At 42.2% G+C, this 72,089-nt stretch overlaps 1 protein-coding gene across 1 annotated transcript; it reads right to left on the bottom strand.

The window, feature by feature from the left end:
• Positions 1 to 5,894: 5,894 nt before the first annotated feature.
• On the bottom strand, positions 5,895 to 39,432 carry tafa1 (TAFA chemokine like family member 1). The gene is made up of 6 exons (XM_014136486.2): positions 38,971 to 39,432; positions 37,044 to 37,194; positions 9,808 to 9,948; positions 7,109 to 7,233; positions 6,769 to 6,827; positions 5,895 to 6,634 (listed from the first exon to the last, which is right to left on the bottom strand). The coding sequence occupies exons 2-5, from the start codon at positions 37,189 to 37,191 to the stop codon at positions 6,792 to 6,794; spliced, it is 450 nt and encodes a 149-aa protein (XP_013991961.1). The 5' UTR covers positions 37,192 to 37,194; positions 38,971 to 39,432; the 3' UTR covers positions 5,895 to 6,634; positions 6,769 to 6,791.
• Between the last annotated feature and the right edge of the window lie 32,657 nt (positions 39,433 to 72,089).

A 72,089-nucleotide genomic window follows, 5' to 3' on the forward strand; every position in this document is an offset into this window, starting at 1 on the left:
CACCCTGTAGCACTCACAGCTATAATCATGAAGTGCTTTGAAAGGCTGGTTATGACACACATCAACTCCATCATCCCAGACAACGTAGACCCACTCCAAATTGCATACCGCCCCAACAGATCCATAGATGACGCAATCTCAATTGCACTCCACACTAGTCCCCTCCTGTACTCCCTGTTCACCCATGACTGCGTGGCCACACATGACTCCACCACCATCCTCAAGTTTGCTGACGACACGACGGTGGTAGGCCTGATCACAGGCAACGATGAGACAACCTACATGGAGGAGATCAGTGACCTGGCAGTGTAGTGCCGGGACCACAACCTCTCCCTCAACGTCAGCAAGACCAAGGAGCTGATTGTGGACTACAGGAAACAGGGGGTGAGCACACCCCCATCCATATTGACAGGACTTCAGTGGAGCAGTTCGAGAGATTCAAGTTCCTCTGGGTCCAAATCATTAGGAGTTAAAATAGTCCACACACACACGCACAGTCATGAAGAATGCACAACAGCACCTCTTCCCCCTCAGGAGGTTATAAAGTTTGGCATGGTCCCTCAAATCCTCAAAAAGTCCTACAGCTGCGCCACTGAGAGCATCTTGACTGGCTGCATCACTGCTTGGTATGGCAACAGCACCGCTCTCGATCGCATGGCGCTACAGAGGGTAGTGAGGACAGCCCTGTACATCAATGGGGCCGAGCTCCCTGCCATCCAGAACCTCTATATCAGGCGGTGTGAAAGGAAGGCCCAGAAAATTGTTAAAGAGTCCAGCCACGCAAGCCATAGACTGTTCTTTCTGCTTCTGTATGGCAAGCGGTACCAGTGCATCAAGTCTGGCACCAACAGGCGCCTGAAATAGCTTCTATCCCCAAGCCATAAGACTGCTAAATAGCTAATAGAATGGCTACATGGACTATCTGAGTTGACCCTCGAATTTACTTTATTGTGCATTGTCTCTATGCACACTCACAGGACTTTACACACTCACACACACTGACACTCTAAAACACAAATTACATGCACAAACATTTATACTGACTCTACACACACGCACACACACTCACATACAATCTTAATTGACGCTGCTGCTACTCTGTTTATCATACATCCTCATGCTTAGTCACCTTACCCCTATACATATCTACCTCTCAGTGGCTGTTGGTGTCGTTTAAGATGAGGGAAGAGGATTCTTTTATTTTTATGAGCATGGCCTTATTTCTATTACAGCATATTGGATGACTGTCATTCATATTCCATTCACCCAGCTCAATGTAATATATATAGGGTTAGGCTACTACATGATACTCTAATTTCCACTGTATCCATCACAAGGTTGCTACAACCTATCCTACAAATGAAAGTTTACAACGTAGGTGCACAGGTTGAGAGAATTTTGAGTAATGAAGGTGACAGACAGATACACATTCAATACCGCCTTGCACTTACTTGCCTGCATCTAACTGATCTAGGGTGTAATCATTAGTCCAACATTTGCAAATTATAGTTTCTATTGGGCAAATTCAGGTATGTTTATGCCCATTTCGTTCCGTTTAAGAAACATTTTTCAACCAAATCGGTGGAAGGAATCCACCCATATCACACGCAAACACAGTTCACTTTCATAGCAGCCACATAAACAGCATGATCACTTTGCTCGTTGTATATGTAATTACTTCTCACAAATATTCTCCTCCTCTCACCTTTTCCCTTTGCTTGTGGACATGAGTGAAAAAGGCGAAAAAAATCTTTCCAAGCCAAACCTTCATATCATGACCGCTAACTACTACACACAGCCTACATCGTTGTCAAGTCATAGTTAACGAGAACTACAGTACTAGAACTAAAGCATTAGTAAATCCGCTACAATTATGCAGTACAGTGTACAGACAGAATGTAGTTTAGCAGTTACACCGGTGGGCCTCGGTGGCAATAAATTAATAAAACCAAAAGCTTACCTTGATTTGGAAGATTTCCAGTGTTGGATAGCAATAGCCAGCTAGCTAACATAGCATCCATCTCTGTTTGAGCCAGGTGTTTGAGTAGGTTAAACTAGCTAGCTGAATTTTCTTGCTAAGCGAAAGTGAAAGTAAAAAAAAAATACAACCAAATATGGCTATCTTTGCTCTCTCTCTCTTGCTTCGCCTTCATTTTAGAAGAAATTAATTTGTTAAAAACCGTTCAACTATTGTCTTTCTCTCTGTTTGAGTCAACTACTCAACACATTTTATGCACTACAGTACTAGCTAGCTCTACTATAGCTTATGCTAGATTCATTCTCCGATTCTTCGATTGGGTGAACAATATGTCAGTTCATGCTGCAAGAGCTCTCATAGGTTGGAGGATGTCCTCCTGAAGTTGTCATAATTACTGTGTAAGTCTATGGAAGGGGGTGAGAACCATAAGCCTGCTAAGTTTTGTATTGAAGTCCATGTACCCAGAGGAGGACAGAAGCTAGCTCTCCTCCGGCTACACCATGGTGCTACCCTACAGAGTGCTTCCAGCTAGCATAGTGGATCTGGGCCGATTCCAGCTGAGAGTCGGGGCACTCGGCTGAGAGTCAGACTCGGCCGACGTCATGTGGCCCGAGTTTGGTAGTATTACTTATGGCTACGATGCGGGGATTGAGCTCGGGCCGATTCCGGTGTGAGTTACCTGGCCCAAATGTATATATTACTTGGGGCTCGGGCCGATTCCGGTGAGAGTTATGTGGCCCAAATGTATCACTTGGGGCTCGGGCCGATTGGGGCAACTCTCTGACAGATGATAACACGGGCTGCTTTATAAAATTAACATTTCATTATTTATTTTTCCATATTTTCCTCATTGTTTCTGTGATCAAAAAATACAATTAACATTTAAATGAAATTCTTTAAGAGTCCTGTGTAGTATTTTAGTATTTTGCTACTTTGTGCAAGGCGATTGATAAGCATTAAAAACATTGTGGCTGGAACTTCCCGAGTGGTGCAGAGGTCTAAGACACTGCATCGCAGTGCAAACTGCGTTTCTACAGATGCTGGTTAGAGACCCGTTCCGACCGCAACCGGGAGACCAATGACGCGACACCCAGCGTCGTCCGAGTTAGGGGAGGGTTTGGCTGGCCGGGATGTCCTTGTCCCATTGCGCTGTAGCGACTCCTGTGGCGGGCTAGGTGCATACACGCTGACACGGTCACCAGGTGTATGGCGTTTCCTCCGGGACAAAATGTTTTTTTGTGGATGGGTATAATTTGTATATGTAATAGTAATATTTAAAAGTACAAAATCGGGAAATGTTGTATACATTCATTTAAATTTGCATCGGGCCGCTTCTGGGGTGATTCTGGTAAGATGCCGACAAAGTCGGCTGAATTCTGGTAGACGGAAACGGCCCGATGTACTTGGGCCGATTCTGGGCAGTCATTCATTTTGATTCTGGGCCGAGTCCGTAACCCGATTCCGGGCCGATTCAATCAGTTCCGGCCCCCCGGAAGAGGGCTGCTTCTGGGCCGATTCCTCATTGCTAGCTGGGCTGTTGAGGCTACTGGAGACCTTCATTGCAAACAGTGTGTTTTAATCAATTATTTGGTGACGTGAAAATATTTAGTATTGTTGTATCTAAAAAGGATAACTTTTTAAATGTTTCACTATTTACATTTTTGGGAAATTCACTGAGGAGGATGGTCCTCCCCTTCCTACTCTGAGGAGCATCCACTTCTGCCTCTATCACTCCAGTATCCCTGCACATTGTAAATTTGGTATTGGAACTGACCCTGTATATTCTTACTTTCTCGTTTTCTTATTTTTATTTATTGTGTTTTTGTTCTACCTTATGCTATTTTTTGTACTACATCCCTGCATTGTTGGGTTTAGAGCTTGTAAGAAAGGCATTTCACTGTACTTGTGCATGTGACATTAAAACTTGATTCCCTCCATGAGGCAAAATGCTGCATACGGTGGTTTCACCTTCAACTTCTGTTCACCTCTCTCATTTATCTTTTTCCCAGAATCCCAGTAGCCCAGTCTCACCAGCTGGTGTCCTCTGTGCTTAATCATTTCATCTGCAGCATGATTGTAAAGGGAGCCTTTAAAGGAAGCACATAGTCCATTAAACAGTGGTTAACTCATTATTTTGCTCTCTTAGGCTGTGTCCTTACACAGTTATACAGCAAGTAACAGCATGCTTTTCATGATCACTAAACATCAAGTGATCATGCATTTTCAGACACATGAGGGTAGCCTTTTCATTTGGCAAATAGCTAGCTAGCTAAGCAAACAACATGTGTCATTTGGCTTGCTCCATCAGAGATTAGGCTTTTGGAAAGAGCTTGACAATGGCAAGTCCTCATCCTGGTAAAGTTGTCAGTCAGACTACTGTCATCGCCACTATAGATGGCAAGCAAATCAAACAATATTTGGATATAGCCATGTAGTTTATCCCCTGAAAGTTAGCTAGTTAACTAGCCATATTGACGTAATCTGTTATTAGCTAGCCCAAAGGCTGGCAGATGGCGATATTGAGTCGTTTCCATCTTACCGTCCAAACGCATTATAAGCCACTAGCATGGTGGTGAAAAATGGTTTTTCATAAAGAAACTACATATATCTTCCCATTTTTTTCAGACTTCTCGCCATTAAATCTAGTTAAGGAGGAAATTGATGCCTTTGCAACCTGAATGGAGAATGTTTTGTGTACGAACGGTTCCACGAGGGATACGAATGCATTGCCGGCTACATACAATGTGTTTGGACAGTAAGATGAAACCATCAATACCATATCAATATCAACATCTGCTGGCCTTTGGGCTAGTTATTAGTTAGCTAGCCAATTGACGTGGTCAACCAATCAATGTAGCCCATCATGCCAGTCAGCAGCAATCGTTATTAAACACTCCTAAAAACAATGTTGAAAAGGTGATCATGTTAGCTAACTTCGCTAGGTATGCCTATGATGGTTGAAGAAAAGAAGGGACTCCTTGTCCCTCAGTAGACAAAAAACGCTCTGCAGCTTATTGTGATACTGATAACAACCCATTGTTCAGTTTGGAATCCTCTTTAAGAAACGGTATCCACAAAGCGTCCATATAATCTTATTCATTATGATCTAAAAGGCTAAACTGATCTTAGATCAGCACTCCTACTTTGAGATGCTTTGTGGATACGGGCCCATATAAGACTTTCTAGAATACAGTTAGGATACAGTGCCTTTACTTGCATATTGCATTGTGCTGTCTCTAGCCTTCCTGTCGTTGGTGTGATGTGATTTCAGTGTGTGTTTGTACGATGTGTTTGATCCACACATATGGAGATTTCAGAAAACATGTGCCAGAGAGCAACACTCAGAAAAATCACTTCAGGGTGTCTGGTGGATTTAAATCAACTTTGCCCACTGGCTGCTTGGTTCCCTGACGCATTGTAATGGCATAGTCTTTGTATAATCTGCTTTATGCTCCATTGAGCATTCTTTGTTAAGTGGAAGACTTCAGAGAAAATATGTTTTTCATTGACTGTCCTTATTAGTCCTAAACAAGCTCATTTCTTATTTACAAGGAGAGCAGGATACCAAAAAAACGATTTGTTAGGTTAGAATTATGTTAGGGAAGAGTGCTGGAGTTGTGTGCTGTTTTAGTGGAACAACTGGTCTAGTACCCATTACAAAGATACATGTAGAAATTAAACATTGATATTCTGTTCATGTGTTTTCCTCTACTTACTTAACCCAGTTAGCAAGCTAGTTGATTGTGATCGTTGTGCTTTCTGACATCTGTGCGCTATAGAGGCCATTATTATCCAGATTTCATCACTTAGTAGGATAGGCTGATTCGTTGATACTTCAATTTAGAGGTATATGGCATTGTGCAGCCAGTACAAAATATATATTTAATTACATAACACAACATACTTTAATTCAATATTTACGCACAGAGCAATGGTAGACTTTTAATATGTTGTTGAAGAAGACACACATAAGGCATCTAAAGGAGTAAAAAACAAACAAGCGTACTGTATTTTTGGTGAGCAATCAACCTTTTGAAGGATAACTGAACTATAAGTGTTGTTATTTCTAAGAGGGATGATGAAGCAACTGAGATGACTGAATGCATTCAAATACAAAAACGGTTTTGATAACAAAAATATGTGTTGTTATATTGGTCAAATTATTCCTTTTAACAGCCAATGTACAGTTGCATCCTCACATGATGTAAACCTATAGGTTATTGAATGTCTGAGAAATATTAGACTTTTGGCTGTGGTCTGAAATCTAGAACACATGGACAACAACAGAACAGATCAGGGTTTGGAATCATTTACATCTCACCACCATCATACTGTAGACAATGTTCTTGTTAACATGAAGACACTGAAACATGGTATATACAGAATCCTGACTCCCCACTGCAAGTACTTGCTAAAGGTAACCCAGAAATGTCTGCCCATCTCGCAGAGTCTGTCTGAGTTTTCTGACAACAGATGTGCTGTACATCCAAAAGCAGTGTTTCCTCAAAGAACAAAATTCAGAATTCAATAAGGTCCCCCATTGGTATCCTTGAACTGCATCATTCCCAGTACACTTGAGCAGCAGTTTCTTTGAGAATTCACACATTTCAATCCAGGAAAGTAAACTGAATGTCTTTGTTGGGTCCTTGGATTGATCTGAAACAAACAAAAGGGAGAGCACTAAGATATTGTGATATATTGCAGTGCAGCTATAATGTTAATCTTGTTTATTAGAGGGTTTATGATAAGATGGTATGCAGTAACAGCTCCATGGAACATGCAAAGCTGACCTCTGCAGTTGGTCCGTCTAAAGTTAGAGGTATTCTTCGCTTGCAGGTTGTTGGGTGTTCTAAAAAAGAAAGGAGACAGTAAATCAAATCAATCAAAGTTTATTTGTCACGTGCGCCGAATACAACAGGTGTAGACCTTACAGTGGAATGCTTACTTACAAGCCCTAACCAGTAAAAAATAGGTATTAGGTAGCATAGCCCATGTACTTGAGTCAATACATTGTGCCTTTTTCTTTAAATGTAAAGTATGTATTGTTCTATTGTTGCATATTCCTCATGACTGCAACTCTCCCTCCTCCAGTATGTCTCTGTTTCAAATGGTAATGTGAGGCCATCTTACCCGGGTGGTTTTGATCTTGTTCCCAGCGTAACACATCCAGCCTGAGTTGTCAGGCAGCGTCTTGCATTCCTCTCCCTCCAGACAAGGCTCCATCTCGCACCACCACTTCCCAATCACTATGGATGCTGCAGGCAACAAATGGATAATGTGACCTGAGTATGTCTTACCCAGTGGAACGGCTATATGTAATAGCAGTGTATGACTTGGAGATGGATTGGTGACTAGAGGGTCTGTTGCTTTGTTCATCACATGACAGACACACATATCGAAATTGTGGGAATCTGTCTGACAAATATCAAAGTAACTATCAACTCTCCCTTGTCTTACAACTGTAACGTCCCTAGCTGAGTATGGTGTAATAATCGATCAAAATCAATATCCGAATCCTTGTACCAGTACTTACAAAACAAAATATGCACTGAAACAACCCTATGTGAATTATTGAAAGAATTTGATATCATTGCATTTCTTACATGATTTTTTAAATCAAAGAGAAAGACAGACGTCTAGACATGTAGGAGGAGGCATAGCTGTGACTCTAATGCAGGCCATATTATTGCTCTGGGAAAAGAAAATTGCCTTAAATACAGGTTAAATGTCCAGCACATCTCAGATGTTTGACAGAGGAAAATACCCTGTCAGTCCTGACAGACAGAAGAGACCTCAGATTCCCTCACTCTGTCTACTCTGCTCAGTAATTATGGCATCATCTAATGGTTAGAATCTAAAGAAGCATACAGGCAGGTGAGGAGTAATGCTCGCTGTACAGCACAGGAAGAATATATAGGGAGGGATATAGGCTACTATTGGCTTCTGTTGGATCTTTACTAGAGATGGTAAAATTGTGCCTCATCAGTCAAAACCCAATACATACAATTCATAAAGCATCACTGCAATTCCGCAGTACAAAATGAGGTAGTTGTGTTGTGTGTGGCCAGTAAATTCAGTAAATATTTTGTTTGAGTGTTTCAAATCAAATCAAATATTATGGACTGTATAACACTGTATTTACAAATATAGAGTGGGTAGTGAATTGGTCACACAGTGGAATCAATAGTATATAATTGAACAACAGCGTTGTGTGTGTGGTGTGTGTGTGTGTGTGTGTGTGTGTGTGTGTGTGTGTGTGTGTGTGTGTGTGTGTGTGTGTGTGTGTGTGTGTGTGTGTGTGTGTGTGTGTGTGTGTGTGTGTGTGTGTGTGTGTGTGTGTGTGTGTGTGTGAGAGTTGGATGTTTGAGTAGTCAGTGCAAATAACCTCTAAGGTGTATATAGTCTCTAAGGTCCAGGTCTGTGCAGGGAGACAGTTAGAGTTAGCTGTTCAGCAGTCTGATGGCCTGGTGGTACTAGCTGTCTCGGAGCCTGTAGGTCCAAGACCTCATGCTCTGATACAGCTTGCCAGATGGTAACTGAGGGAACAGTCCGTGGCTTGGGTGACTGGAGTCCTTGACGATCTTTTGGACCTTCCTCAGACACCGCCTGGTGTAAATGTTCTGCCCCCAGTGATGTATTGGGCTGTCAGCAGCACCCTCTGTAGAGCCTTCCGGTTGAGGGCGGTGCAGTTGCCGTACCAGGCGGTGACGCAGCCGGTCAAGATGCTCTCGATTGTGCAGCTGTTTTTGCCTACCCTCACCACCTGGGGTCTGCCTGTCAGGAAGTCTTGGATCCAGTTGCAGAGGGAGGTGTTCATACCCAGGGTCCTGAGCTTAGTGTCAAGATTGGAGGGGACTATGGTGTTGAACGCTGAGCTGTAGTCGAGGAACAGCATTCTCACATAGGTGTTCCTCTTGTCCATGTGGGACAGGGCAGTGTGTAGAGCAATGGTGACTGCGTCATCCTTGGATCTGTTGGGGAAGTATGCTAATTGGAGTGGGTCGAGGGTGTCAGGTAAGGTGGAGCTGGTGTGGTCCTTGATCAGCCTCTCGAAGCATTTCATGATGACAGAAGTGAGCGCTACAGGCCAATAGTCATTAAGGCAGGTCACTTTAGTTTGCTTTGGTACAGAGACAATGATGGACATCTTAAAGCATGTGGGGATCACAGACTGGGACAGGGAGAGGTTGAATATGTCCATGAACACTGCAGCCAGCTGGTCTAACAGTGTTATTTTCTGTCCTAGTCTAAGTGGTTTTCTAGTCATACATATTCATCACCCATGAGGACCTCACTTGGACCTGTTCCTTATGGTAAACAGGGTTACCAAGGTTTGTTGCCAGGAGGCTGGTCGAACCAAGGTTATAGTGCATCTATTAATCAATAACAACAACTCCTTGGGCATCCTGTCTTAGACTTGACACTATTTAAAACAAAATGCATAATAAATAAAGAACCATCGCAGCTTCTTTAGGTCTAGGAAATGTATGCCATTAATGAATTGTATCTGTTCTTCGATACGTTCTCTCAGGTTTATACTTCTACGTTCATCTAATCAGAGGAAAGGGATAGGGCATGGGGCTCTCTATTTCCACTGGCCACCTGCTGTGATATTTGCTATTCCAGATCTATTGAGAAAGGCTGAAGCATCATACACACTCCAAATGATATATTGTACTTTTATGCAACCCTGGAGAAAAATATTTTAACGAACTGTTGAATATGGGTTCTATTAGCAGCACCTGTGTGAGTCCAATCAGTGACAGTGCCAACACTTCTCTTGCGCCTGCAATACCAATGGGGATTGTGATGGTAGTGGTGGTACTTACCGTCAACACAGGAGGGTCTGTTCCTGGTGGTCCCTGCCACCTTCCCTGGTAGACAGGAACACTTGACTGTCTGGGACCGCTCTTCAATCTTGTTCTTATTACAGCATCTGTGAGCAGCAATCACCTCACATGTTCCTCCCTCTAAGAAAAAAGAACAACAAACAAGCAAAAATAATTCAGAATAACTCCTGAGCTTAGTCCAGGGTTTCTTAAACTATCCCTGTATCCCAAAGTGGGCCCTGGGCATGTGAGAGGTCGTGAGTTAGGAGGATACGTCTATAATCACATACTATTTCTTTTCAATTGGGGTCATTGTAGGAGGATTTGGGTCACGGAAGAGCGGTCAATTTCTCATTTGGGTCTGAAGCTGAAAGATCCCCTGGCTTACTTGATAGCGAAGTCAGCACAATTAACAATGATTTATGTAGCTGTATTTGTAGGATTGTTGGTGGTCTGTTAAATATCTTCACTACCTGTGTATGTTTTAGGTTTTATCACAATATCAACATACAGTAGATGGAATATCTTTATGTAAGATATTACAAGTTTATTACATGTGACAACTATTAATATGTCAAGCAGATTGAGCATGAACAAGAGTGATGGCTGTTGTGCTTTGACTGAGTGAGGCCCCTGGTGTGTGTGTGACGGAATGATGATGATAATGGAGAGCCAGTAGATAAAGACATATCTATAAGCAGGATGAGAATGTCTGCAGGGGCCATCCCTCCCCCTCAGTCTGAATAATGGCCCTTCATGTAATTATCAGGAGGTTGGTTATCTTTGCCTACAGGACACCTGCCCGTCGTCCCTCTTTATCAGCCTGGCTGGCTTACTCTGCCTACAGGACAGACATCTCCCTATCAGGATGCCCCACTTGCTGTCCTCAGTGTTCTACCCCTACACCTAACACTGTCAACACAACAAGTAGGACCCATCCAACAATTAGGCCTGTCTGTTGACCAGAAACAAGGAAGGTTTATTGTGAATCAGGTGGGAGAAATGTAAAGTTTCCCATTTGGAGGAGTTTGTAGAGAGAAAGTATATTCCTTTGTGTTTTCAAAATGAGACAAGTATGAACATATTCCTACTTGGAGAAGTTTGTTGAGAAATGTATATGTCATTATGTTTAAAAAATGTTTTATGACTAGAGAATGTAATTGCAGAGCAGCAGTGGATATCACCTGCTGATGAAAGTAATACAATGGAACATTATAGCCCATGAGACTGGGTTGAATAACACTCGTGCTATAATCTTACCTTGTGCAATACCCAAAGATTAGTCAAATATAGCCAACGGACTTTTCACCAACTAGATAGAAATTTTGATTTGTCTTCAAAGATATGAGATTTCTAGTAAAACCCATATTCAGAGTCAAAACCCAGATTAACATTTAAAAGAGCTTAAATTCAGGTTGGAGATGAGTCGGTGTCAGTTTCATGCTATAATTCAGACATCATGGTAAAGCCTGATAAGATTATCCAACACCACCTCTCCTGACCCCTGGATGAAAGGAGGCCACACACTACTCTCCTACCGACTCACTTGCTCAGTCATTCTACCACCTTATCTCATTAGCAAAATAATTCAGTTCACATTTTCAATAAGACATGCAAAGAATGTTTAAGAAGCTTCCAAATGTTACCATTATAAGTAAGGGTATTAGGATTTCTGATATTCTTCACCCACCCACTGTCTTTATGCATCATAGCGTTGTGTTTTTCAGAGTGTGCATTGTACATACAGTGAGGGAAAAAAGTATTTGATCCCCTGCTGATTTTGTAAGTTTGCCCACTGACAATGAAATTATCTGTCTATAATTTTAATGGTAGGTTTATTTGAACAGTGAGAGACAGAATAACAACAAAGAAATCCAGAAAAACGCATGTCAAAAATATTATAAATTGATTTGCATTTTAATGAGGGAAATAAGTATTTGACCCCCTCTCAATCAGAAAGATTTCTGGCTCCCAGGTGTCTTTTATACAGGTAACGAGCTGAGATTAGGAGCACACTCTTAAAGGGAGTGCTCCTAATCTCAGCTTGTTACCTGTATAAAAGACACCTGTCCACAGAAACAATCAATCAATCAGATTCCAAATTCTCCACTATGGCCAAGAACAAAGAGCTCTCCAAGGATGTCATGGACAAGATTGTAGACCTACACAAGGCTGGAATGGGCTACAAGACCATTGCCAAGCAGCTTGGTGAGAAGGTGACAACAGTTGGTGCGATTATTCGCAAATGGAAGAAACACAAAAGAACTGTCAATCTCCCTCGGCCTGGGGCTCTATGCAAGATCTCACCTTGTGGAGTTGCAATGATCATGAGAACGGTGAGGAATCAGCCCAGAACTACACGGGAGGATCTTGTCAATGATCTCAAGGCAGCTGGGACCATAGTCACCAAGAAACAATTGCCCCACAAGGTCCCCCTGCTCAAGAAAGCACATATACATACCCGTCTGAAGTTTGCCAATGAACATCTGAATGATTCAGAGGACAACTGGGTGAAAGTGTTGTGGTCAGATGAGATCAAAATGGAGCTCTTTGGCATCAACTCAACTCGCCGTGTTTGGAGGAGGAGGAATGCTGCCTATGACCCCAAGAACACCATCCCCACCGTCAAACATGGAGGTGGAAACATTATGCTTTGGGGGTGTTTTTCTGCTAAGGGGACAGGACAACTTCACCGCATCAAAGGGACGATGGACGGGGCCATGTACGTCAAATCTTGGGTGAGAACCTCCTTCCCTCAGCCAGGGCATTGAAAATGGGTCGTGGATGGGTATTCCAGCATGACAATGACCCAAAACACACGGCCAAGGCAACAAAGGAGTGGCTCAAGAAGAAACACATTAAGGTTCTGGAGTGGCCTAGCCAGTCTCCAGACCTTAATCCCATAGAAAATCTTTGGAGGGAGCTGAAGGTTCGAGTTGCCAAACGTCAGCCTCAAAACCTTAATGACTTGGAGAAGATCTGCAAAGAGGAGTGGGACAAAATCCCTCCTGAGATGTGTGCAAACCTGGTGGCCAATTACAAGAAACGTCTGACCTCTGTGATTGCCAACAAGGGTTTTGCCACCAAGTACTAAGTCAAATTCTTATTTCCCTCATTAAAATGCAAATCAATTTATAACATTTTTGACATGCGTTTTTCTGGATTTTTTGTTGTTGTTATTCTGTCTCTCACTGTTCAAATAAACTTACCATTAAAATTATAGACTGATCATTTCTTTGTCAGTGGGCAAACGTACAAAATCAGCAGGGGATCAAATACTTTTTTCCCTCACTGTAACGTCTACCAGATATCTGAAATGTATAGATTGACTGAGAAGTGACTTCAAATAATAGCAGCAAAGCTGAGAAGTGAAGTTAGAGACAGCCTAGAGGCTTAATTGGTGGAAATAATTGTAATACAGTAATTAAACAATGGTAATTGAAGTTTAATTGAGGGGTAGGAAAGAAATTACAAACTTTGGCTTCCCAATTCTCAGAGGGGTTTTTGTGACTCAAGGCTAGTGGTTGAGAAAAAGTCAACAACCTTTGGCAGATGTTGAGGAGAGACATAAAGTGTAGCTCTGAGCCTGGTCGGTGTACTGTATAACAACAGGGCCTATTTGCACAATGTTAATCCTGATATAGCAGTGGAAGCAATAGGGCATCAGTTAAAACAACAACAGCCCACAGGGGTTTGTTCTCTTTAATGCATCTTCTTAATTGCATAAGACAAGACCCAGATTCATCCTTTGATCTATTTAAAACCACACTACTCAACAGAATCCACTTTGTTCATTGCTTGTTGAGAGCAGCAGCAGAGAGAACACACGTTTGAGTCTGGATATACTCTATAATTGGAAATCATTACCGCTGAAGAATATATTAAAATCAAATAAAAATGCAAATAGACTTGGTTATTTCCAGCTGGGCAGGTGTATTCGGTGGCTTCAAACAAAAGCAATGTAAAACTGATGAGCGTTCTTTAAGCTCAGTCGGCGTGGAGTCAGTTTGTGACTGCCACACACTGCATGCCCCAAGACCACATCTCTGCATCATGAATATATCATGGGAGATGGAGAAAAGCTGCCTATGGATAATAATAATGGCTGGCGATGAATACTGCCTCATCAGGTGACGGCGCTGGAGCCATGCCAGGATATAATCGTTTTCTGTATTTCCATTCCCCTCTTCCGTTATCAATGACTGAGAACGAAGTCAACATGACAAATGGTGTCAGAACTAGTGTGTGCATGCATGTGTTTATGTAGCTATAGGTCTAATAGAAGCTGTGATATTCTATGGAAGGTTGAGTTTATGTGTTTTCCGAAAAGCAGAAAAATATCAGTTTAATATCTCCCATCTCTCCCTGAGAAGCACATTATTTGAAGCATGTCACGAGCCAGTTCCTGATCTCTTAGCTTATTGATTCTACTGCTGTTGTGTTGACTGACAGTCATTCCAGGGGGTTGGTGGTAAAGGCAGGCAGGAACAGGAGGAGCTTTTCTAGTATGGCACTGTTTTAGTTGCTATGCCATGTTTCTGCTAGTGCCCTCCTCCTGGCTGCAGGACTTTGAACATTGGATTTGTCAGCAACACAGGTGCCAACACACAACCTACCACCCAATAGATCTGGGCCGCTTTTTTATTTTCTTTAGAGGCATTGACCCTTTTTACTGCATTTCGAGGAAAGATAAGGTACAGTCCTGACATTTGACAATGTACTTTCTGTGGCACTCAGGGGAGATGGTTGTAACATTTCAAACCAGTGTAAAAGGGGTTTGGGAGCCCCGATTCATGGGGGCTGCAGAGACAAACCTTTGTGTGAACACTAAATAATTTAAGAACTCATGATTTGGACAGGTCACACAACACCTGGTGTCTATGGTAAATCACTTTCTGAGGACTAACAGAGGAGTACATCAGTTTCTGGGGAGTCCACAAAACAATCAAACGCATGCTGAAACCCAGTGAAACCCAGCGGAAATGAAGAATGATGATTTATTACTCCTAATATAGAGGTTCATACTGTAGTGCCAACGCATGCATGACAATGACTCACAACATTGAGATTCCACAATTGCGTGGCTCTGAGATTCTCTGTGTCTAATGGAGGTGAACAGGGGCAATATGGGACCAATAATTGACTATTCACCAGTAATGAAGCTGTGAATTTCTCAAAGGCAAATGGTCGCTACATCTCACTAGAAATGTCACAAATACTATATGCCATAAGCATGCCATGACTTGCTGCCTACTATAATTAACACAGAGAGTGTGTGTGTGTGTCATTGGCGTAATGCAGTTTCTCTGGACCCCTACAAGGTCGGAGTTGCAGCCCCCTCCCTAAAAAATGAATAACCTAATGTGTCAGCCAGACAGCCACTCACAAAGTATAGAATACCGATAGCTGTCCATGGTGCTGAAATTGCGATATGTTTATGTGGCTGATTTCTTATCGAATCAATGATAGGCTTTCTGTGGTGCTAGGTTATGCTAGCTTTGCTTTAACTAAGGGGCTCCTGAGTGGCACAGCGGTCTAAGGCACTGCATCTCAATGGTTCAAATCCAGGCTGTGTCAAATCCGTCCGTGATTGGGAATCCCATAGGGCGGCGCACAATTGGGCCAGCGTCATCCAGGTTTGTCCGGGGTAGGCTGTCATCATTTGTTCTTAACTGACTTGCCTAGTTAAATAAATAAAAACATTTTTTTTATAAATGTTTATTGTTAGGCCTATTTGGTCATCATTTTGTCATGTTAAGCCTAACATTTCACAAAGCTATACAAGGTGATGCAATGCTGTCATTTTTAGATTGCTGGCTGGTGGCAATAATGTAATTACTTGTTCAGTAATTAAAATTGGAAATTAAAACATTGCAGATAGTAAAATACATTTTTGATGCAACAGCATACTAATGAGTTACCAATCGATTTTTTTGAATATACAACTGTCCTATATAGGCTACCTGAACCTGCATGACATGAGCTCTCCTCACTCTCTCTCCCAGCTTGGATAGAAAGTTGTTGTGCATAAAACCAGTCTATTAATTCCAAATAACACAGTATGTCCACCCTCAAAACACTAGCTTACTAGGGATTGTTTCATTATGCATTGTAGTATCTACTATCTACAGTGCTTTCAGAAAGTATTCATACCCCTTGACTTATCCCACATTTTGTTGTGTTACAGCCTGAATTCAAAATTGATTAAATCGTTTTTAGAAATTAAGTACAGAATTATCTCATTTACACAAGTATACACATCCCTGAGTCGATACGTTGAAGAAGCACCTTTGGCATCAATTACAGCTGTGGGTCTTTCTGGGTAAGTCTCTAAGAGCTTTCCACACCAGGATTGTGCAACATTTGCCCATTATTATTTTCATAATTCTTCAAGCTCTGTCAAATTGGTTGTTGATCATTGCTAGACAAACATTTTCAGGTTTTCCCATAGATTTTCAAGCCTATTTAAGTCAAAACTAACACGTCCACTCATGAACATTCACTGTCTTCTTGGTAAGCAACTCCAGTGTATATTTGGCCTTTTAGGTTATTGTTCTGCTGAAAGGTGAATTCATCTCCCAGTGTCTGGTGGAATGCAGACTGAACCAAGTTTTCCTCAAACATTTTGCCAGTGCTTTGCTCCATTTCTTTTTTACCCTGAAAAACTCCGCAGTCCTTAATGATTACAAGCATACCCATAACATGATGCAGCCACCACTATGCTTGAAAGTATATAATGTGTTGTATTTGCCCCAAACATAACACTTTGTATTCAGGACAAAAAGTGAATTACTTTGCCACATTCTGTGCAGTATTACTTTAGTGTCTTGCAAACAGGATGCATGTTTTGGAATATTTTATTCAGAACAGGCTTCCTTCTTTTCTCTCTGTCAATTAGGTTAGTATTGTGGAGTAACTACAATGTTGTTGATCCATCTTCAGTTTTCTCCTATCACATTAAACTCTGTAACTGTTTTAAAGTCACCATTGGCCTCGTGGGTGAAATCCCTGAGCGGTTTGCTTCCTCTTCGGCAACTTAGTTTGGAAGGATGCCTGTATCTTTGTAGTGACTGGGTGTATTGATACACCATCCAAAGTGTAATTAATAACTTCAGTCACTTTTTTTACCCATCTACCAATAGGTGCCCTTCTTTGCCAAGCATTGGAAAACCTCCCTAGTCTTAGTGGTTGATTTCTGTTTAGTGTTTTGCACCTTACGGAACTGTTTCGGTTCTTCTCTTTGTTATTTTTGTTTAGTGTTCAGTTTATTAAATAAAGCATGAACACTTACCACGCTGCGTTTTGGTCCGATGATTCCTCCTCTTCAGACGACGAAGACTGTTACAAATACTTTCTGAAGAAACTTTTTTATCTGCTATTTATAAACTTTTAAAAATGAAAAGTACACATCAAATACATGTTGGCTTGAGGATAAATTCAGCAACTATTTATTGTTGAACTCAGCGGGTTTTGTCAGGCTAATGGCCTACACAAATGGGATGCAATATTCAAGGTAAATTAAATTAAATCAAATTAAATCCAACTTGAGGGACTCCCCAAGGCTTCTGAAGTCCTTTTGTGTTTTTTTTGTTACCATGGCATGTAGGTCCAGGTTGCGTGCCCGACTGTTTTCTATACTGAGTATTGCCAACACAGACAGTCTTTCCTGAGACATTGTGCATTGTGTCCATTGCACTGCACACAATTTAACTTAGTCTTGAATGATGAATGCCAAGATATACCAGAGACAAGGGACTGGTTATATTGCAACCACACAACTCAAATGCCGGTTCGCCAGCAAACAGCTTTTTTTGTTCAAACCCTCAAGAACTGTTGTCCACTAAAGATGATCATCTGTTTGCATCTGGCAATTTATTGGCTGTCCAGTATCCAGACGACCTGTCCCTAGAGCTTCCTATACAGTTCATCTCTTTCCGTATTAAACGCGTTGAGGCCGACAACTAAGGAGAATGAGAGGCTGAATTAAAGATGTTGTAGAACTGTTGTATTTGAAGCACCACTCCCTACTGCCCAGTTTCCCTGATGTTGCTATGGCAATCAAGCTGTTTTTACCATCACTGTAACTGTAGTTTCTACCGAAATATTGTTCTCTAAACTAAAACGCCTAAAGAACTACATAAAAGCAGTAGGCTCTCGGTCTGATATAAACTTTTGAACACCTGAGTCATCTCCACTCATTGCACTGGCACCGTTGTAGTCTTGACAACGGCATTTGTTCCTCGATATCCCCTTATAATTTCAATCGGTTAAAAAAACAGACATGCATGAGACACACATGCATGAGCATACACGCACCAACACACAGACGCATGCACACATGGACACACTCAGGTGACATGGCTCTCTCCCACGCTCTCACGCATCTACGCACACGCACACATTCAGGCATAGACACTGGTCTGTGATCTGCTAATCTATGACAACTCCTTCAGAACAATGCCATGTTTGGCTGCCTTCAGAGATGTTTCTAAAAGTTACATAATGTAATTATTGCCTTTATTACATAATTTGAGGAGGAAATAAGAATTATTGGTATTGATGATGTTATAACAAAGGAAAGTAACTGCTCAGTAAATATTACACTTAAATTATAGCAAATATTACATTTGCAACCTAGGTCCCTCTTTTGTGTGCTCAAATGTTATACATATAACAACTAACTTAAATGAAACAGCAGGACATATCTCCAAGAGTCCTGGCAAACCACAGCCCATGCTTGGAAGGAAGCAGCATGCCTGTCACCATTAAATAGAAGATTTGCTCAAGGTGACCCGTAATAGGCAGCTCTTATGGTTCATTCTCTGTAGAGGTCCATGCCAGCAGGCTACCACAGACCTGTTACTGAGGTAATGAGACAACCAGATTAGAGAATGTCAAATTAATGCAGATGGAAGACAGTGAGAGCCACAAAACACAAGCCTGCATGGTGTCAAATTTAAGGACTATGTTTCTCCCTCCAGTAAAGTCCCTGCAGTGCTGTTGTTATTTTGGTCTAAAATGCTTGGGGAAAACAGAGAAACATGGAGACAATATTGCATGATAAATTCTATGATAAATATGCCGCTCATGAGAAATTTGTTTCTGCAAAAAAAGAACAACGTAAGATAACAGGATATGTTTGCCAATTATAACTTTGTCTTTTGAAATTCAATAGGCAAAATGAAATCTAGATGAACCGTGTGAGTCATGGCACAAAAAAAAACCCTGAGTTACTGAATGTTATGAACAGCTCAATGTTAGATCAATGTTTCCTTAGAGCAAATAACATGGCTTTGAAAAGCACTGAGAGGTCCCAGTAAGTGTGTGTGCGTGCGTGCATGCGCATGTTTACCTACCCTCCCAGAGCAGAAAGAATGATCCTCCCCTCTCCCCCTCTGGATTGGATTTAGCAAAGTCCTTTTTCACAGCATGCACAATTTACACATGGCTGAAGAAAAATATAAATTGCTACTCTGAAAAAGTAGGGCCCATGACAAATATAAGCAAGGAAATGTATGAAATAAATGGCTGGCAGCACTGTCACTTTAACACAGGAGGGTGAAAGATATGTCCTATGCAACAGGCCACCTAGAATGGGCAATACTTTATTGAAATGCAAACTGAGAGGAGGGAGCTGCTGCTGCTGTTTTAAGATGCATGAAAACAGCATGGAAGAGAGGAACCAGAGAGTGAGGGACCAGAGAGAGAAAGGGAATGTTTTTTTCCTCCCATTTGCATCTGAGCCTCAAAGCCTGTCTCCACAGCTGTCATACAGGGAGGCAGAGGCTGTTGTAAAACTGGTATTGATCAAGGGTATGAAATCATATTCCCAGTCTTCCCTTATGTGAAAAACTGCCCATGGTGATTATGGTTTTGCTGTGGATATACTGTATATGTGTGCTGTCGGTCGTGACAACAAACTACAGTAGCAATCATTCAATGAAAGAAAAACATGCCACTTTAGACTTGCATTATCTGGTGAATGGTGACATTGGTAAAATAGGACAAGAAACATGGAACATGAGCCCCTAGTTTCCTTACTCCATTGTTAAATGTCAAAGCTTTGTCTGCCTGCCTATCTATCTGGCCCTAGCTCTCTCTGCCTGCTACGTTTCCAGGTATTTAATATCTATAGATAGCCTTCCCTGATGACAGACTTTGAGTCTGCATGGAGAAAGAAAGAATGAAAAAAAGAAAGAATGAAAGTTAAGAAAGAAAGGAGGTAAGTGATTGGCGAGCGCTATTCAAAGAGTCTTCAGTGGACAGCTGCTTAGCTTGGATCTGTAGCGACGTCGTTTCCTCTTAGGGCTGGATGGACAGACACTGCGGTCTGGTGCTGGGTACTAATGTGTCTGACTGGCCTGCTACTGCACTCTGCTGCAACATGTGCTCTGTGTGATAATGCACTGTATAATAGAATGCTTAAATAACCTGTCATACAAGAAGACATGTACTCTCCTGGGTTGGGTAGTAATGATTACGTAAGTTTCGCAGGGTGACAGTGCTGGTAAAAGGAGTTGAAGGAAATGGTGAATGATTAATTCAATATGCTGGGGTTGTGCAGAGATGTCTTAGGTAACAAGCATTTTCAGTTATCTTAATCGTGCGTTAGGAATTAGGCTATGTGGGTGTTGGTGCCGTGTACATCCTACTGTTTCATGTTTTATCTAACTTCTAGCCTACTCTCCAGTCCTGCTGCCACCAGTGGACTGTTTGGTTCATATTAATGAAGGGACAGTATACCAATCATCATTTCTATACAATGAAGTACCATTAGGTCTTTTCTTATCACCAGTGTCCCAATGTGAGAGAATAGGATGCTGCTCCAATTGATGCTCTCTAGCCTAACTCCATCCCTCATCCTGTGATAGGGTTCCCGTTATTGCAACAGAGCAGTCATTTCTATCTATCCCCCCTCTACCTCGGCATCGGCATGCTTAACATCAGCTCTGAACGTGCTGTAATTGGATGGGTGGTTGAAATATGCAAAGTGATTTGTGGCACACCAAGGAGGTATAAGAAGCAGAAGAAGCTGAAATCTGCAATAGAGCCTGATACTCACAGTATTAATTACCTTCCTTATTTATCATACCAAGCCTCATCCTTGGACCTAATTAGGAATTCAAGATGCTATTTTTCTAGTTAATGAGGTTTAAGTCATGATAATGAATTGCATATCCCTGTTGAGCATTTGAAATAACTAAGAATGGAGGATATGTGGACATGATGAACCGGGATGTGGACATGATAAACCGGGGTGTTGAAATGATGAACCGGGATGTGGACATGATGAACCGGGGTGTGGACATGATGAACTGGGGTGTCGACATGATGCACCGGGGTGTGGACATGATGAACCGGGGTGTGGACATGATGAACCGGGATGTGGACATGATGAACCGGGGTGTTGACATGATGAACCGGGGTGTGGACATGATGAACCGGGATGTGGACATGATGAACCGGGGTGTGGACATGATGAACTGGGGTGTCGACATGATGCACCGGGGTGTGGACATGATGAACCGGGGTGTGGACATGATGAACCGGGGTGTGGACATGATGAACCGGGGTGTGGGCATGATGAACCGGGGTGTTGACATGATGAACCGGGGTGTGGACATGATGAACCGGGGTGTGGACATGATGAACCGGGTGTTGACATGATGAACCGGGGTGTTGACATGATGAACCGGGGTGTGGACATGATGAACCGGGGTATGGACATGATGAACCGGGGTGTGGACATGATGAACCGGGGTGTTGACATGATGAACCGGGGTGTGGACATGATGAACCGGGGTATGGACATGATGAACCGGGGCGTGGACATGAAGCTAGGGTTAGGGTTATGGCTAGGGTTATAGTTGAGGATAGGGTTAGGTTTGAACCAAGATGTGGACATGAAGCTAGGGTCAGAGTTAGGGCTAAATGGTCGCAAAATTTTTTTTGCAAGAGATTAGGACAAGAAAAAAACAGCTGAAATGAAATGATTGAAATGATTATGTTATTTTCTGGTGGTTACAGTTCAGCCCAGACACAGCATCAGACCCAGGGGGGAGTCTTCTTGACGATACCTAAGGGTCCAGATCTTGTGTCACTGAGATGTACAGCAGACTCACAACACTAATAGTTTAATACTGATTATAGTTGACGCCGGCATCATGATAAATTAATGTTGGTCAGAAAAAAATGTCAGACATCAAAATCCCATCAACTGGTAAGGTGGTGTGAAATGTATTACCATTAATACTGCTTTGTAGTTTATCATATATTCTAAGAAAATGGTGTATGTGTCAATTATTCATTCAGAATATCATGCATCCTTTCGTGCCCAATTACATCAGCGACTGTGTTATGAATTTGGATGTGGTCATGTGGATGTGGTCACGTGGATGTGGTCACGTGGATGGGGTCATGTGGATGTGGTCACATGGATGTGGTTACGTGGATGTGGTCATTTGGATGTAGTCATGTGGATGTGGTCATGTGGATGTGGTCATGTGGATGTGGTCACGTGGATGTGGTCATGTGGATGTGGTCCACGTGACCCCATCCACGTGACTACATCCACATGACCCATCCACGTGACCACATCCACATGACCACATCCACGCGACCACATCCACGCGACCACATCCACGCGACCACATCCACATGACCACATCCACGTTACCACATCCACGCGACCACATCCACGCGACCACATCCACGCGACCACATCCACATCCACGTGACCACATCCACATGACCACATCCACGTGACCACATCCACATGACCACATCCACGTGACCACATCCACGTGACCACATCCACATGACCACATCACGTGACCACATCCACGTGACCACATCCAAATGACCACATCCACATGACCACATCCACGTTACCACATCCACGTGACCACATCCACGTGACCACATCCACGTGACCACATCCACATCCACGTGACCACATCCACATGACCACATCCACGTGACCACATCCACATGACCACATCCACGTGACAACATCCACGTGACCACATCCACGTGACCACATCCACGTGACCACATCCAAATGACCACATCCACGTGACCACATCCACATGACCACATCCAAATGACCACATCCACATAAGCACATCCAAATGACCACATCCACGTGACCACATCCACGTGACCACATCCACATGTCCACATCCACATGACCACATCCACGTGACAACATCCACGTGACCACATCCACGTGACCACATCCACGTGACCACATCCAAATGACCACATCCACGTGACCACATCCACGTGACCACATCCACATGACCACATCCACGTGACCACATCCACGTGACCACATCCACGTGACCACATCCACATCCACGTGACCACATCCACGCGACCACATCCACGCGACCACATCCACGCGACCACATCACGTGACCACATCACGTGACCACATCCACGCGACCACATCCACGTGACCACATCCAAATGACCACATCCACGTGACCACATCCACATGACCACATCCACATGACCACATCCACATGACCCCATCCACGTGACCACATCCACATATGTGGTCACGTGGATGGGGTCATGTGGATGTGGTCACATGGATGTGGTTACGTGGATGTGGTCATTTGGATGTAGTCATGTGGATGTGCTTATGTGGATGTGGACATGTGGATGTGGTCACGTGGATGTGGTCACGTGGATGTGGTCATTTGGATGTGGTCATTTGGATGTGGTCATTTGGATGTGGTCATGTGGATGTGGTCATGTGGATGTGGTCACGTGGATGTGGTCATTTGGATGTGGTCACGTGGATGTGGTCACGTGGATGTGGTCACGTGGATGTTGTCACGTGGATGTGGTCATGTGGATGTGGACATGTGGATGTGGTCACGTGGATGTGGTCACGTGGATGTGGTCATTTGGATGTGCTTATGTGGATGTGGTCATTTGGATGTGGTCATGTGGATGTGGTCACGTGGATGTGGTCATTTGGATGTGGTCACGTGGATGTGGTCACGTGGATGTGGTCACGTGGATGTTGTCACGTGGATGTGGTCATGTGGATGTGGTCACGTGGATGTGGTCATGTGGATGTGGTCACGTGGATGTGGATGTGGTCACGTGGATGTGGTCACGTGGATGTGGTCACGTGGATGTGGTAACGTGGATGTGGTCATGTGGATGTGGTCATTTGGATGTGGTCACGTGGATGTGGTCACGTGATGTGGTCACGTGGATGTGGTGATGTGGATGTGGTCACGTGGATGGGGTCATGTGGATGTAGTCACGTGGATGGGGTCACGTGGATGTGGTCATGTGGATGTGGTCACGTGGATGTGGTCATGTGGATGTGGTCACGTGGATGTGGTCACGTGGATGTGGTCATTTGGATGTGGTCACGTGGATGTGGTCACGTGGATGTGGTCACGTGGATGTGGTCACGTGGATGTGGTCACGTGGATGTGGTCATGTGGATGTGGTCACGTGGATGGGGTCACGTGGATGTGGTCATTTGGATGTGGGCACGTGGATGGGGTCACGTGGATGTGGTCACGTGGATGTGGTCATGTGGATGTGGTCACGTGGATATGGTCATGTGGATGTGGTCACGTGGATGTGGTCACGTGGATGGGGTCACGTGGATGGGGTCACGTGGATGGGGTCATGTGGATGTGGTCACGTGGATGGGGTCACGTGGATGGGGTCACGTGGATATGGTCACGTGGATGTGGTCACGTGGATGTGGTCACGTGGATGTGGTCATTTGGATGTGGTCATTTGGATGTGGTCACGTGGATATGCTTATGTGGAAGTGGTCATTTGGATGTGGTCATGTGGATGTGGTCATGTGGATGTGGTCATTTGGATGTGGTCACGTGGATGTGCTTATGTGGATGTGGTCATGTGGATGTGGTCACGTGGATGTGGTCATTTGGATGTGGTCATTTGGATGTGGTCACGTGGATGTGCTTATGTGGATGTGGTCATTTGGATGTGGTCATGTGGATGTGGTCATGTGGATGTGGTCACGTGGATGTGGTCATGTGGATGTGGTCACGTGGATGTGGTCACGTGGATGTGGTCACGTGGATGTGGTCACGTGGATGTGGTCATGTGGATGTGGTCACGTGGATGTGGTCATGTGGATGTGGTCACGTGGATGTGGATGTGGATGTGGTCACGTGGATGTGGTCACGTGGATGTGGTCATGTGGATGTGGTCACGTGGATGTGGATGTGGATGTGGTCACGTGGATGTGGTCACGTGGATGTGGTAACGTGGATGTGGTCATGTGGATGTGGTCATTTGGATGTGGTCACGTGGATGTGGTCACGTGGATGTGGTCACGTGGATGTGGTCATGTGGATGTGGTCACGTGGATGGGGTCATGTGGATGTAGTCACGTGGATGGGGTCACGTGGATGTGGTCATGTGGATGTGGTCACGTGGATGTGGTCATGTGGATGTGGTCACGTGGATGTGGTCACGTGGATGTGGTCATTTGGATGTGGTCACGTGGATGTGGTCACGTGGATGTGGTCACGTGGATGTGGTCACGTGGATGTGGTCATGTGGATGTGGTCACGTGGATGGGGTCACGTGGATGTGGTCATTTGGATGTGGGCACGTGGATGGGGTCACGTGGATGTGGTCATGTGGATGTGGTCATGTGGATGTGGTCACGTGGATATGGTCATGTGGATGTGGTCACGTGGATGGGGTCACGTGGATGGGGTCACGTGGATGGGGTCATGTGGATGTGGTCACGTGGATGGGGTCACGTGGATGGGGTCACGTGGATATGGTCACGTGGATGTGGTCACGTGGATGTGGTCATTTGGATGTGGTCATTTGGATGTGGTCACGTGGATATGCTTATGTGGAAGTGGTCATTTGGATGTGGTCATGTGGATGTGGTCATGTGGATGTGGTCATTTGGATGTGGTCACGTGGATGTGCTTATGTGGATGTGGTCATGTGGATGTGGTCACGTGGATGTGGTCATTTGGATGTGGTCATTTGGATGTGGTCACGTGGATGTGCTTATGTGGATGTGGTCATTTGGATGTGGTCATGTGGATGTGGTCATGTGGATGTGGTCACGTGGATGTGGTCATGTGGATGTGGTCACGTGGATGTGGTCACGTGGATGTGGTCACGTGGATGTGGTCACGTGGATGTGGTCATGTGGATGTGGTCACGTGGATGTGGTCATGTGGATGTGGTCACGTGGATGTGGATGTGGATGTGGTCACGTGGATGTGGTCACGTGGATGTGGTCATGTGGATGTGGTCACGTGGATGTGGATGTGGATGTGGTCACGTGGATGTGGTCACGTGGATGTGGTAACGTGGATGTGGTCATGTGGATGTGGTCATTTGGATGTGGTCACGTGGATGTGGTCACGTGGATGTGGTCATGTGAATGTGGTCACGTGGATGGGGTCATGTGGATGTAGTCACGTGGATGGGGTCACGTGGATGTGGTCATGTGGATGTGGTCACGTGGATGTGGTCATGTGGATGTGGTCACGTGGATGTGGTCATTTGGATGTGGTCACGTGGATGTGGTCACGTGGATGTGGTCACGTGGATGTGGTCATGTGGATGTGGTCACGTGGATGTGGTCACGTGGATGTGGTCACGTGGATGTGGTCATGTGGATGTGGTCACGTGGATGTGGATGTGGATGTGGTCACGTGGATGTGGTCACGTGGATGTGGTAACGTGGATGTGGTCATGTGGATGTGGTCATTTGGATGTGGTCACGTGGATGTGGTCACGTGGATGTGGTCATGTGAATGTGGTCACGTGGATGGGGTCATGTGGATGTAGTCACGTGGATGGGGTCACGTGGATGTGGTCATGTGGATGTGGTCACGTGGATGTGGTCATGTGGATGTGGTCACGTGGATGTGGTCATTTGGATGTGGTCACGTGGATGTGGTCACGTGGATGTGGTCACGTGGATGTGGTCACGTGGATGTGGTCATGTGGATGTGGTCACGTGGATGTGGTCATGTGGATGTGGTCACGTGGATATGGTCATGTGGATGTGGTCACGTGGATATGGTCACGTGGATGTGGTCACTTTGATGTGGTCACGTGGATGTGGTCACGTGGATGTGGTCATTTGGATGTGGTCACTTGGATGTGGTCATGTGGATGTGGTCACGTGGATGTGGTCATGTGGATGTGGTCACGTGGATGTGGTCACGTGGATGTGGTCACGTGGATGTGGTCATGTGGATGTGGTCACGTGGATGTGGTCATGTGGATGTGGTCATGTGGATGTTGTGGCTAATGGTGGTACCGCAGGTGGTCCGCAGATAATAACAGTTGGGAGTATGAATGGTATTAAGCAATTTTACAATTTTAACTTTTCACAATTCAAATTGTTTCAAATAATAATAGGCCTTTAATTTGTTACCTTTACTGCTACGCACATTTAAAATGTCACATGGAGACTACATATCAGTACATACACACAAAATATATAGGTTAAACAGGAGAGAGGCATTGTATTGTGAGCTATTGCCTTATCTGTTTTTTGAAACCAGGTTTGCTGTTCACTTGAGCAATATGAGATGGAAGAGAGTTCTATGCAATCATGGCTCTATACAGTATAATATTGTACGTTTTCTTGAATTTGTTCTAGATGTGGGGACTGTGAAAAGACCCCTGGTAGCATGTTTGGTGTGGTAAGTGTGTGTGTGTGTGTGTGTGTGTGTGTGTGTGTGTGTGTGTGTGTGTGTGTGTGTGTGTGTGTGTGTGTGTGTGTGTGTGTGTGTGTGTGTGTGTGTGTGTGTGTGTGTGTGTCAGAGCTGTGTGGAAGTTGACTATGCATGATCATCCATCTATTGAACTATTTGTTGCATTTATTATTTTTTTCACAATTTTTTTTTTTATCTCACTTAAAGCGCTTTGAGATTGTATTGAGAAGCGCTGTAAAAGTTGAATAAATTATTAGTTTTATCATTAAAATTAGCTAAATGTGACCCCCAATATATTTTCTTTTCAAAAAATGCATTGGCATCGCAAATGGTGGTCCTCAAGATCTTTTGACAATGATTTGGTGGTCCCCAGATCTGAAAAGGTTGGGAACCACTGACATAGGCATGATATGTTCAGTGAAAGGATTATCGCTTTACTCTATTTCAAAATCAGATCTTATCTAGGGTTAGGATACATTGTATTCTTCTAGCCTCCTTCATCCTCATGCTGTTGTTGTGGAGAAAGAAATGGTGAAACGTGAATAGAGGATGATCGCATTGAATGTGGAGGCTGTTTGACACTGTGTTGATGGATTGCTGTTTTTGTGTGACTCCAACATGGAAAACAAAACAATTTCCACTCTACACTTTATGTGTGCGTGCATGTGTGCGTTCTTGGAGATCCCCCTGCGCCAGCGGCCACTGAGCCTAGTGGGAGTGATGTAGCATGGTTATTAATGCACGGAGATCCTCATACAGAGAGTCTGAAGCTGCTAACAGCTGGCAGAGGCAGAGCAGAAAGAGTGCTGGGTAATTAATTAAGCTGTAGGCCACCGGAATTCATTTTGCACACACACATTGACCTCAAACCATAGCCCTTTGTGCAATGCTGCTGCATGTACATTTTCAATTAACATGTTGTATAAACAACTATCTACAAGCACTAAGCCCACATGTGTCTTGTGTATTGAATTATTCATGGTTTCCAAGAGAGAAAATTGTGAGGAAATCGAATTGTAAAATCCAATATCGCTCCTATACTGAACATAACAAGGGTAATTGCATGTCCAAAGTGTGCTGAATCCATATATGATTACTTTTCACCAAGTTGAACCAAAGACACAAAATAACTGAACATGTGGCCCAAATCCAAAATCCAAAATTGGCACATCACTCTCCTCCCCTGAAGGAGACTCCAAAGTCTGATGTGGCATGTGGAAAATGCTATGAGAATAGTTTATAGACTGGGCATTAGTCTAGAAAGGTTCCCTACATAGCATAATGGAGCTGTATGGAGTGTTGGTCTTCTGGGGTCATACTGTGGCATGTATGGAGAATATTGTGCCAAAGTGGCCTTGGCAGGCTCCAGATGTAGCAGGGCCTGGAGCTCAGGCTGCATGCCACTTCCCATAAACACTGCAGGGAGGCTGGGATGAGACTGGTGAGAGCATGGCTTCCTGGCTCTGAGGAAGACCTGGGTTCAAATACTATTTGAAATCATTTCAAGTATTGTATCTGTGCTTGATTAAGCTTGCCTGTTGCAATGGAACCAATACAAAAGTCTCAAAAGTGCAAACCCCTCCCACCTGGCACTCCAGGCAGACTAAAGCAAATGCTCAAAGTATATGAAAGATTTCAAATAGTATTTTAACCCAAGCCTTCTCAGCGGAGGTCTGAGGGTAGGATGAGGAAAATGTAAGTCAAATAACGCGCCAGGAGGATGCATTATATAAGGCTATTAAACTGTCATTCTCTACAACTCGGCAGAGAAGGATGCAACCTTTGTTTGCGACAGCTGAAAATCCATTTTCCATGTTTGTTTCTGGCGAGGACGTAGCACTGTAGCCTGGTTGCCGTCTCTGTTCAGCTATTACATTCCACTCCTTGCCTCTCCTGTCTTTGGCAAATGAGTAGTACTGTACTAGTATCCTGGCTGTCCTTTGTTAGACAGCATGGGGGAAATGTCTGTGCTCCTTCTCTTTCTCTCTCACTGTTTTACAGAGCGATACACAATGAAAAACATGTAGCTTGCAAGAAACATACAAATTGTGTAACCTACCTATAACCACTGCCTCTAACCTAAATATTATACTTTGACGTGTGTGGATTCAGTTCTGATTTCTTTATCGCAAAACAAATGTATGTAACGTTTTGGTGTCCGTCAGTTAAAGTATTTATTTGCACTGAGAATTAAAATGATACTGTGAGTCTTCGTACAGAAACATGATGTTGATGTTGTATCTTCAGGGCTTTAAGGAAAGAACCATTCAGCCAAGTAGAGTTCAACACTGTCTGAGTTCAAGCCCTGCCAGCCGTAGTGTAGGTGAGAGCGAGTTGATGAGAGTGAGACCACCTCAGGCTTCTGTCTCCTACCACCTCCTCTCTGTTGTCTCTCATGACATCTCCACATGGATCTAAGCTTTAGGCCAACCACTCAACAGGATTCTTCCTATCTAAAGCACCAATCTTTCCTCCTCTTTGAAGAATGTACATAATAACAGTACAATCACTCCAGATTAATTTAAGATGGCATGTGTTTCCCTCCACTGGATGTAGATCACTGTTAAGAGCACACACACCACATGGGAAAATGGACTGTCTGGCAGACAGCATTTTGCATTTAAAATAAATATAACTTTGTACCTGGGGGCACACCCTTTTCATACACTTATATACTGTATAACCATATCATTTATATATAACCATGTCACTATAGATTAATTGCATATGTTTGTTTTGAGCATATGGTTCAGTTTGTAAAGTAAGTTCAAAACATGGGACAAAGCTTATGCATGAGTTAACTATGAGTTAGTAGAGATAAAGTGTGATTGAAAAACGAAATAAAACTTAGCAACAGTGGCAAGAGTGTTTACTTTTGAGTACTATAGTGCATTTCCTGTGGTCCCTGTTGGGTGTGGATGGTTGCATGCCAACTAATGCCCGTTATGCATGCATGACAACCCTTCTGCAGTGGCGTGTATTCAAGGTTTCCAAGGGAAGTCAAATTGACCAATAAAAAAAGAAAAAACTGAAAATAATTGTATTTTTTGTCTCTCTGTGTTTCATAATTTTCCTTCAGTTTGCAAGAGGCTGAATGTATCTCACTGGAGAAAGCATCCGAGCGAGTGAAACAGCACCCCTCTGTCTCTTTATGAATAGCCCATCTATCTGATACTTTTTGGTCAAAAAGAGTGAGATATTGTTGCTGTCTGTAGCATTGAATGCAAGGAAAGCCAGTGAACATTTGGCCTCCCTTGATTAAAAAAACGATACAATAATAGCACATTAGTGTTGTGCTAAACTGAGCGAGCTCAACTGTGAATGGTTCTGGCGCACCAAAAAAAAGTGTCAAGGGAAAGAAGTTTGGATTTGGCTAAGCACCAATCACATCACCTCAAAAGCCAAATATCAATGACAGAAAAAAACATGAATTGTTGCATCTCGTTGTGTTGTTGTCCTCTGGTGGCTAGCTAGCTAGCTAAAATTGGCCCTTTCCTAAATTAGCCATAGATGGAGATAAGGATTTGGACTTGTGGTTTTACTTAATTTTCCCTACTGGCCAATGATTATAACAGCGATTCTGATCCAACCATAAATTCATACATTGTGCCTCTGGTCTGAGAGGACGGAAGTTTAACATGTATAGTAGCTAGATGTCGTAGGCTAATGTTAACTAGTTGGCACATCGTTGCCAATGAAAGGATGTTAAGCTAGTGAGCAATTATTTTACTGAGGTAGCCTAGGACAACAGAAAACTAAATGTGTGTACTGTATTACAATCATAGACCGTTTCTTCAACAAGAAAGAGAGGAAGAGAGGCATTGGCATTTCTCTACAAGTAGGGTGAGTCAACATGTTTTTCTACTTGCATGAAAGCACACACACACAGACACACACACACACACACACACACACACACACACACACACACACACACACACACACACACACACACACACACACACACACACACACACACACACACACACACACACACACACGGTAATCAGTACCACGGACAGCCACATGATATTTAGCTTACATTGATTGGAATAAATTGTTTTTGGAATCTTTTAGTTGTCACTGTCTTAGCGGGATTTGATGATGTTGAAATGTTGATGTTAAAATAGTGCTGGAATAGTGGAGGCAGAAAATGTCAGAAACATTAACTTGATTGACCATGCTGTAGGTCATGTAACTGCTTATTACATGCAATATGCTTTGTGAATTTCACCGGACAGATGTTGCTTTCCGGTTTTGTGATGAAACAAATGTGTGGTTGGATTTATTCTGTCACTGTGTCTTCTTATTGTCTTGGACTTAGGCCTATATACACTATATATACAAAAGTATGTGGACACCCCTTCAAATGAGTGGATCAGCTATTTCAGCCACACCCGTTGCTGACAGGTGTATAAAATCGAGCACACAGCCATGCAATCTTCATAGAAAAACATTGTCAGTAGACTGGCCTTTCTGAAGAGCTCAGTGACTTTCAACGTGGCACCGTCATAGGTTGCCACCTTTCCAACAAGTCAGTTCGTCAAATTTCTGCCCTGCTAGAGCTGCCCCGGTCAACTGTAAGTGCTGTTATTGTGAAGTGGAAACGTCTAGGAGCAACAACGGCTCAGCCGCGAAGTGCCGAAGCATGTAGCATGTAGGTTGCAATACTCACTACCGAGTTCCAAACTGCCAATGAAAGAAACGTCAGCACAAGAACTGTTCGTCAGGAGCATCATGAAATGGGGTTCCATGGCTAAGCAGCCGCACACAAGCCTAAGATCACCATGCGCAATGCCAAGAGTCAGCTGGAGTGGTGTAAAGCTCGCAGCCATTGGACTCTGGAGGAGTGGAAATGCGTTCTCTGGAGTGATGAATCACGCTTCACCATCTGGCAGTCCAACGGACGAATCTGGATTGGGGCTGCCTGCCCCAATGCATAGTGCCAACTGTAAAGATTGATGGAGGAGGAATAATCTGTCTGGGGCTGTCACGACTTCCGCCGAAGTTGGTGCCTCTCCTTGTTCGGGCGGCGTTCGGCGGTCGACGTCACTGGCTTTCTAGCTGCCACCGATCTACGTTTCTTGTTCCATTTGTTTTGTCTTGATTGTACACACCTGGTTCCCATTAAGTTATAATTTATTCCCTATTTAACCCTCTGGTTCCCACATGGTTTTGTACGTGTTTGTTCTTTGTTTAGTGTTCAAGACTTCTGTGAGCTGGTGTGTTTCCCTGCATGGAAATTATTGTTGTTTCTTTTCGAGTAAAGTACGTATTTTACTCAGTTCTGTGTCCTGCGCCTGACTCCGTCCTAACCGCTGCACACTGACACTTGACAGGTGCTGTTTTTCATGGTTCGGGCTAGGCCCCTTAGTTCAGTGGTGGAAAAAGATCCCAACTTGAGTAAAAGTAAAGATACCATAATAGAAAATGACTCAAGTAAAAGTGATAGTAACCCAGTAAAATACTACTTGATTAAAAGTCTAAAAGTATTTGGTTTAAAATGTACTCAAGTATCAAAAGTAAACATTTTTTTCAAATTCCTTATATAAAGCAAAGCAGATGGTACCATTTTCTTGTTTTTTACTTATTTACAGATAGCTTGGGGCATGCTCCAACACTCAGACATAATTTACAACTGAAGATTGTGTTTAGTGAGTCCGCCAGATCAGAGGCAGTAGGAATATTCTCTTGATAAATGTGTGAATGAGATGTTCCTGTCCTGGTAAGCATAAAAAATGTAACGAGGACTTTTGGCTGTCTGAGATAATGTATGGAGTAAAAAGTATATCATTTTCTTTAGGAATGGAGTGAAGTAAAAGTAAAAAACATTGCAATTATCACAACACAGGTTGTAATATGCCTTTTCTACCCAGCCTGGCTTCCCCAATGATTTTATCCATGCACCACTATTGACAATCTGTTCCTCTTTGTGCGCTGTTGTTCACGCTCCTTGCACTGGATAAATACGGCACCTTGTGATTCATGTGACCCTTAGCTCAGCAAGCCACACTGTCCGTCTGCACCAAAGGTAAAACAGCCTACAGCACGTCTGAGATTGGAGCTCCGGCTGATGCTACATCCTATAAGTACAGCTGCAGGGTGGAGAGGAGTACACTACCTCCTCCTGATTCACTGGACATACATAATCATTCTATTCAGGAATCCTACTTCCAACTAGAGTTAGAGTGCGCTGGGCCTGGGCCTGGGACTGGAAAGACTTCAGGCTCTATTCAATATGTAAAGCTTAAGTGTTACAGATTCCGCAATAGAAATGTACAGGTAATTTCCCATTCTGCCGACATGTGCAGTGTTTACCGTGAATTCAGCCTCCACTGAAGCAGGAACATTACCTTTAAAATTCAATCACACTGTAAAGCTGAACGTCCATGATGTGGATTGAATAGAGCCCTTAATGCTACCGGGAGGAAAGTCAAGTACTACCCAATGAACTGTTGTTGGGTAACCTGTATCCTCGCAAAGCAGAAGTAATCACCAGTGTGATCATCTCAAGTACAGGGAGACTTGGGATGCTTAATGCTGTTTTTGAAACACATTTCAAAATTGGCTCAAGGCAATTATACATACAGACCTACCTATGTTCAAGGCTTTCAAAGTGAATGTCTATTGTTTGGGATTAGGTGTTGTTTATGTTTATATTGGACATCATGTGAGTTGCATTTATCCGTGATCAGCATGTAAAGAGTCACAAACTTCCATTGCACGATGCCTACCATTTATTATGATTAGAGGCCCTGTTTACCCCTACAGCCCAACACTTTCCTTTGGCAAGGAAACAACTGATCTACAGCCACTTGTGATCTCAATTACCTGTGGTAACACCAGTCACTTTGAACTTATGGCATGTCACTGGCTTCAATGATTGGCCCAACGGTCTACAGCCAATGGCCTTCCTGCCACCAATTCATGACCCGTCAACCCCAATACTGCTACCAATCCAACAGCCACACAACACATAACACAGAACAAATGCCCCGATGTCACAGTCAATCCAGACATCCCATTCTGTTCTCATAACACCGGCATCCCATTTATTCTGGAATGAGGATAAGGACATCTATGGTATTCAGGATTGACAAGGCTTTTACACTTTCCCCTGATCCAGAAAAATAAGGATTGTATGCTTTGTACAATATCAACTAACCAGGATTCACGTTTGGTTGAATTTGTAATCTCTCTTAAATGCTTGTCTGAAATGTGTGTTTGTAGAGGGTATTGTGCCAACATCCCAAGTAATTCATTCTTCAGTGGGAGAATGTAATTATGGTCTGTACCATCACAAAGCTCATAGAATAGCAATAAGCACTGACATCTCAGAGGAGATTTCATAAGGTCATTATTTGGTAGCTAGGGCTCTCAAGCTCAGCAAACATAGTCTCCTTCATTATTGTTTAGAGCTTTTGGGGGGACAGACATGCAACTAAAACATAGCATTTACAGTCCTATCCCAGTCCCACCTCATCTGTCTATCTGTTTATCTGTGTACAAGGCCATCTCTTAAATGGATTTTTGTGAAGTTTTAAATGGCTCTCGGTGTAGTTTTTACTCTCAAGGACTAGAGCTACTAATATGACATCCATGTTGTGTTATTCCTCCATCATTGCTTTATGATTCAAGCGGCTAGACTAATTAGCTGCTTTCAGTGCCGGCACAATCAATCTTTTCAGGAAAGCTTATGAGCAGGGACATCTAAACAACAAAGACTCACGAGAGAGCAGTAACTCTAATCAGGCTTACAGCTTTCTCCAAATAAATCTCACCAAAGTGGATATTTGACATGAGAAAGAACAGAACCCAATGAGCATGTAGCCTACAGCATGTTGTGCTTTTTTACATTGACCCAATACATTTTTGAAATGGACACTGAACATTTACTTTAAGTATAAAAAAAACAATGCTGTAGGAGGGTGTATAAAACAATTGAAATGGTGCACAGTTTCTTCGGAACCAGTCTTGATTGCTGCTTCAGTAGGCATGGAATTTTATATTGTAGTACGAATAATTGTCCTGACATTGACAGAATGTTGAATACCAGCAGCAGCTAACACGCTTTAGCACTACGATGACATTACACATTTAACAGCCACTGAGGAGCTGCATGCTCAATTACATTTATGTCATTTAGCAGACACTCTTATCCAGAGCAATTAGGGTTAAGTGCCTTGCTCAAGGTACATCAAAATATGTTTCACTTAGTCAGCTTGAGGATTCAAACCAGCAACCTTTCAGTTACTGCCCCAATGCTCTTTAACACTAGGCTACCTGCCACCCCAGTTAAAAGCACAGGCACAGTTCTCTGTGGAAAGCCTTGACAAGATTCACTATACAGCGTGGGAATGCTTCTCTCTTTATGTGCATGCTAGCTAGCTAGTGGGTGTTTAGTCCTAGCTTATTAGAAATGAATGCCTTCGTCAAATTAAGGCCCCACAGACACCACACGCACCATAACCTTTTCTAAAGCGGTAAGAAAAATATCACAATCTTTCTCCATGACTATTTACAAAGAAGATACAAACACACACCATTCTACATATACTGAACAAAAATATAAAAGCAACATGTGAAGTGCTGGTCCCATGTTTCATGAGCTGAAATAAAATATCCCAGAAATGTTCTACATATTTATCTCAAATTTGGTTCACAAATTTCAATTGAATGATTTCTGTAAATCAGTAAAATCTTTGAAATTGTTACATGTTGCGTTTCTATTTTTGTTCAGAGTTAAATATAGTTATATTGCCCAAGCCCTCCTCCCTATCCCCCTTTCTTCCAGTTAAAGCTGAGATCTGTGATAGGTGAAACAGCGCCACTGGCAAACCCATGCGCATTTGTTATTGATTTTGTTTTGAGGAAATAAGCATCCAGCAGTGTGGTCAAAAACATTGCAGTACATACTCTGCTGTTCTATCGCGCGTGCTATGATGTCCTATGATGCCCTATGATGTCCTATGATGCCCTATGATGCCCTATGATGCCCTATGATGTCCTATGATGCCCTATGATGTCCTATGATGCCCTATGATGCCCTATGATGTCCTATGATGCCCTATGATGTCCTATGATGCCCTATGATATCCTATGATGCCCTATGATGTCCTATGATGTCCTATAATGCCCAATGATTCCCTATGATGTCCTATGATGCCCTATGATGTCCTATGATGTCCTATGATGCCCTATGATGCCCTATGATGTCCTATGATGCCCAATGATTCCCTATGATGCCATATGATGCCCTATGATGTCATATGATGCCCTATGATGTCCTATGATGCCCTATGATGTCCGAGGTAAAATAAATTGTTTGTTGTTTGAAGTAACGTCCTTATTGTTGTATTATCTTAGCAAACACACGTGGAGTACCACAAATATCCATACAAAGGCTATATAAAGACAATAAACCTCATGAAATGTGACTCACAAGGTCAAACTTACATTCACACAGCTGAAAGGTGGAACAAAGCAGAAGTGGAAGAGGGTGTTGTCGTTGAGAAGCCAACTCACCAATCATGTGAATGGAGGTCCTTCCAGGCCGTGTCACATGGTGCTGCTGTAGCTGTATGGTCTCATAAAAGGTGGCCTGGCACAGCTGGATGGACCTCCCACTGACCCAGAGGACCAGGCACAGCAGCCAGGACATGACAGGACACATCTGCTATAGAAGGGGGAGAGCACAGTCAATGTCATAGGTCATCATGTCACACACACAGGAACACACACACGCAAGCACAAATGCATTTATGACCGCATGAAAGCACACACACACACAGAAATAGATGTCCTGGTACACTGACCCAGCTGAACTTCCACATAATCGCCATAACAAGCAGTGTATCATTAAGCGTGATTATCAACTGCTCATTTGTAATCTTTTTATTCCTGCCCTATCTCGTCCCTGAGCCACAGCGCAGCAGCAATTGTGGAATGGCCCCTGGGGACGTTTTCCATGCAGCTGAGTTTTCCTCTGACAGGCTGACTCCCTCTCTTCAATTTCTGACTCTCTCTCTCTCTCTCTCTCTCTCTCTCTCTCTCTCTCTCTCTCTCTCTCTCTCTCTCTCTCTCTCTCTCTCTCTCTCTCTCTCTCTCTCTCTCTCTCTTCTTGCCTGCCTTTAAACCAAAAATTGAAATAGAAAAAGACAACATTTCTCTCCTGGCTCGCAGGCAGTTAGCTGCTAACTCTTTTCTATGGATGGCTTTTGGATATCACAAGTCTATGACAGTGACAGAACTGTAATGGGAATCCAAAAACATGTAATGTCTCTCACAAAGCTGCTTATATAAGGGGGCTGTAAGACACATGCAGATCCCAGGTTAAGGTTAGGGTTGGTTTGAGAATGATTCAATATTTGAAACAATTGCCTCTGTCAAAAGATCTTGACATCAACAAACGTTGTAGAGGTGATAGCATTAAATTGTGATTCTATTGAACAGAGTACAGAATTATCCAATTTTAGTCACGCTTGTGAAAGAGAAATAGCTTTTGGACCGGTGCCTTTGTCAGGTAATAAGATTTGTTATTAGATTCCATTTCAGTGCCATTTTTTTCTCAGTTATAAACAAAATAATTACCTCTGTCAAAAGATCCTCACATCAACAAACTAGAAGGGTTGTCTGCAAGCAGTGTTTCTGTTCAACAAATTACAAAATAATACATTTTCAAGGAGCATGTCAAAGGCAAAATAGCTGTTAAGATTTTGTTTTAGATTAGGTTTCAAATGATTTTGCACAGCCTTTTCTCTGAATGCAGCCTACCGTGTCTGCGTGAAATTTTAGCAGAGTTTTTTCTTCTACCTAAAAGGATTGGGTTTCAAGAATGGTACTTCCATGAGGAAATGTATTCCAGCAGCTCATCTTAGATATTACAGTCTCCGTGATCTAGAGAACCTTACCTTTGTAAAAAGGTGGCGTAGTCAGCAAACCATATTACATTTCTATGAGTTATTTTTTATGCTCTATTAATTTGTTCAGGTACTCATGTGTGTTCATGGAAGCACTGTAAATAACATAAAAGGTTGAGAAAATGTCAGTCCATTTGATCGTTCATGCATTACGTATTTGAACAGGCTCTATGTAACCTGCACTTATTTGCCATTGACATTTGATATAAATGATCCTTGGAAAAAGAGAGGAAAATTAAATCCACAACATAAAATAAACAGTAAATATTGAGTAAGCAAAGCAATGTTACAACAAATAAAGTGTGTGATAAAAACAGAGCACCGTACCTCTAAGGAATTTGCTTAATGCAGTAAATATGTGCAAACACACTTTAATCTTTGTGAACATGTTAAACAAGTGATGCTGATTTTATAAAACTGTCTCCATTTATTCATTTCAATTCACTTAGGTGAATTTGTATTTTTACTTCCCTCCATACAGTAAACATCTCCCTCTCTCTCTCTCTCTCTTCTTTAAACAGTAAGTCTCTTACCTAAGTATTCTAACACGTTGTTTTAAATCCATCCATCTTGAGGCTGATGTGGAATCCCCATCCAACTCCGTCCTTGATTTAGGTTGAGACTCCCAAACTCCTTTGACTCGTCACTCTACTCTTCCTTCCTTTTCTTCACTTTGTCTGAGGACAACCAACAGCGTTGAGCACAGTGACTGAAAGCTGACAGCTGAGCCAGTCAGAAACAACAGATTTAGAGCCTTGCCATTTCCACCTTTGAAATATCACTGCCTTCCCTTGAGGAGACCCTGGCACTGACACAGAATAGATTTGGCTTTTCGCGTTTACAGGCACATAAGGAGCAAACCTTAATTTACTGCTGTAGAATCCCCCCTCTCGCGTTCTCGCTTTCTCTCTCTCTCTCTCTCTCTCGCTTTCTCCATCTGCATCCTCCTCCCATTGAGAGGCAGCCTCTGAGCACACGCTCTTGCTCTGTCCCCTTCAGCGAGCACTAAGTAATGAGTGTTCCTCTACAGCCCGGCTGAGTGTAAAGACTGTATCACATTTCTTAAAGCAAGACTGCCCCACTATCAAACTGGAACTGCATGCTACTGTAGGGTACTGTATGAACAAACTATGATAATCAGCCTCTCACAGTTGCAAATCAGCACAGGTGGTCTCACATAGGAAAACCCACTTGAGAACCTACAGACACTCAGATTTCCCCAGTAATCTTTAATGGATTTTTGTCAGCATTTCATTTCTCCCCTCACTATAGATATACATAACACCATGTGGTTCATGGTAATCTGACATGCAATCGCATGCAGTCTAACTACTTTTACTGTACATTTGACATACTTGAGCCTGTTGATTACATGGAAACTGCAGATAATACATATTCATCACCAAATAGACACCTATTAGAAATAAGAAGTTTGAAGAGGAGAGTTGAAACCAGCCTTCTGCTGAAGGGTAATTTACTAGAAGGTTGTTCATAGACTGGATTGCTGAGGGGGATATTCAAATACCGAAGTCGAGTTCATCAGTCATGTGATGGAGGTTTAATGGCTACCTTAGGAAATAAGGGAGAGGTAAGTGTCATTACAGGGAGTAAGTCAGCCCTGATCAGTATGTGTGGGAGACGGTAAGGCTGAGAGAAGCTGTCCTCCCTCCTCCATACCCATGGCATGACTTGAAGCCAGCTCCACTCCTCCACTCTATTGTGCTAAGGCTTTATCGCTGGTATACAGAACACGCCTGCAGCCCTGAACTCACACTGCTCTTACAGCGGTGACAAAACTTCCAGATTTATTGGAGTTGCTTGATTGGAAAGGTGAGGTTAATTCCCATGGAGGGGAATGAGTGAATAAAAACTTGGAGCAAGAAGAGAAAGTGTGACACACTCCTCTCAGGTGTTATGGCACAACCGCTTTGAATGAATGTCTCTGCTGCGAGGCTATGGAATAATCAACACTGACGGGGATGGGGGAGACATGATGTGGAGGAGAGGATAACAGTGAAAACAGACTGAGAGACAACTTAAATCTCTTAGAACAGAATCAGAGTTAGACATTCATTCCCATCGTCAGCCATCTGCAGTATGAAGTATCAGCCTTTAACATTGATTTAATTAGATGTTTCTTTGACAGCGTTAGGAGCGAACGATATGCTTCAAAGCTCCGTTGGAAGCAGTGCAACAATGCAAGGATCTCATTGAAAACCAATAAGTCCTGGCATCAACAAAGCACACGTCAAGTCTATGCAGCGCTGAATGCTCAGTGGCCAGGGTAGAACATTTGGTCTCTGTTAGTTTTCTTTATTATGACCATATTTATGATATAGCTAGGTTGCTGGTCCAATCACAGGATTACGTTTCACCTATAGTTTCAGCCTGCTTGTTATTACGTTGCACGCACCCATCAATTAGTCGTCTTGCTATACCCTATTATGTTGACCATCTTTATTGTTATGAATTAATTGTTGATTTTTGAAAACAATAAACATTGAATTGAGATTTTAGAAAACTTCTGATTCAATGTGATAAATATGCTAGAGTACCTTTCTTATTCATTGTGAAACCTGCTGTGGTACCATCTGTTTCTCTGACCTACAGACCACTACTTTCTGTCTTAACAGGCTTTGTGTACAGCCGCTGGATGAGTGTTTCTGACAGCTATCATCCTTAGAAAACAGAAACCAATTACAGTAGGTATGTTGTTGAAGAAAAGGAACACTCTCCTTCAGACAGGAAGGTTGTTATTGTTGAGGATGTGAGTCTCTCGGCCCTGTAAATGACCCCTCACATGTCTGTGCTGTCGCAGATGTTGCAGCACTCAGCAGTCCACTGACACAGTCTCTCTCATTATAGGAAGTCCAGGGATGGGAACACATGTTGTTGCTATCCGCAACACCAAACAGGAGAATACATGTTTTAACAAATACAGGGCAATTTCGGTCTGATACGCAGCACTGAATGCATCATAAATACTGTACTATTTATAATATACTGTAGGATGTATCTCAAAACCTTTCTGTAAGATGGTGGTGGTAATGTACATATGTCTGAAGTGAACAGTGCATGTGATGCAATTGTGAGCTGCAGTATCCCAAACTAGTTCAGCAACAGTAATGTTTACAGCTGTCGTGATTGACCAAATTCTGAAAGGGTTTGATGTCCCAAAAACTACTCATGACATTTGGAAAGGATATTGCTGACAGTGACATTTACTCCTGAAGGCTCATTGTTTTAAGACAGGGACTTCATGAAGCATGTCAAAATTCGTAATTATCTAGTAAAGAGCATTAGCTGTCACACACCAAAACATTTCTATAGGAGGTGCTGACTAATGGAGAGTTAACTGTATAAAAAGAAAGAAAGTTGAAAACTATATATGCTCCCAAGAATTTAATGGGTAAACATAACAAATGTTTCGGAACGCAGTGCCTTCTTCAGGGAAAAGTGCGAATTAAATATTTAAATTCCTAGTTACTGTATTTTAAATATTGTTGGTCATTCAGAACAATACAACATGTCAAACCTACTCCAAAGATTTCATAATTCATATTAAATGTATTTCTAGCACAGTGAGGGGCATAGGCATAGGAGTGGTTGAACAGCTCCTGTTTCAGCACCATGGCCAGTTCTGCCTTCTACAGCACCATCAAGAGGACCTAGTTCAGCACCATAGACAGCTCTACTCACTACGACACCATCAAGAGGCCCTAGTTCAGCACCATAGACAGCTCTACTCACTACGACACCATCAAGAGGGCCTAGTTCAGCACCATGGACAGCTCTACTCACTACGACGCCATCAAGAGGCCCTAGTTCAGCACCACGGACAGCTCTGTTCATAGGCATCACAATGAAGAAACCACATTTGAGCAGCCTGGAGAGCTACAGCCCTAATCACTACAGAACCATGCTGGCCAAGGACAACCAGACCCTTGTCACTTGACACACAAGACACCTGTATAGCGTTACTTATCAACACACCTGCAAAGCAGTCTCTAATCAACTCGGTGGCATGAAAGAGTGGCCTGAGGACATAGCCACAGCGTGCCAGCAGACCCCCATTATGATTTTAGGTCTCTCTCTCTGCAGGTTGCTCAGAAGGATAGCCTCTTTTAACCCTTCCATTGAAGCCAAAACACTGCCTAAATAAGGGAAGTCAAGCAGTTAGCATCTTCAGCCATCACTCGCCTGAGGGCTCTGTGAACTTTTTGGGTTTGATAGTCTTGTTTGTGTGATTTACTCATTGTCACCTGTGTGTGTGTGTTTTGTCTTTGTAACAGGAATGGGCATTCATTTCTCTCTCTTTCCTGGGAGTGAGATGGAGACTGAGACAGATACAGAGACTGATGTGGAGATGACAGAGACAGACGGACACAGAGACTGACACAGAGACAGAGACTGACATGTTTGCAGCCGTGAACATGCCAGCCACCCCACCAGGCTCTGTTGTTCATAATCGAATGATCATTTCTTCAACTGACATTAATAAAGAGTATAATTTAAAACCCATTTTAGTGACGTGCTGAGGAAACACTCAAGACTATTTAAAGAGGAAGAAATGCCTTTGCCTTATGGTCCAAATGCCTTTTCTCACGAGGCATATCAATCACCAGTGTCAATAAACCACACCGGAGAGACAGCATGAGACGATGAGGGATTCCTTTCAACTTCCAACTATTAGCATTTTCATTGAGTGCTTCTGTTTTAAGCACAGCAATTGTGGCCTGTTTCTTTAAAGGTCAATGGTAAACAGTTAGGGGCTGATCCATCTGCATGAGCCACCTTGCGGCTTCAGCCAAGTAATAAATAAGATTATCTTCAAAGGGAGACCTAATCTGAAAGTCTGAAAGCCGGGGCCTTGAATCTTATATAGTGGTGGATTAATATGTTGGGTAGGATTCCATCAAACCACTATTAGAATAACTGATGTCTCGATTTGAGGAAGCTTGGTATTTTTCAATTTATTGACTTCTCAAGTTGAATGGAAATTGAGTGTCTCCACGTTTTACACCTGATGATCTTAACATTTAATAGATTATTTTTAAGGATGTTTTCCATTTCATATTTGTTATGGATGAGAATGAGAAACAGTTGGAATCTTTCCCCCAGCAAACACTATTCATTAACTTACTAGGCACAAACTTCACTATTGTCGAAGTGAGATCAGTTGGAAACAAATCAGCGACACAGCAGGTTAAGATGTTTACATAATGTACTCTCTGGTATTTGGTTTCTAGTAGGCCCCTAGTCTAAAAAAGACTGAGCAATATGCAAAGCCTCTCTGTGTAAGCCGTCTTTTTGAGATCATTGTGGGACAATTACCCCCATTTTTTCACTTTTATGGTTTTACTGCTAAGTAGTAACATCAATGCATGCACATGCAATTTCGATAAAGGGTGAATACAGTAGTGCATTCTTAGGCATAAAATAAAGGACATACAGATGCATTTTAACAAAACTACTCATTATTTTATCCCGGGCTGCTGATGACAGTCTCCTGAGAGAGCAGATGCTTTTTATTCTGGCTCGGGGCCTCACCGTTCCATCTCAGTAAGTGCCTCTACTTCTCCCCAGATCTGCTGTAACAACTCTCTATTCAATTATGCAGTATATTACTTTCTTGCTGCTTTTATCATTGCCATTGTCACTGAGCACTTGTCAAATCAAGGTGAAAAGAACGAAGAACAGATGTCAACTCGGATGTGTCTTTAGTCTATTAAATGTGTTTGTACTCTTAAATACATGTTTTATTAGGCAAGGACATTGAATTTACTCGTCTCTCAAAACTGTCACCCTGTCCACTTGATTTAAATCAATCATTTGGAAAGAGAATTCATCGCTGCTGCCATTGAATGATTCATTACATCGAATCGTGTAATATTGACATACAGTATTGAACCAACTCAAGCTGTGGATTACTAATGGATACATTGTGTATTGTACTATGTGTAATATTTTTCTCCTATGGAAACTTTGGAGAAAACGTATCATTTTCACTTTTAAGATATGCCAAATGTGTGAGGCTCAGCCAATGCAAATGCCTTGCGTGGCTCATTCAATTAATTATGGCTCCATCATGTCAAACGTTCCCAAAACTGTGGTTGAACACATTATTGCACTTGTCAGCTCTTTCCTGATGAATGTATTTGTCTCTAGAGACTGCCAGACACAAATGAAACCATAATGTGCCATAATGTGTTCAAAGATTCTGTTTAGCATCTGGAGGGCGACATCAACATCATGTCATATTTATCTACCATCAACATGCATGTCACTACTTCAGCCATGAGATGAGGCTGAATAATATTAACGGACCTTGTATATATCCTTGTTATTGTTATTTTATTGGGTTGTTATTTTCCCTTTAGATGTTTAGCCATTTAAAAAAAAAAACTGCATTGTTGGTTAAGGGCTCATAAGTAAGCATTTCACGGTTGTATTCGGCGCGTGTGACAAATAAAATGAGAATAAAATGTGATTTCTACATTAGATGCTGCAGGGTGGTCTTTGCACCATGCATACAACACATACTGAAAATAATCCAGACGTCTTGGCAGTACAGTGCATTGCAAAAGTATTCACCCCCCTTGGCGTTTTTCCTATTTTGTTGCATTACAACCTGTAATTTAAATTGGTTTTTATTTGGATTTCATGTAATGGACATCCACAAAATAGTCCAAATTGGTGAAGTGAAATGAAAAAAAAATCTTTTTTTCCAAAAAGTTGTCATATGCGTGAATTCTGAGAAATCATTGAGGAGATGGTCACCACTATTGGAATGCTGTCTGAGTGATAATGCTCACCAGGCCAAGGAGATCTAAATTGTTTTGTCACCTGTCACCCATCATTGTTTTGATACCTGTCACCAGTCTCCACTCTGTCTTTCAACACAGCTCTTCCAAGATAATTATGCCAGTCTGGTCTGAGATCGTGAAATGGACATGTGTTCTTTAAGAAGCAGTCTCACCCACTAAACTAAAGTGTCTATTTGCGGAATCTGACTTTTTGAGCAGCTGGATGTAGTTTACTGGCTGAGGTAGCAGTCGGCTCTGGAGACTCTGCCTGAGTGATGATGATAGTATCTTACTTGTAGTTACATCATACTGTTCAGAGATGACAGGAGGCGGGGTCAACAGGCGAAGAAAAGGAAGAGTTAAGCTGACATCGTTTTACTGGAGACCAGGCACTTGGAGCAGATGGGTGATTCTCCTGAGATGCTGTGATACAGTAGACTGAGAACCACTCATGGGACTGCGCTTTAACAATCCTAGGGATGGTTTCACAAGTCTAAACACAGCGTTGAGCAGCCATTGCCTAACTCATTGTGGAATGATTGAATGCCTGTTCAGTAGAGTACAGTATTGTGCAGTTATGTTCAATATAAAGCTTTGTTATCCGAATAATACACATGGACCAATACAACATAAAAACACACAACGAACAGATTTCACAACAAATCAAATCAAATGTTAATTACACCCGAAAACAACAGGTGTGTAGACCTTACTGTGAAATACTCATTGACGAGCCCTTACAGTTCAAGAAATAGAGTTAAGAAAATATTTACAAAATAAACTAAAGTAAAAAAAAAAAAGATAAAAAGTAACAGAATAAAATAACTATAATGAGGCTATATACAGGGGGTACCGGTACCGAGTCAATGTGCGGGGGTAAATGTTAGTCGAGGTAATTTGGACATGTTGGTAGGTGTAAAGTGACTATGCATAGATAGTAAACAGCGAGTAGCAGCAGTGTAAAAACAAAGGGGGCGGGGGGGTCAATGTATATAGTCTGGGTGGCCATTTGATTAATTGTTTTACGATATACGGTATGCAATCAAAGATAGGGGTATTTGTTTGCTTAAAAGAGCAGTATACATTTTTCCTGATAGGACAGAAAAGAGAACTTTTAAAACAGCTTAAAAGGATAATACTTTTTCTACTACAGCATGCTGTGTGTCCAACTTGACTGGGGGAACATGAAGTATATGAAAACATCCCCATGAACATTATTGTACAGTGCTTTTGTTCAAAAGACTTAAGCAGTGGGAGTCTTTTACTGAACTCAATTTCCTTACATCCTCCTTCTAGGTGTTATCGGAAAATTGTGAATATAAAAGTTGAAATGGTATTCTTTCCATTGTAAAAAGAGAGAAGATTGCATGCCAAGTTGGCCTGGGTTGAAGTACCCACGGTGAATCACTCCTGTGAGGTTGGAGGAGAGGGGGACCATTTTTCCTTCCACCAATGGAGGAGTGAGCCAGGTTTATTACTTCAGAGAGCAGGGGGTGGCCTTTATTTCCCTGTGAAGAATCATTATTATTACCCTGCAAATTTATGGCTGGCTCCTAGAGAGGAGCTACAGGCGGAGGGACTGTCATTTCTCTAGCTGATCCATGCATTATTTATAGGTCTATGGTCCTATCATCTATTGTGCTTCATTGCTATAGATCACTGCTATAGCAGCTAACAGCATAGGGCTTGTGAGAGACACGTTTGAGTCTCTGCTCTTCTCTTTAAGACATTCCCAGACTATCTTGTCCAACTGTTAATAATTGAATTTATTGCATGGAACATTTTTGCTGTAAGTAAAAATTATTTTTGAAAAAGACATTCAACAGCTATACTAAAGGTTACTTTTCAGTTGTAACCGCCATGATATTATTGTAATGAACCTATTTGTTAGAGCTCTCAATCATTATGTTACATTATATTTAATAAAAGAATTACACCCAATTTTCCACTACAATTACTACTACAGCCTCCTACGCTTGGACAAAAGGGAGAAGTACGCTTTGTAGCTTTGTCATAAACCACTGTCCTACATTCACTGTGTTGGGTTCATGTGGTGGTTATTATGACTGACAAAGAGGAATACTGTAATTGGAAACATAATGTCAGAATAAGTCTGATGACCAATGAGAATATTTATCCATTGTAATAACTGTCTCATACACTGGGGACAAGAGTAATATTTTTTTCTGAGCTGGGCTTAGTCAAGTAATAGGCTTATTCATTATATGCCACCTACTCCTTATAGGATTTGAACAACAAACACCTATAAGACTACAATCCTTAGAAGGATTGTCATAAATGATAATCCTAGCTTTCGTCAGTGATCAGTCTGTAAAAAATGCAGCAACAGCTGCATCCACTTGGCTACATGGTAGAGCCCGTTCCATTTCTGACCACAGATCTAGAACCAGAGATAAAGAGGAGGCCCCTACTAGACTATGGAGCATTTGTTTGATTGTCTAAGGATGCCTCCATAACATTGTAGAGCTATAAGTAGATTCATGGTGGCAATTTGTTCTTAATTAGCCAATTAGATGAGGGGCTAATTAGATTGTCAGATTGTTAAGAGCCAGGATGCCCATTCAAAACCACTGAGCCTACAGCAATTGTACTGATTAAGTTCTCTCCTATAGCCTTCAGACTCCCCTCACTGTGGCATGAAAATTCTCACAGGTTTACTGGAATGAGTATATCCCCAACTAGACAGACCATGAACAACATTTCCTGCTGTTACCTGTGGCAGTGTACTATTTTCTGTTTTGTCAGAATGAGAATGAGTGGGCAATGGAAGTGCTTCTCACCTTCATAATTATTTTGCACTACTGCAACACTACCCAGGTCATTGTTGCAAATGAGAATGTGTTTTCAATCAACATACTGTACTGGGTAAAATGAATAAATAGACAGATTATACCTGACAGTGGTGGGTAAATACAACACACAGACCCTTGCTCACGCAGAGTGTGTTCTGACTCACCGTCAAGTGTAGATGGCCAAGGTGTGGGATAAAATGGCTAATATTCCTCCCACATTGTTCAGGGTTGCTCAACACGAGGCTCAGCCCCACCCACATGTGTGTGTGATAATCTGTTCTCTCTGTTATACCAAAGCTTCTCGCTCTGAAGTAAAGGGATGTGGGTCTCGGCATTTTTTATGCTGCATGCGGTTGGGAGTGTGCGTTCAGATCAGACAACTTTGGGATGAAAATATTTTTGTTGTCCCGCAGATTATTTGGAGATGGTCGTCTTTCTACTTTGTATGCGTTAGCGTAGGCCTGACTATTGTATTAAAATCACATCTTTGTCGCATTGTTCACACACTCAGAATTTGCTGCTTCAAGTAGCCTACCCCTTCTCTCATAATTAGTAGCCTACCCCTTCTTTCCTAATTAGTAGCCTACCCCTTCTCTCCTAATTAGTAGCCTACCCCTTCTCTCCTAATTAGGCGTGTGAGTTCAAGTGCGCCTAGTAGGCTTATACACTCAAAATATTTTGGGGTTCAACAAGGGTTCTTCTAAAACCCTCAAAGTTCTAATAATGGGGGGGGGGGGGGTAGTTCAAAAAGTAACCCCAAAAGGTTATTCAAAAGGTTCTTTGAGGATCCATTAAAAGGGGTTCTTTGAAGAACTTATAGGGGTTCCCCCACAGTTTCAATTTGAAGAACTCCTAAAGAATACTCCAGGAACCTTTTCTTTTTAGAGTGTATGTGTGGTCTCAATGAAAAACTGTAGAGTAGACTGCATATGCATGGGCGGAGAACCAAGGGGAAGTGAGTTATATTTCCAAAGAAATGTACTTCCTAAATATGATTAGGCGATAGTTACTACATTGCCTAGAAATAAATATTGATCACCCATATGTGTAGCCATCTGAAAATCCTCCCACTCATAAAAGGTAGCAGTAGCTCAAGACAAATGCCAAGTCTCTTCAACTCAGCTCTCTTAAAACTAGGTGTAGCCTATTCGCTGATATACCCCAGTAATACCGATAGCCTAATTAATATTGCCTATAGGGCGCAATATTGCTGCCACCATGGCTGGCAAGTGAGCTGCATCGTCTTGGCCTAAAATCCCATTGCGGGCCTGCGGTTGGGTTCGGGACCAGTTCTTACGGCAGCGGGTGGGAGTCGGACAGAAAGCCAGCGGGTGTGGGCGGGTGCGGTATGAAAAGCTGCGGGTGCGGAAGGGAGCGGGATTAATAAATCACTTCTGCGCCGACCTCTTCTCTGAGGACCCTTCAAATCCGCTGCAATCATCCTATTGAGACAGCTGAACAGAGTGCTTTGTGTAATAGGGTTCTTTGCAAGAGTTGTTTTGCTAAAGCCTGCAATTATTACCTGAAACAATAAGGTGCATTTTGATGTTTTCAGTCACCTGATTTGTTCTTTGTTTTGGTTTGCATGAGCTGACTTTACTTTACTATCATGTATACTTTACCTATGTCATTATACACTTTATCTGAATGTCTCAGCCCTATAAGTTAGTGATGCATTTCCATCATATTTCAGAAAGGACCTGTGTTTTTCCTGGAAAGAATGCCTTCACAATATTGTACAACCTTATAAGAGAGATTGACAAAAACAAAGAGGAAACAAAAAAACGAAACGGATTCCCTTTTCATGGCTCATTGGCTTAGATAAGATTATTTTCACAGTCCAAATAATTTCTGTAGCCTACTACTGACCCACGTTAGGAATACATTACAATACATTACAGCTGTTTGAGTGTAGAGTCATGAGGGAGATGTGTGGTTTGTATTCAGAAGTAGTTTGTTGCATGAAGTCCCTGAGGTGATTATGCATACTATCTTTGGTAATAGGAACTTTTGCTCATTTCAAAATGGCAGCTTGAGTCTACTGCAAATGCTTGTGTGAAATTCATTGATTTTAAGTGGAGTGGAAAGATAGTCTTCTCAAAAATAATTTAAATTATGCTAAACTAAGCTCTCGACCCGGAAAGGAAAGTTTCACATTGTTGAGTGATTAGAAAATACATTTTTGCACCTTGGAATTGGGAAAAGTAAGTGGTGAGAGCTTCAGGTTGCCTATATTAGAGTATTCTTGAAGCCGACAGTAAGGACGTGAATTAGTTTGCAATTTTTCATTTTTAGTTCTTAGTGAAGTATTCATTATAAATTAATAGCACCATAAATGTATAAACGTATTGTTTTTGTATATTTTACCCACAACTCTTTCCAATTCTAGTATATAAAATATATCTGAGGGATATGGTCCATTCTCAGGAGATGAGGCTTCTCTTTTATTATTTAATATAGTTGACTACTACACATTGGTCATGTCCGAATACCCATTCTAGCATACTACACACTTAAACTGCCTACTATTTAGGCTACTCATTGTTGCATACTATTTAGCATGTATTGTTTAGTATATGCAGTATGTCACAGCCTGATTGGCTGAGTAGTTGGGGCTGGGCAGAGTGCGGGTAGTTTTTTCTAAATTCAACAGACATCCATCGCATTAACCAGCCTGATAATAGCTTATTTCCGATTTGATTAATTTCTCTAAACTCTGAATAGAATAGGTTTGGAGATATATGCCTTCTCAGGCTGGTTATAGGCAGACTATCACATTAGACCTATACTGTAGTAGACCATATAGCCCATCTATCCTATTTTAAAAGGACTGGAGACAGAAACAAATCATTTGGTTCCATTTCAACATATTTATTAGTGAAACCAAAGAGATGTAAAATACAGTATCAGTCAAAAGTTTGGACACACCTACTCATTCAAGGGTTTTTCTTTATTTCTACTATTTTCAACACTGCAGAATAATAGCGAAGACATCAAAACTATGAAATACCACATATGGAATCATGTAGTAACCAAAAAATATATTTTATATTTGAGATTCTTCAAAGTAGCCACCCTTTGCCTTGATGACAGCTTTGCACACGCTTGGCATTCTCTCAACCAGCTTCATGAGGCAGTCACCTGGAATGCATTTCAATTAACAGGTGTGCCTTGTTAAAAAGTTAATTTGTGGAATTTATTTCCTTCTCAATGCGTTTGAGCCAATCAGTTGTGTTGTGACAAGGTAGGGGTGGTATACAGAAGACAGCCCTATTTGGTAAAAGCCCAAGTCCATATTATGGCAATAACAGATCAAATAAGCAAAGAGAAACGACAGTCCATCATTACTTTAAGACATGAAGGTCAGTCAATACAGGACACTTCAAGAACTTTGAAAGTTTCTTCAAGTGCAGTCGCAAAACCCATCAAGCGCTATGATGAAACTGTCTCTCATAAAGACCACCACAGGAAAGGAAGACCCAGAGTTACCTCTGCTGCAGAGGAGTTACCAGCCTCAGAAATTGTTGCCCAAATAAATGCTTCACAGAGTTCAAGTAACAGACACATCTCAACATCAACTGTTCAGAGGAGACGTGAATCAGGCATTCATGGTCAAATTGCTGCAAAGAAACCACTACTAAAGGACACCAATAAGAAGAAGAGATTTGCTTGGGCCAAGAAACACAAGCAATGAACATTAGACAGGTGGAAATCTGTCCTTTGGTCTGATGAGTCTAAATTTGAAATTTCTGGTTCCAACCGCCGTGTCTTTGTGAGACACAGAGTAGGTGACTGGATGTTCTCTGCATGTGTGGTTCCCACCGTGAAGCATGGAGGAGGAGGTATGATGGTGTGGGGGTGCTTTGCTGGTGACACTGTCAGCGATTTATTTAGAATTCAAGGCACACTTAATCAGCAAGGATACCATAGCATTCTGCAGTGATTCGCCATCCCATCTGGTTTGCGCTTAGTCGGACTATCATTTGTTTTTCAACAGAATAATGACCCAACACACCTCCAGGTAGTGTAAGGGCTATTTGACCAAGAAGAAGAGTGATTGAGTGCTGCATCAGATGACCTGGCCTCCACAATCAACCCAATTGAGATGGTTTGGGATGGGTTGGACTGCAGAGTGAAGGAAAAACAGCCAATAAGTGCTCAACATGTGGGAACTCCTTCAAGCCTGTTGGAAAAGCATTCCAGGTGAAGCTGGTTGAGAGAATGCCAAGAGTGTGCAAAGCTGTCGTCAAAGCAAAGGGTGGCTACTTTGAGGAATCTCAAATATAAAATACCTTTTGATTTGTTTAACACTTTTTTGGTTACTGCATGATTCCATGTGTTATTTCATAGTTTTGATGTCTTCACTATTATTCTATAATGTAGAAAATAGTAAAAATAAAGAAACCCTGGAGTGAGTAGGTTTGTCCAAACTTTTGACTGGTACTGTAAATAAATGTAATCAAATAACCTAGTACACACAACAAATCTTTTTGAATGTTCAAATCAAAAGGCTATTGCACAGAAAAACGGGGACACTCGGGTGCATCGCCAATTCAGATCCGCTGGACAGCAACATAATAAACTAAAGCACTGATCATTGGGAACATGATCAGAATGAGTGCTAAAGCTTGATCCAAAAGTGCAATAATTGATTAGGTAGCCTAGCCTACAAAAATAAAACAATCCGTTCAAATCAAAAGGCCTAATTAACATGACATCAATAACGCAGCCACATCCTGAGTCCCTGGTAACACATTCATAAATCAAAAGATGGTTTTGTATTTAGTTTAAAAGTTCAGATGATGACCAAAAGAACAATAAACACTTTTCAGTGAGAAAACAGAAATCCACTTTGGATTAAAAAAAAGGTTTTCAAAGATGTAGCCTACGATGCAATACTCATGATCATTTTGAGGAGAACAAAAACGACATAGCCTACACACCACAGCAGACGTTTCGGGCCTCTTCCCAATTAGGTAGTCTAGATTTGTTGTTGGCTACTTGAAGAGAACTAGGGCCTATCACTCGCAACCCACCTCTTCCAATGCATTGTGGAAAAGTGGGCATTGAATTGTACTTGATGAAGAACCGAAGTTTGGTTTAAATGCCAGGATGTTAAACTTACTCGATTTTCTAAATGTTGCATACTATATGTTCTACTTTCGCATACTGAGAATGCGTCATGCATGAATGCGTTCTTTCCCGCTAGTCATTGATTTCGGTAGCGCATCCCCATATCTAGCCTAATTGATCACTGTTGGAAAAGCATTCCAGGTGAAGTTGGTTGAGAGAATGCCAAGAGTGTGCAAATCTGTCATCAAGGCAAACGGTGGCTACTTTGAAGAATCTCAAATATAAAATATCTTTTGATTTGTTTAACACTTTTTTGGTTACTACATGATTCTATGTGTGTTATTTCATAGTTTTGATGTGTTTACTATTATTCTACAATGAAGAAAATAGTAAAAATAAAGAAAAACCCTTGAATGAGTAGGTGTGTCCAAACTTTTGACTGGTACTGTATATGATAATAAAAATATACCCTTTGTAGAGGCATGACTATATGGTGAGCGTGGACAGTAGATAGCAATATTTCCTAACCAACCCTGAAGAAGCATTTAATGGCCATTTGCACGAGGGAAGCGTTCCCATTCATGAGTGATACAGTAAGATTTAAAGATAGCAGTTAGGTTTTTGAAGCAGACTGAAACCGATGCTGCTGAACATGAAGGTATGTCCTAAATGGCACACTATTCCCTATAGTGCACTACTAGTGAAAGTCTACACACCCCTTGCAGTCGTAACATTGTGCTGCCTTAAAAATTAAATCTAAAAAGGGATTGAATTAGAGTGAAAGAAGTTATAGAAAATGTTCCTAATAAAAAATGTAAATAAAATGAAGACATCTTGATTGTGTATGTCTTCACACCACAGAGTTAATACTTGGTGGAGGCACTTTTGGCAGCCATTACAGCTGTGAATCATTTTGAATAAGATTCTACCAACTTTGCATAGTTCTTAGGGGAACATACACTGAGTGTAGAAAATATTCTGAACACCTGCTCTTTCCATGGCATAGACTGACCAGGTGAGTCCAAGTGAAAACTATGATCCCTTATTGATGTCACTTGTTAAATCCACTTTAATCGATGTAGATGAAGGGGAGGAGACGGGTTACTTGAAAATACAGAGGGTTTTACTCTGTGTTGTGTTGTATTGGATTTGACCCAAACCTGTAGTTTTTAATCCAAAAATATAATTATAATGTCTTTGCCGTGTTGTCTTGTAGTATTACTTAACAGCCTTGTTGCAAACCGAATGGATGATTTGAAGTAGACTTTTGAACACAAGCGTCCTTCTTTTCCAAATCAAATCAAATAAAATGTTATTTGTCACATACACATGGTTAGCAGATGTTAATGCGAGTGTAGCGAAATGTTTGTGCTTCTAGTTCCGACAGTGCAGTAATATATAACAAGTAATCTAACAATTCCCCAACAACTACCTAATACACACAAATCTAAAGGGGTGAATGAGAATATGTACACGATGAGCGATGGCCGAGAGGTATAGGCAAGGTGCAATAGATGGTATAAAATACAGTATATAGATGTGATATGAGTAATGTAAGATATATAAAGATTATTAAAGTGGCATTATTTAGAGTGCATTGTATAAAGTGACTAGTGATCCATTTATTAAAGTGGCCAGTAATTGGGTCTCAATGTAGGCAGCAGCCTCTCTGAGTTAGTGATTGCTGTTTAGCAGTCTGTTGACCTTGAGATAGAAGCTGTTTTTCAGTCTCTGGGTCCCAGCTTTGATGCACCTGTACTGACCTCGCCTTCTGGATGGTAACAGTGTGAACATGCAGTGGCTCGGGTGGTCGATGTCCTTGATGATCTTTTTGGCCTTCCTGTGACATCGGGTGCTGTAGGTGTCATGGAGGGCAGGTAGTTTACCCCCGGTGATGCGTTGTGCAGACCTCACTACCCTCTGGAGAGCCTTGCGGTTGAGGGCGGTGCAGTTGCCGTACCAGGCTGTGATACAGCCCGACAGGATGCTCTTGATTGTGCATTTGTAAAAGTTTGTCAGGGTTTTGGGTGACAAGCCAAATTTCTTCAGCCTCCTGAGGTTGAAGAGGCGCTGTTGCGCCTTCTTCACCAAACTGTCTGTGTGGGTGGACCATTTCAGTTTGTCTGTGATGTGTACGCCGAGGAACTTAAAACTTTCCACCTTCTCCACTGCTGTCCCTTCGATGTGGATAGGGGGGGTGCTCCCTCTGCTGTTTCCTGAAGTCCACAATCATCTCTTTTGTTTTGTTGACATTGAGTGAAAGGTTGTTTTCCTGACACAACACTCCGAGTGCTCTCACCTCCTCCCTGTAGGCTGTCTCGTCATTGTTGGTAATCAAACCCACTACTGTTGTGTTGTCTGCAAACTTGATGATTGAGTTGGAGGCGTGCACGGCCACGCAGTCGTGGGTGAACAGGGAGTACAAGAGGGGGCTGAGCTCGCACCCTTGTGGGGCCCCAGTGTTGAGGGTCAGCAAAGTGGAGATGTTGTTTCCTACCTTCTCCACCTGGGGGCGGCCCGTCAGAAATTCCAGGACCCAATTGCACAGGACGGGGTTGAGACCCAGGACCTCCACCTTGATGATGAGCTTGGAGGGAACTATGGTCTTGAATGCTGAGCTGTAGTCAATGAACAGCATTCTTACATAGGTATTCCTTTTGTCCAGATGGGAAAGGGCAGTGTGCAGTGTGATGGCAATTGTGTCGTCTGTGGACCTGTTGGGGCGGTATGCAAACTGAGTGTGGCTAGGGTGGCCGGTAAGTTGGAGGTGATAGGATCCTTGACTAGTCACTCAAAGCACTTCATGATGACAGAAGTGAGTGCTATGGGGCGTAGTCATTTAGTTCAGTTATCTTTGCCTTCTTGAGTACAGGAACAATGGTAGCCATCTTAAAGCATGTGGGGACAACAGACTGGGATAGGGAGCGATCGAATATGTTCGTAAACACACCAGCCAGCTGGTCTGGGCATGCTTTGAGGATGCGGCTAGGGATGCCGTCTGGGCCAGCAGCCTTGAGAGGGTTAACACATTTAAATGTTTTACTTACATCAGCCACGGAGAAGGAGAGGGGGGGGGGTGCGCAATCCTTGTTAGCGGGCTGCGACGGTGGCACTGTATTATCCTCAAAGCGGGCAAAGAATGTGTTAGTTTGTCTGGAAGCGTGATGTCAGTGTCCGTCGCATGGCTGGATTTCGTTTTGTAGTCCGTGATTTCCTGTAGACCCTGCCACATACATCTTGTGTCCGAGTCATTGAATTGCTACTCCACCTTGTCCCTATACTGGCATTTTGCTTGTTTGATTGCCTTGCGGAGGGAATAGCTACACTGTTTATATTCAGACATGTTTCCAGACCTCTTTCCATGGTTAAATGCGGTGGGTCGCGCTTTCAGTTTTGCGCGAATGCCGCCATCCATCCACGGTTTCTGGTTAGGGTAGGTTTTAATAGTCACAATGGGTACAACATCTCCAATGCACTTCCTTATAAACGCACTGACCGAGTCAGCGTATAGGTCGATGTTGTTCTCCGAGGCTGACCGGTACACCAGTAATGTGGACTGAATGCAACGTTGTTGATCCCATTGTACATGTTGTGGGTATGCCTGTCACTCCACTGGGGAGTTTGTTAAGATCAAAATAAATATGACAGGAGAAAAGGCCACGTAAAAAGTTAGAGGAAAACCCACCTCAGTCTTCTGAAAACTGGGATAGAGTTTTATTTTGCAACGAGACAATTGCACAAGTTTTAATTCCAAAGACACATCAGAATGGCTTTCCAAGAGGTGTTGAGTGTTCCTGAATGGTCCAGTCTCAGTCCTGACTTAAATATGCTAATAAACTCAGAGACAAGGTTTGACTATTTCTCTCTATCATGATTCCCAACCAAATTTACTGAGCTTGAGCAATTTTGACAAAAACAATGGAAGTATGTTTCCCTAAGAGTTGTGCAAGGTTGGTAGAATCTTATTCTAAATGATTCACAGCTGTATTGGCTGCCAAAGGTGCTTCCACTTAAGTGAAGCCGGTGTTTGGAGGATATATTGGCACAGGTGTTGTTCGGCCCGAGAGGAAGTCGAGGGCCGGCAAACCGTGCCAATATATCCTCCAAACACCGGCTTCGAGGGCTTTATCACTTTTATACAACGGGTTGCTAACATTAAAATAATGATTGTCATATTTTCATTAAAAAAATTATTTTGATTAATTTATTCATACTATTTCATCCTTCCACGAGATTTAGTCCCGACACAACCCAAGCCAGCTTGGTTGCTCGTTCTATCGGTTCGGTTGCCAGAGATGCGACCCAGTCGCTAAGTCTTTTTGTTCTAAATCAATGGACTCAACCCAGTCGTTCATTCTAAATGTTCCGTTGCCATTTTGGCTGGCAATGTTCTTATCCCTTGCTTGCTAGCTAGCCAACTTCAGCTAACAGAGTCACATCAAACAGTGCAGCCAGAATAACAGCAAAGTAGCTGTAAAGTAGCTGCATTTAATTTGTTTAAGCTGTTTTCTAGTGATTCTTGAGCTAATGATGCATGATTTCACCTGGCATAGAAAATGTGCTCACTCGCCAGGACACTGTTCATTGGACCTAGCCAACTACACAGCTAACACAATCACTTCAAACTGAAGTTGGAAAGACAGCATACTAGCTGCATTTTGTGTTTTTCTATTGGCATTTCTTTGTACATAGCCATAAAAATTATGCTGATTCATGGTTTCGACTGACTGAGAAAGGCTGCCTGTCTGTCTCCTCCCAACTCCGAACTCCAACACCTTCATTACTATGGGACAGCTGGAGATCAAATGTCAATATTGAAACAATGCTGCAAATGTCGGAGTGACAGACAACAAGGTTTATACAAATCTCCGTTGTTGAAAATCAATTGCTAGTCTAAAAGAAATGGGACATAATGTCTAGATGCTTTTTACAGCGTAGATCAAGTTTATATATTGCCTGGCTGGGCTGATGATACAATGAATTGAGCAGTGAGATGGAACAGAGTAAATAGGCATTTCAACATCATAGATTTAGCCAGTGGTAACTTGTGGAATAGACAACGGCTAGAATGAGGTTTTAACCAATCAGCATCCAGGATCCAACCATTGCATAGCAAGTAATACCTCTGGGGTGTGAAGACATTATGCATTCAATACACCCTCTTTTTTCTTTCTTTTTTGAAAGCCTTTCTATATTTTTTCTTTCACTTTGAAAATGTGGAGTAGGTTGTGTAGATCGATAGGAAAATATAAATGTACTCCCTTGTAGATTGAATTTTAAGGGAATGTGAAGACTGTGCAAGGGGTGTGTAGACTTTCACTAGCGACTGTAGGGCGCTATTGAGACTCAGACGGAGGCTTTCTCCAGGGCCGGGCCTCATGCCAAAACATCCCTGCTAATGACCTCCACATACTATTTACTGTATGCCTCATCCCTGCCTCCAGCCCAGTGGAGAGAAGGGGAAGAGGTGGACCACCCTCCTCAATGAATTTCAGATATTTTTTGTTAAGTGAAAAAGTTATCCTTTTTAGATAAAACTTTACTAAATATATTCATATTTCAGTAAATAATTGATTACCACACACTGTTTTGCAATGAAGGTCTACAGTAACCTCAACAGCACTCTGTAGGGTAGCACCATGGTGTAGCCTGAGGACAGCTAGCTTCCGTCCTCCTCTGGGTACATTGACTTCAATACAAAACCTAGGAGGCTCATGGTTCTCACCCGCTTCTATAGACTTACACAAGAATTATGACAACTTCCGGAGGACTTTGTCATAATTATTGATTCAAAGAGAGAGAAAGACAATAGTTGAACAGTTTAAAAAAAGTAATTTATTTTAAAATGAAGGAGGAGCAAGAGAGAGAGAGAGAGAGAGAGAGAGAGAGAGAGAGAGTTGTAATTTTTTCACTTTCACTTTCTTAACTAGCAAATGCAGCAAGTTAGTTTAGCCTACTCAAACACCCAGCTCAAACAGAGGGATGCTATGTTAGCGAGCTGGCTATGACTATCCAACACTGGAACTCTTCCAAGTCAAGGTAAGCTTTTGGTTTTACTAATTTATTACCACCGGGCCCACCGGTGTAACTGCTAAACTGCTTACTGACTGTACTGCATGATTTTAGCGGGTTTCCTAACACATTAGTTTTATTACTCATGTTGACTATGACGTTACTTTAGCTAATATGGTGACAACAACAATGGTGTAGGCTGTGTGTAGCGGTTATGATCTGAAGGTTTAGCTTGGAAAGGTTTTTTCGCCTGGTCACAGACAGCCGATGTGCTGTGCATTGCACAAACAAAGGGAAAAGGTGAGAGGAGGAGAGCGCGTAGATGTGAGAAGGAATACAATGAGCTGTTTATATGTGGCTATGAAAGTGAACTGTTTGCATATGATCAGGGGTGCATTCATTCCGCCGATTCTGTTGAAAAACGTTTCTTAAACAGAAGCAAAGGGAACAAAACGGGGATAAACATACAAAAATGTGTCCAATACAAACTCTCATTTGCAACTGTTGGACTAATGATTACACTCAAGATCAGCTAGATGCAGGCAAGATTGTGCAAGGCGGTATTGAACGTGTGTCACTGTCTGTCACCTCATATCTTTCTCTCAAACTGTGTGCACCTACATTGTAAACTGTCATTCATAGGCTAGGTTGTAGCCAACTCATGATGGGTATAGGTAAAATTAGAGTATGACGTAGTAGCCTAAACCTATCACTATCATTGAACTGGATGAATGTAATATGAATGACAGTCATCCCATATGCTGTAATAGAAGGCCATGCTCATCAAAAAAATGATTGTCCTCCCTCATCTTAAACGGCACCGACCGACACTACTCCAGCTTTGAGGAATCCTTTATGAAGGGAGATTGTTTTTTAGATTAGGAAACAAATGCCTTCAATGATTTACTGTATATGTGGGAGGTGGAATACCAGAGCTGTTAGTGTCCTGTTTCTCCTTTATCTTCTCAAGATTGTTTTGCTACTGCTTGAACCAAAAAATGCCAAAAGATGTCAAGCTAGCAGAAATGCAGCGCTGCACAAACACACGTTCCTGTGGGGGAATGTAGCTTCAAATATCATCTTCTAGGCCCTAGGGAATAGTCTGTAGGGACAGACCAGCCAACTTCTCCAAGAGGTAATGAAGACATATTATTGTCTTGGCCATATGGCTCGTGCTCGTGTATTCTAGAAAATGTGTAGCTTCTCCTTGGGAGGAGAATCGGAGTCTTAATCACACACCTCGAAAGGCAGTTGTCAGCGTTAACAACCTCATCATATCTGTCAGAGAGACACAGTGCCCTTGAAACTGTATTGATCTGCTTTGAAGAACTTCGCCAGACCATTGTTAGCCAACCTAGATACACTTTTTGTTTACATGGAATGTACCTGAGACGTCAGCAGCAAGCAAAATTGCCACCGATAATGGAGACCCATCTACGACGTTTGTATCCATCATACATTTCCATATCGTGTTGTATCCACTGGCACATTGGCTCATCACAACGGATGATACACGCATTATAAGTCCACTATTTCAGAAGCATTTATATGTCAGAATGTATCAGCTGCAGTCCAGACATTACATGGTTCTGATATGTAATGACACAGACGTTAGGACTGAGATGGGTGTATGAAGGAGCTCGCAGCAAATTTGTCTCATCATGCCTCATCCTGCATTTCACTTTGGGGCAAGGACAAACCGTAATGCCTCAGTCGGTCTGGTAATTATTTCTGCTCCTCTTCCTTTTCCATGCCCAATCCCAACCATGCTCTGGCGGCATCCCAAATAACACCCAATTCCCTAAATAGTGCACTAGTTTTTGACTTTTGAGTCCTATGGGCCCTGGTCAAAAGTAGTGCACTATAACGGGAATAGGGCGCCATTTGGGACATGGCCAATGGTAGCCCGGGCCTGCTTCTCATCTCCCAGAGGACATGACACTGGAATAGCTATATAGCAATCTTAAGACTGTGCAAATGGGGATTGGGAACAATCTTAGATTTGATTAGATTTCTCCAAATTAAGAAAAGGAATTCCGTGAAATTGTACAATGTTATCGCTCAGGTCAAATTGCCCCTCACGATTGTGTTCCCCTGATAAACCTTGATGGTGCGTCTCATAGTTTGGAACGACCATGCTTTGTTGTAGATTACATCTCTCTCTCCCCTCCCTCCCTCAATCTGTGTGTATGTCTGTCTCTCTCCCTCTATATTTGTGTGTGAGAGAGAGAAAGAGAGAGAGACAGAGAGAGAGGGGGGAGGGAGAGGGAGAGAGGGAAAGGGAAAGGGAGAATAGCGAAAAAGAGAGAGGGGGGAAAGGAGAGAGAATGAGAGAGGGGGGGAGGAGAGAGAATGAGAGAGAGGGGGGAAGGAGAGAGAATGAGAGAGCGGGGGAAAGGAGAGAGAATGAGAGAGAGGGGGAAAGGAGAGAGAATGAGAGAGAGGGGGTAAAGGACAGAGAATGAGAGAGAGGGGGAAAGGAGAGAGAATGAGAGAGAGGGGGGAAAGGAGAGAGAATGAGAGAGGGGGGGGAAAGGAGAGAGAATGAGAGAGAGGGGGGAAGGAGAGAGAATGAGAGAGAGGGGGGAAGGAGAGAGAATGAGAGAGAGAGTATTTTGTTATGATAGAAGGTGTATAATACTAATGCAAATAGTTTATAGGGGTGCTTTGCATCTGCAATATGAAGGAATGCATATTCCTTTTGATAGCAGTTTGCAACATATTCTGCAATTCCTCAGGGAAGGGATAGATCTTACCCCATGGCACTCCCTATGCAGCCAGTTTCCCATCACATTCACATCATGGCTCCAACATCTCTAAGCACAAAAGCTTTCATGGTAGCCTGTGTTCAACAGATAAAGACAGAACAATGGCACTAATAGGCCACAGAGAGACTCCATAATCACTGTCTCAGAGACACGCATTTGTTCTCACAAAGGCTAAATGTATTTTGAGTGGCAGATTAGCAATGTCGGTCAGGGGCCCAGCATTGTGAGCTATGAAAGGCATGGTAAATGTGGGTTTGGATGATAATTTACACTGTCTCAGACTAAATGGCTGACAAAAAAACATAAAACAAGCCACATTGCATAGGCTTAGTTTGGAGATTTGTGTGTTTCACAGTTTGTTGATTATAGGAAACATTGTAATCTCATTATGTCTTTTTTTGCATGGCCTCTCAATTCCTTTGATCATTGAAGTAGTGTAGTGTATGAATGTTTGGTGTTGCTAGTCCCTCTTTTGTCTGGGTTGAAACAAAAGACTTTGCTCTCTACATAGTCATGCAATGGGTTTCGCTTGTATTCCCTCAGATAGCAGGACACATCAGCTTCTGCATGACAATTCACCCAGATACTCCACAATACCACATCAGGGTACTGATGCAGGAAACAGGGATGGTCCTTTCAGGAGAGAAGAGTCACTCAAACAATACTGTGTAGGATCTTGCCAAATTCTGAGTTCAAACATGTAACACTTCCACAAAGGTGAGGCACTCAGTAGTTTATTTGTAGGCTTAGTATTCCACGTTTCTTCAACCTGGATATTGTGAATTAATCATGTTGCGTAACGTCAAATTTGAATTCATGAAACTATTTCCATCTGGGCATGCATTTGGGTAGTATATTTTTGTTTTTGTAAAAGATTCTTTCCTCGGATGGAGCGCAAATGCCAGAAAATCTATTGACAGAAACATTTATATTGAGAAATTTACAGGTTCATTGATTTAGTCTGCCATCTAGGGACTGCCTCAGGTAGCACACAATCTTCACTTACCCAGTTCACGCTGAACACAGTAAATCATTAGAGCCCATATTACTAGTATTTTGATATGTAAGTATGATAAATATGTATTTATGTATAGAATGCAGCAGTTGCGGGTAAGCATTCTACGTATCAGACAATGCTCTAGTAAAGGCACAGACAGTGATCAATCAAAATACTGTACTGGCAATCCAATGGAGTCACAGTGTGCTGATTGAACCCTTGAAAGTTGCTTGAATAGACAGACAGTGACACGCCAGACAGTGACCACTTCTCCTGTTCGCATTAACATAAGAACTCACTAAATCCAACCATGGAACATGTTCCATTTTCAGTCTGTCTCACAGTTGTACAGGGTTCTAGAACTCAGTATATAAAGCCTCGGGGTGGCAATCCCATAATGTCCCCAGCTCTCTCCTCTTGGGGTGTAAACACTGTGAAGACAGATTAGTTCTGCTGCAGCAGTTAAAGCAGATTAGCAGAGATTATTAACAAGCATGTTGGATTAGGCAGACAGTATCATTTCATCATTTTCACATATCCAGCTCAAGCAATTAAAGCAGTGGTTGGGGAACAGTGCTGGCGCAAACTTGATCTGTTCATTTCTCAAGATTTTAGATGTGTATTGAAGTGTGGAACCACATTAGAGTAACTACCAGTTGGTCTTTGCTTTTTTAGATTTGACTGCTGTTACCTTTAAGAACTATATTCATTCGAGTATGGCTTTGGTGTGTCATGCTGGTGCATATTTTGCATCTTATTTCTTTCTACATCCATGCAATAATGAAGTCCTCATGCAATGACTCATACTGTAGTCTTCTTGGTATTATATGCACATCAACAAGCATCACAGGAACTGTTACATAAAGTCTATTCAAATTACAGCAATATTGTTTTGTGTGTGCATTTCTTCTAATCTCCTGTCCATCTATCTCCTCCGCCCAAGGTTAAGATAAACCGTGGCTGGGCTCCGCAGTGTCCATCACAAGGAAAGAAGGATTGACCCATCCTGAGAAGCTGCCAGGATCCAATCTTCTGGGTCTCAATTAAAGGCAGATTTACTGACATCAGTACCAGTTCAGTGTGTGTAATTACATACAAGCTGTTCCGTAAGGAGATAATGCAGGGGTTTATCGGAACGGCTACTAATTGGAGGCCTTCACTTTCTCGGTTTGTGCCCATGACTTGAACTGTGGATGTCTGTCAGTGTCCTTAGGGTGTTGTGGTTAACTCTGTACACTGGCAATCAATCATTTACCCATGTGAACTATGATCTACCCTATTTTCTGCATACTTAATACTGTAATAACGACATACTGAGGCATGGTTTTCCTCCTGCATCTAAAGAACTGAAGCTCAAGCTGAACCCTGCAACACTGTGTTCGACTATTAGACAAGACCAAGACCAAGTGCCTAGATAGATCTTTCTCTGGCAGTTACATGTGTTGCTTATCAGATTTCCAGGTTATGATATTACAGGTTATTATAAACCCATTGATTTTCTCTGATAAGTGATTTTCCTTAGACAGAGGTCATTTTTGCCTTAAAAGGAATTTAATGATGAGGATATCTATCTGTTATGATGAGTATTGATCTTCGATAAGGACCACACTACAAGGAAGCCACTTGACAAAAACTGGTTGAATAAACGTTGTTTCCACGTCCTTTCAGCCAAAAAATCCATTGTGATGACGTTGAATCAACATGGAAAACTGATTAGATTTTTTTTAAAGTCAGCAAAATAAGGGAATTAGAATGTTTTTATTGATTCCACATTTAATTCACATTAGTTGACAACTCAACCAAATGTAAATCAAAACTAGACGTTGAACATTGAATACAATAGTTGAGAAGAATATTTAGGGATATTATGCACACCTCCTTCATGTAAAACATGCTTTAAACTAATACGTCAGTAAGATTCCTCCAAGAAATAAAATCCTAGGAATTGTCAATTCCTTAGCCAATAAGTGATATTCATTCATTGGTCAATGAAGTGCCAGGGAGATAGGAAACCAGCAGCAGGGCTACATGAGGACAGGAGTACTGAACTCCTGGTTTGCTCTGAGAACCTTGTTTTCTGTAGGAGGCCTTCATTGCCATCTAGTGGTCATAAAGATGTGGGTTACAGCTCCCTCCAAATAGTACAATGACATCTGGTAAACTATTTTATTTGCAAGAATCATAATATGATATTGTATTTACAATGCTTGCCTTTGGGTAAAGACATCATTGCTAATTTGACAAACAAGACAGTATGGGCCAAAGATTTCAACAAGCACAACACTATTATTTTAAATAAATCAGACAAAAAATACAAAATGTCAAGATATACACATCAACATTAACCTATAAATAAGCCCATTTCTGCCATTAAAAGGTTTAGTCCCCTGTCCCATCTATCATTTCCTCATCCTTGCTGATTTTAATCTCATTTTCCTTTACTCCTCCCTCCTCTGCTACGCACAGTTTACCAGAGACTACCCCTATGGCTCCACTCTGTCTCTCCTTTTCCTCCTAGTCCAGCTGTTTGTAATTGAAGTAGTTCATGAGTACATGTATTTCTCATTGTCAAAGATATCCACCAAAAACCTTGCAGAGCGAGTAAGCAGCACTCACTGTAGGACCTCCATGGACAGCTCTTTGGCTATCAATTATGCTTACACCAATTAGACTACAATGCTTAGAGTTTTCAAGAACACAAAATGTATATCAAGTACGAAACACGGAGTGTACAAAACATTAGGAACACCACTTTCCATGACATAGACTGACCAGGTGAATCCAGGTGAAAGCTACAATCCCTTATTGATGTCACCAGTTAAATCCACTTCAATCAGTATAGATGAAGGGGAAGAGACAGGTTAAAGAAGGATTGTTAAGCCTTGAGATAATTGAGACATGGAATGTGTAGATTTAAGTGCCTTTGAACGGGGTATGGTAGCAGGTGACAGGCGCACAGGTCTGAGTGTGTCAAGAACTGCAACGCTGCTGGGTTTTTCACGCTCAACAGTTTCCCGTGTGTATCAATAATGGTGCACCACACCCAAAGGACATCCAGCCAACTTGACACACCTGTGGGAATCACTGGAGTTAACATGGGTCAGCATCCCTGTGGAATGCTTTTGACACCTTGCGGAGTCTATTCTCTGACGAATTGAGTCTGTTCTGAGGGCAACAGGGGTTGCAATTGAATATTTGGAAGGTGTTCCTAATGTTTTGTACACTGTGTATATTTACAAAGGTATCTACCAATGTATGAATATATTTCCTAAAATGATCAATTCACTCACCTGAGATTGGGGGACCCAGAAGCACAGGTCAACAATTGATGATGGTGACCAGTCCTACTGCGCTTGAGAACTGCTGTGCTCCCAGCAGATCCATCAGGACCTCAAAGAGCAGGGCACACACCATGCCAAAAACCATGCCAAAGACAGCATACACCACCAGGCCTGCATACCCCAGGTAGTCTGCAAAGAACAGGCAGAGTAAGTGACACACACGTTGTACGCCACAGAGAAACTGAAGAAGTACTGGATCCTGGGCCGGGTCCACGTGGTGTTAGCGATGAGGCCTGTCCCTGGCATGGCAAACATGTTCACTAAGGAAAAGATGGTTCTGCTCTGCTTCTGCTCTGCTTCACTTAGAAGGCCCCCTGCCTCAAGGTTGGCATTGTCCTCAGTGGACCCTGTCTTTCTCGTGGTTGTTCCATTGGAGGCTGTGACAGGATCTTTTTTTAACTGTTTATTTTAACGGGTCTAATCAGGGCTCCAGCAACACAGAAGTTCATCACTATGGCTCCCAGGATCATGAAAGCTCCCCTCCATCCAAAGTTATCAAACAGGAACTTATTGAGTGGATCCAGAGTGGAGAAGAATACCGGACTTCCTGCGATGGCTAGGCCATGTGCCGTTGGTCATTTGAGCTAGAAGTACTTTCATATGACTGTGAGAGAAGGCTGTAGGGTGAAAGAGAGGCTGAAACCTCTAAAAAGGAAAAGTTACTTTATCAATCAATAAATCAATCTATCATCAATGATGTTCCGCCAAATTTAAATCACACTGGTTGGATGACATTGATGGTGTCACTGAACATTTTGAAGATTAAAAATATATTGCCTGCCAATCTGTCTGATAACATGTCACTCAAACATCACAAAAACTGTCAGACTGAGTACAAAGAGTTCTCAAGCCAAGCTTAGACTCAGCGTGCTGTTGTGTGCTTACTGAGCTCTCTTCCTTCCCGTTTGTCTGGCATATGACTTTATTGTAATTTCACCAATCTCTGCCCTATCTGAAAATACTTTTAGGGTTTTAGTGGGGGATGCCTAAAGCATGAGCTGTTTGTTTGCTGGTATGCTAGTTTTCCAAATACTGTGCATGTAAAATTCTTGTCTAATCAGAGAGGGGGAAGAATATCCCAAAGCAACCTTTGTGATCTAATGGTCTAACAGACACAGGCAGGCCCACATAGTGAAGGTCTGTCGTTGAACTATCCCTAACCACACATTGAAAGAGGGTCAGAGCTTAGAGGCTGCCTAGAGCATTGACCCTAAGTGATCAAAGACTATTCTTCTCTATGACGTACATGACAGAATTACTCTAAAACCACCCTCTTCCATAGACTTACACAGTAATTATGTCAACTTCCAGAGGACGTCCTCCAACCTATCAGAGCTGACCCAATCAAAAGATCAGAGAATGAATCTTGTACTGAAAGCATAAATACAGCTAGCTAGCACTGCAGTGCATAAAATATGTCAAGTAGCTGACTCAGAGAGAGAAAGACAATAGTTTTACAGTTTTGAACAAATTAAGTTCTTCAAAAATGAAGGAGAAGCAAGAGAGAGAGAGTATTTTATTTTCTCACTTTCACTTACCTACTCAAACAGCCTGCACAAACAGAGAGGGATGCTATGTTAGCTAGCTGGCTATGTCTATCCAACACTGGAACTACAAGTCAAGGTAAGCTTTTGGTTTTATTAATTTATTGCCACCGGGGCCAGACGGTGTAACTGCTAAACTGCTTGCTGTACACTGTACTGTATGATTTAGCGGGTTTATTAATGGGTTAGTTCTAGTAGCTAGCTATGTTGACTATGATGCATTAGCTAATATGGTGAAGATGTAGGCTGTGTGTAGCGGTTAGCGGTGATGGTACGAAGGTTTGGCTTGGAAAGGTTTTTTCGCCTGGTCACAGACAGCTGTTGTATTGTGCACTGAAGTCCACAAGTGAAGGGAAAAGGTGAGAGGAGGAGAGCGCGTACATGCAGGAAGGAATTATACAACAAGCAAATGATCATGCTGTTTGTATGTGGCTGCAATGAAAGTGAACTGTGTTCATTCCGCTGATTCTGTTGAAAAACCTTTCTTAAAACGGAAGCACGAGGATAAACATACCTGATTTCTCATTTGCAACTGTTGGACTAATGACTACACCCTAGATCAGCTAGATGCAGACAAAAGTGTGCAAGGCGGTATTGAATGTGTCACTGTCTGTCACCTTGATTACTCAGTTTTTTCTGTCTTAGGCTAGGTTGTAACAAACTTATTTGTATTTATTATGCATCCCCATGAACCGCTGCCAAGGCAGCAGCTACTCTTCCTGGGGTCCAGCAAAATCAAGACAGTTGTAACGCCCCGGCCATAGAGAGGGGTTTTTGTTCTCTATTTTGGTTAGGCCAGGGTGTTACATGGGTGGGCGTTGTATGTTTATTTTTCTATGTTGGTTTGTTTCTTTGGTTGGCCGTGTGTGGCTCCCAATCAGGAACAGCTGTAGTTCGTTGTTGCTGATTGGGAGTCATACATAGGCAGCCTGTTTTTCCTTTGGGGTTTGTGGGTGATTGTTTTCTGTTTAGAGTATTTCCAGACAGGACTGTTTTGCTGTCGTCTTTTGTTTATTTTTGTAGTGTTCTCTTTTTCAAATTACATTTCAAGATGAACACACGTCCTCCGCTGCACCTTGGTTTCATTACTACAACAGCCGTTACAACAGTTCATACAATTTTAAAAACATAACAATACATTCACAGATTTCACAACACACTGTATGCCCTCAGGCCCCTACTCCACCACTACCACATATCTACAGTACTAAATCCATGTGTATGTGTGTATAGTGTGCATGTTATCGTGTGTGTGTATGCATGTGTCTGTGCCTATGTTTGTGTTGCTTCACAGTCTGTGCTGTTCCATAAGGTGTATTTTTTTCAATCTAATTTTACAGCTTGCATCAGTTACTTAATGTGGAATAGAGTTCCATGTAGTCATGGCTCTATGTAGTACTGTGTGCTTCCCATAGTCTGTTCTGGACTTGGGGATTGTGAAGAGACCTCTGGTGGCATGTCTTGTGGAGTATGCATGGGTGTCCGAACTGTGTGCTATAGTTTAAACAGATAGCTCTGTGAATTCAGCTTGTCAACACTTTATACAAAAACAAGTAGTGAGCCATGAGAGATTGACATGGATATCATTAATGTTAGCTCCCCGTGTACAGCTCGATCTTTGTGGCACCTAACCACACGACTGAACAGTAGTCCAGGTGCGACATTTAAGAAGGCAGAGCAGCGCTTTATTATGGACAGACTTCTCCCCATCTTAGCTACTGTTGTATCAATAGGTTTTGACCATGACAGTTTACAATCTAGGGTTACTCCAAGCAGTTTAGTCACCTCAACTTGCTCAATTTCTACATTATTCATTACAATATTTAGTGGAGGTTTAGGGTTTAGTGAACGATTTGTCCCAAATACAATGCTTTTAGTTTTTGAAATATTTAGGACTAACTTATTCCTTGTCACCCATTCTGAAACTAACTGCAGCTCTTTGTTAAGTGTTACAGTCATTTCAGTCGCTGTAGTAGCTGATGTGTATAGTGTTGAGTCATCCGCATACATTTTCCAGAAGTTTACTAAGGGTTGGTAACAGGCTGATTGGTCGGCTATTTGAGCCAGTAAAGGGGGCTTTACTATTCTTGGGTAGCGGAATGACTTTTGTTTCCCTCTAGGCACACACTTTCTAGTAGGCTTAAACTGAAGATATGGCAAATGGGAGTGGCACTATCGTCCACTATTATCCTCAGTAATTTTCCATCCAAGTTGTCAGACCCCGGTGGCTTGTCATTGTTGATAGACAACAATACTTTTTTTCGCCTCTTCTACACTCACTTTACGGAATTCAAAAGTACAATGCTTGCCTTTCATAATTTGGTCAGATATAATTGGATGTGTAGTGTCAGTGTTTGTTACTGGCATGTCATGCCTAAGTTTGCTAATCTTGCCAGTGAAAAAATCATTAAAGTGATTGGCAATATGAATGAGCCATCTGATTAAATGAATGATGGAGCTGAGTTTGCCTTTTTGCCCAACATTTCATTTAATCTTTGTTTCATAGTATAGTTTCTTCTTTATTTAGTTTAGTCACTTGATTTCTCAATTTGCATTACCTTTGCCAATATGTTGTGCTGCCAAACTTATTTGCCATACCTTTTACCTCATCCCTTTCAACCATACAATTTTTAAATTCCTCATCAATCCATGGGGTTTTAACAGTTTTTGCAGTCATTTTCTTAATTGGTGCATGTTTATTAGTAACTGGAAGAAGCAATTTCATAAATGTGTCAAGTACAGCATCTGGTTGCTCCTCATTACATACCACAGACCAGCAAATATTATTTACATCAACATAAGAATCACTGCAAAACTTATTGTATGACCTAGGCCCCTTTTTTCTCAATTTCCGCCTTAATGATGTGCCCAAAGTAAACTGCCTGTTGCTCAGGCCCTGAAGCCAGGATATGCATATAATTGGTACCATTGGAAAGAAACACTTTGAAGTTTGTAGAAATGTTAAAATAATGTAGGAAAATATAACACAATAGATATGGTAGGAGGAAGAAAAACCATCCTCTTACAATGGCAAGTATAAGGTCATACGGGAAAAAATGCTGCCTGGATGTAATTCCTATGGCTTCCACAGGGTGTCAGCAGTCTATGTTCAAGGTTTCAGGCTTGTAACTTCAAAAATGAATAAGAAATAACAGTTTTAGTAGAAGGACACAGTCTTGGAAATTCGTGTTTGCACTCGCCATGATGACAGGATGCACCTGCTAAAATCGGTTTCCTATTGAACATAATTCTTTCCGTAAGAAATATTATAGTTTGATTACATTTTAGGGTATCTGAGGAGTATATAGAAACGTATTTTGACTTGTTGAAGTTTAGGGGTAGATTTTCGGATTCCTTTCTCTGCATGTTGAACGAGTGGATTACTCAAATCGATGGCGTCAACTAAACAGACCTTTTGGGATATAAAGAAGGATTTTTATCTAACAAAACGACACTACATGTTATAACTGGGACCCTTTGGATGACAAATCAGAGGAAGATTTTCAAAAAGTGAATATGTAATCGCCATTTGTGAATTTATGAAACTTGTGCCGGTGGAAAAATATTTTGATGTGCGGCGCCGTCCTCAAACAATCGCATGGCATGTTTTTGCTGTAATAGCTACTGTAAATGACATATAATGGCGCCGGAAGAAATGGCAGCAGTTTTACAGGTGCCTAACCAATTGTGCTATTATGTGGGGGTTTTTGCGTTATTTGTAACTTATTTATACCGTATCTTACAGCAGAAAAGAGCTTCTGGATATCAGGACAGCGATCACTCACCTCGGATTAGACAAAGATTTTTTCAACAACAAGCAAGACTCATATGATATTCTCCAAACACCCAGCAGGGCCGACATCCCAGTTATTCGCAAGAGGAAGCGATGCAGGTACAGAGGACGAAGAGCCGGATGCCATCAGGACCCGCAGAAGGCGAGTAGGAAAGCTGCCGTTACCGTCAATATTACTCGCCAATGTGCAATCATTGGACAATAAATTATATTCTGTGCATATTTGTAAACAACAGCTGGTGCACGAAATCAAAGGAAGTCTCTAGATTTTGCTCGCCTGAAGTAGAGTATATTGTGATAAATTGCAGGCCACACTACTTGCCTAGAGAGTTCTCAGCTATACTTTTTGTGGCTGTTTATTTACCACCAAAAACAGATGCTGGCACTAAGACCACATTCAGTCAGCTGTATAAGGAATGAAGCAAACAGGAAACCACTCACCCAGAGGCGGCGCTCCTAGTGGCTGGAGACTTTAATGCAGGGAAACTTAAATCAGTTCTTCCAA

The sequence above is a fragment of the Salmo salar genome, chromosome ssa13 (genome assembly GCF_905237065.1).
Source record: "Salmo salar chromosome ssa13, Ssal_v3.1, whole genome shotgun sequence".
NCBI lineage: Eukaryota > Metazoa > Chordata > Actinopteri > Salmoniformes > Salmonidae > Salmo > Salmo salar.

Excerpts from the sequence above, each read along its gene's own strand:
- tafa1 (XM_014136486.2), bottom strand. The coding sequence starts at position 37,191 with ATGTGTCCTGTCATGTCCTGGCTGCTGTGCCTGGTCCTCTGGGTCAGT. Across the intron at positions 7,234-9,807 it reads CAGACCCTCCTGTGTTGACG|CATCCATAGTGATTGGGAAG; the intron begins GTAAGTACCACC and ends TGTTGCCTGCAG. Across the intron at positions 6,828-7,108 it reads ACAAGATCAAAACCACCCGG|AACACCCAACAACCTGCAAG; the intron begins GTAAGATGGCCT and ends TTTCTTTTTTAG.